Genomic DNA, 71,301 nt, shown 5'->3' with positions numbered 1-71,301 from the left:
AGCACAGCCGTTGCCTCCCCACCATTACACAAGGGTGAACTGGCAGGGTCACCTGCCAGTGCTCAGGACACCAAGGAGCCAGGTACGTCCCTGAGCCAAGTGGCAGCCAGGTTAGGCCCGCAGCAGCCTGTGCAAAAGTTCGGCCGTGCCCCGGCCTCCCCTCCCTGCGCGAGCGCTGAAAGCCTTCGCTGGAAAGCCCCCAGGGGAAGGCCTTGGTGGCGGGTGGCAGCAGGAGCTTGCCCGCTGATCGCCCAGCCCCACACCTACAGCCTTCCTTTCCCCGCAGACATCGCCGCTCTCCCAGACTCAGGAGCAGCCCAACAGCGACGACCATCTCGCTTCAGAAGGGTGCTGAAGGCTCTGCGCAGGGCTTTCCGCTTCTCCTGCATCAGGCCGCAAGTGGAGGAGTAGTGCTCCATTGCCAGCTCCAGGCCGGAGGGAGCTGCGCTGAGGACATCGTGCTGCTGCCTGCGCCTGCTGTGGACGCTTTCTCGGGCCAATAAACCAGAACCCTTTCCCCCCCAGCGCTCGCCTCTGCCTGCTCCTTTTCCCTCCAGTTTGACTCCAGTTGAATCAATACAGATTCTTCAGTCAAAGGCTGTTCCCAAAAGACTTCTCTTTATGCCCCAAGGACTTTGTTTCCCTCTCAAATGCCAGAGGAAGTGGAACTGCCAAATGAACAATTGTGCAGATGACATGGCCTGGCCATAAGAAACTTTATCCCCTTCTACAGTATGTAAAAGTTGAGACTGGGCTGGGCCAGCCCCGTTGCCAGATCCTCTGGTGCTGACCAACCTGGTGGCTTCTACTAAACGTGTATCCCAGTGTTTGAAAGTCCCACCACCCATTGTTCTCAGGGGAGATTTTAACAGCCCGTTGTACTCTGCAGTTTTCCCAGAGGCTGGTTCATGGCAGGGGATATGATATACCATGCGATTTGGCCCAAACGTCTACAAGGCGGTCGTGGAAATGAGTCCCATTGGCTGACTCAGTTCTCTCTGTGGTGCCGTGTTGCCACAAAATCTGTTCCTCAAAGCCCAGGGTAGTGTTCCGGGCAGTGGCATGGGGCACAGCGTATGTTTCCAGCCAGCCGGTCATTGTTTCCCTCAGGCGAAATGGTCGTGGCTGAAACACACTCTGCATGCCAGCCAACATGGTGATCCCCATCACAATCGGCAGGGAGATGGCTGATTGTGGCATGGCATGGCGTGGCATGGCATGGCATGGCATGGCTTGGCATGGCCAACATGACAAAGCCTCAGCGGTCACTATGGAGATGCCAGTCACCGTTTGGGACTGGTTGGGAACAGTCACGGGGCTGGGCATCTCCATGGCGACAGCTGGGACTTTGTGATGTAGGGGGGGCTCCCCGTGCCCAGATGCCATTGTGACGGGGGGGTGACACCATGTTGACCGTGGGGTAAATAAGGAGGGAGAGCCCTGAAGTACCACAGTCCAGAGGAGCAGCCTCCCTCAGGAGGCAGCAATATCTCCCTGGAAGCCTACGGCAGTTCAGCGTCCCAGGACGTGGAAGATGCCCATGGGTAAAGAGGCGAAAGCCCGTTCCCTGCCCTCTGAGGGCAGGCCAAGCCAGCAGAGAAGGCGCCAGGTGAGGGGTGGGGCAGGAGGGAGAGGCCGGTGGCGGGACGGGGCTGCTCGGAGCTGCCTCGGTGCCAGGGCCGGGCTTGCTGGCACTGTGGGGGCCGCTGTGCCAAGGCAGCCGCCTCCATCACACACCTCTTCCTCGTCCTCCTGCCTGCAGGTGGCCCACAGGCAGCCTGAGGAAGTGCCACGGGGCGGCACGAGCCAGGCATCGTCCCACCGTGGGAACACGCTGCCAGAGGTGCGCTACCCAGAGAGGTTTCGGCCTGTCGTCACCCAACTGACACAGGTAGGGAGCTCCAGGGAGACGGAGCCGAACGTCCTCCTGACCCCGGCAGCTGCTGACGGACAGGCGGGAGGTGCAGGAGAGAGCAAGCTGAGCCCCCCCTGTGCCATGCCCCGCAGGCTGCCCGGGCACGCCGGGGGTGCTCTGGGCAGTGGCCATGGGCTGCGGGTGGCCAGCCCTCTCCCCAGCCAGCTCTGGGAGCAGGCGGCTGCTGCCTGCGGGGCTGAGCCTTGCCCTGCAGGTGGCAGGGAAGCCCAGCTGCCCGAGCTCAGCCAGCTGGGATATGTGTACACAGGACCCTGTCACAGACTCCTCGCCTTCTCTTGCAGATGGGCAAGCTGCAGCACCGAGTGGTGCTGCCCCGCACCAGCGAGTCGAGGCAGGAGCAGACACTCCGTCTGCCACTACTGGTAAATATGGCACCGCAGCCACCACCTCGCTCAGCGAGGCCAGCCATCCGCAGCTGCAGGCTGCCACCTGTGACACCAGCAGCCTCTGCAGCTTCTGGCGGCGCCACCGTCATGAACATCAGCAGCGCAGGCACCAGACTGCGGCAGCTTTACAGGGCTGCTGCTCAGTACCGGGCACCTCTCCCTCCTGTGAGACCGGCACGAACCTGCCTTGACTTTGAGAAGCGGAAGGCACCGACACAGGCATGGAGACAGGCACCTGCCCTGCAGAGCACCAGAGTAGACACAGTTCCGCAGGTGAAAGCCATGTGGAAAGAGAAGAAGCCTCTGGGCCAACCTGTGGTTCTGCTCCAGGAAACCAGCCAGCAGCGAATGAAACATCAGGGATCAACCAAAAGCTGTCACGTGGCAATGACGCCTGCAAGAGCCGACTCTCCTCTGGGTGCAATACCTCAGCAGAAGCACAGCAGAGCCACTGATTTCCCAGGAGCACATGAAGAACAAGGGGAAGCTGCATTGACGGAGATCCTTGGGACAGAAGCTGGAACAGCCCACCTCGCCCCGGGAGCAGACAATGGAAATGCAGCTGCTTCTCCCTTGGCTGAGTACTCCCAGCACTCAATGACCAAGGCACATGCGGCCAGCACCAGGGGTCCTGAGGCACTGGAGGCAGACGCAGATTTTGACGCGCATGTGGAAGTGACATCGACGGTGTTCCTGAATCCTGTGGAGGAGCAGGACAGGAGAAGCCCAAGCTGCACCAGGCACAGGGCAGCCAAGGAACGCTGCCCCACGCCCCAGTGGATAACATGCTTCCTTTTGAAGAGGAAGGTCCTCCAGCAGAAACCAGACGAGCATCCCGCCCATCCCATGCGGAGATTGTTTCGTGAAATCAAAGGCAGGCTGGTGAGTGGCAAGGACAGGATGGAACAGCACAGGGGGATGAGCCTCCCTCTGCCTGGGGACAGCTGCTGCGCTGCTGAGCTGCAGCACGCTAATCCCCTGCATCCCGCTTGTGTGATTACAGGAGAAACAGGGCGTCCTGGTCGAGGAGGATGAGGAGGAGGATGAGAAAGAGGAGTGGAAAGATGCCAGCGACAAAAGGCATCAGGAAGAGGCCACAACAGTAGACGTCTGCGCAGCTGCTGAGGAAGAGGAGCACCGCGCACATCTCACTGCGGTGGCACAAGAGGAGGAGGCACCAGCACCAGTGCCCCCTGACTTTGACGAGCAGGAGTCAGAAGCAGAGGCCCAGAGAAAGGCATCTGCCCTGCTCAGTCCCACTGCCTCTCAGCTGCTTCTCCAGGAAACAGCCAGGCGCATCGTGAGCGATGTCCTGCGCAAGGCTTTGGCTGTCATCCAGGAAATGGATGAGCAGCCCCAGGAAGAGGGGGACATTGACCAAAGCCGTGTGGATGTGACAGTGCCAGCAATGAGGCCTGCAGCAGTTCAGGGCACTGAGTTTCCCGTGGCTGCGCAGCTTCAGGCAAAGCCCAGCACAGAAAACCTCCTAAGAGTGGAATGCGAGGGCGAAGAAGACGTGGCATCTCCCATGTCTGGAGACCAACAAGAAGAGGCCAGCAAAGCTGCTGTCTCCCCCTCAGCAGGGGAGGGGAAAGTGACAGCTTCCCTGACAGAGATCCCTGGGGCAGAGGCTGTGACACCCCACCTTGCCCCGGGAACAGACAACGGAGATGCCACCGCTTCTCCCTTGGCTCAGGTCTCACAGCACCCAGTGACCGAGGCGCATGTGATCGGCACCACCGACCCTGAGGCGCAGGAGGCAGGTGCCTCCCTGGCGCTGAGTGTGGCAGGGAGCTTTGTTGTGCTCCCCATAAGAGAGCTCCTCAAGGAGCAGGTGAGTGGCAAGGGCAGGATGGGACAGTACAGGGACATGAGCCTCCCTCTGCCTGGGGACAGCTGCTGTGCTGCTGAGGTGCAGCACGCTAATCCCCTGCATCCCGCTTGTGTGATTACAGGAGAAACTGGGGGTCTCGGTCGAGGAGGATGAGGAGGAAGATGAGAAAGAGGAGTGGAAAGATGTCAGCGACAAAAGGCATCAGGAAGAGGCCACAACAGTAGACGTCTGCGCGGCTGCTGAGGAAGAGGAGCACCGCGCACCTCTCACTGCTGTGGCACAAGAGGAGGAGGCACCAGCACCAGTGCCCCCTGTCTTTGACGAGCAGGAGTCAGAAGCAGAAGCTCAGAGAAAGTCATCTGCCCTGCTCAGTCCCACTGCCTCTCAGCTGCTTCTCCAGGAAACAGCCAGGCGCATCGTGAGCGATGTCCTGCGCAAGGCTTTGGCTGTCATCCAGGAAATGGATGAGCAGCCCCAGGAAGAGGGGGACATTGACCAAAGCCGTGTGGATGTGACAGTGCCAGCAATGAGGCCTGCAGCAGTTCAGGGCACTGAGTTTCCCGTGGCTGCGCAGCTTCAGGCAAAGCCCAGCACAGAAAACCTCCTAAGAGTGGAATGCGAGGGCGAAGAAGACGTGGCATCTCCCATGTCTGGAGACCAACAAGAAGAGGCCAGCAAAGCTGCTGTCTCCCCCTCAGCAGGGGAGGGGAAAGTGGCAGCTTCCCTGACAGAGATCCCTGGGGCAGAGGCTGTGACACCCCACCTTGCCCCGGGAACAGACAACGGAGATGCCACCTCTTCTCCCTTGGCTCAGGTCTCACAGCACCTAGTGACCGAGGCGCATGTGACCGTCACCACCGACCCTGAGGGGCAGGAGGCAGGTGCCTCCCTGGCGCTGAGAGTGGCAGGGAGATTCGTGGTGCTCCCCATAAGAGAGCTCCTCAAGGAGCAGGTGAGTGGCAAGGGCAGGATGGGACAGCACAGGGACATGAGCCTCCCTCTGCCTGGGGACAGCTGCTGCGCTGCTGAGCTGCAGCACGCTCATCCCCTGCATCCCGCTTGTGTGATTACAGGAGAAACTGGGGGTCTCGGTCGAGGAGGATGAGGAGGAAGATGAGAAAGAGGAGTGGAAAGATGTCAGCGACAAAAGGCATCAGGAAGAGGCCACAACAGTAGACGTCTGCGCAGCTGCTGAGGAAGAGGACCACCGCGCACCTCTCACTGCGGTGGCACAAGAGGAGGAGGCACCAGCACCAGTGCCCCCTGACTTTGACGAGCAGGAGTCAGAAGCAGAGGCTCAGAGAAAGGCATCTGCCCTGCTCAGTCCCACTGCCTCTCAGCTGCTTCTCCAGGAAACAGCCAGGCGCATAGTGAGCGATGTCCTGCGCAAGGCTTTGGCTGTCATCCAGGAAATGGATGAGCAGCCCCAGGAAGAGGGGGACATTGATCAAAGCCGTGTGGATGTGACAGTGCCAGCAATGAGGCCTGCAGCAGTTCAGGGCACTGAGTTTCCCGTGGCTGCGCAGCTTCAGGCAGAGCCCAGCAAAGAAAATCTCCTAACCGTGGCATGTGAGGGCGAAGAAGACGTGGCATCTCCCATGTCTGGAGACCAACAAGAAGAGGCCAGCAAAGCTGCTGTCTCCCCCTCAGCAGGGGAGGGGAAAGTGACAGCTTCCCTGACAGAGATCCCTGGGGCAGAGGCTGTGACACCCCACCTTGCCCCGGGAACAGACAACGGAGATGCCACCGCTTCTCCCTTGGCTCAGGTCTCACAGCACCTAGTGACCGAGGCGCATGTGACCGTCACCACCGACCCTGAGGCGCAGGAGGCAGGTGCCTCCCTGGCGCTGAGAGTGGCAGGGAGATTCGTGGTGCTCCCCGTAACAGAGCTCCTCAAGGAGCAGGTGAGTGGCAAGGGCAGGATGGGACAGCACAGGGACATGAGCCTCCCTCTGCCTGGGGACAGCTGCTGCGCTGCTGAGCTGCAGCACGCTCATCCCCTGCATCCTGCTTGTGTGGTTACAGGAGGAACTGGGGACTGAGAAGGAGGAGGTAAAGGTGGAGGAACAGGAGAAACAGCAGGAATGGGTAAAGGACATAGATCAAGAGCTGTCCCAGCTGAGTGATCTGAAGCTGGTCACCAACTGCAACATCTGCATCAAAGCCTTGGTCCGGGAAGAGGACGTTTCAACCGTACAGGACATTAATGTCAACCCTCGGGTGCCAGAGCTCTTCCAGGCCACCCTCACGCGTTCGCAGGAGGGCTCCACCTGCCCTAGCAGCATGGTCATGGATGTGGCAGGAGAGGCAGCTGGAGACCTGCAAAGTGGTTCTCCTGGCCCGTCTGGTACCACAGGCACCAAGCCGGCAGCTCCTGACCTGCCTGGAGCTGCTGAGGAAGAGCAGCACCGTGCACCTCACGCTGCTGCGGCACAAGAAGAGGAGGAAGCCCCGGCACAGGCTTCCCATGGCTTTGATGAGCAGGAGTCAGAAGCAGAGGCACAGAGAAAGGCATTTGCCCTGCTCAGTCCCACTGCCGCTGAGCTGGTTCTCCAGGAAACAGCCCGGCGCGTAGTGAGCGATGTCATGCGCAAGGCTTTGTCTGTCATCCAGGAAACGGAGGAGCAGCCTGTGGAACACGAGGACGTGGCACAAAGCCATGTGAAAGTGACAACGGCACCAATAAGGCCTGCAGAGGTTCAGGACATAGAGACCTCTGTGGCTGCAGAGCCGCTGGCAGAAGCCAGCATGGATGAGCAGGAGACACTACTACAGGCCAAGACAGATGCACCTGCCCGACAGCTGGTCACAGTAGCTGATAGAGCTGTGCAGGCTGCAGTCTGTGAGCCAGTGAGGAGAGCACCTAAGAAGAAAAAGGGAAAGGCCAGCACAGCCGTTGCCTCCCCACCATTACACAAGGGTGAACTGGCAGGGTCACCTGCCAGTGCTCAGGACACCAAGGAGCCAGGTACGTCCCTGAGCCAAGTGGCAGCCAGGTTAGGCCCGCAGCAGCCTGTGCAAAAGTTCGGCCGTGCCCCGGCCTCCCCTCCCTGCGCGAGCGCTGAAAGCCTTCGCTGGAAAGCCCCCAGGGGAAGGCCTTGGTGGCGGGTGGCAGCAGGAGCTTGCCCGCTGATCGCCCAGCCCCACACCTACAGCCTTCCTTTCCCCGCAGACATCGCCGCTCTCCCAGACTCAGGAGCAGCCCAACAGCGACGACCATCTCGCTTCAGAAGGGTGCTGAAGGCTCTGCGCAGGGCTTTCCGCTTCTCCTGCATCAGGCCGCAAGTGGAGGAGTAGTGCTCCATTGCCAGCTCCAGGCCGGAGGGAGCTGCGCTGAGGACATCGTGCTGCTGCCTGCGCCTGCTGTGGACGCTTTCTCGGGCCAATAAACCAGAACCCTTTCCCCCCCAGCGCTCGCCTCTGCCTGCTCCTTTTCCCTCCAGTTTGACTCCAGTTGAATCAATACAGATTCTTCAGTCAAAGGCTGTTCCCAAAAGACTTCTCTTTATGCCCCAAGGACTTTGTTTCCCTCTCAAATGCCAGAGGAAGTGGAACTGCCAAATGAACAATTGTGCAGATGACATGGCCTGGCCATAAGAAACTTTATCCCCTTCTACAGTATGTAAAAGTTGAGACTGGGCTGGGCCAGCCCCGTTGCCAGATCCTCTGGTGCTGACCAACCTGGTGGCTTCTACTAAACGTGTATCCCAGTGTTTGAAAGTCCCACCACCCATTGTTCTCAGGGGAGATTTTAACAGCCCGTTGTACTCTGCAGTTTTCCCAGAGGCTGGTTCATGGCAGGGGATATGATATACCATGCGATTTGGCCCAAACGTCTACAAGGCGGTCGTGGAAATGAGTCCCATTGGCTGACTCAGTTCTCTCTGTGGTGCCGTGTTGCCACAAAATCTGTTCCTCAAAGCCCAGGGTAGTGTTCCGGGCAGTGGCATGGGGCACAGCGTATGTTTCCAGCCAGCCGGTCATTGTTTCCCTCAGGCGAAATGGTCGTGGCTGAAACACACTCTGCATGCCAGCCAACATGGTGATCCCCATCACAATCGGCAGGGAGATGGCTGATTGTGGCATGGCATGGCGTGGCATGGCATGGCATGGCATGGCTTGGCATGGCCAACATGACAAAGCCTCAGCGGTCACTATGGAGATGCCAGTCACCGTTTGGGACTGGTTGGGAACAGTCACGGGGCTGGGCATCTCCATGGCGACAGCTGGGACTTTGTGATGTAGGGGGGGCTCCCTGTGCCCAGATGCCATTGTGACGGGGGGGTGACACCATGTTGACCGTGGGGTAAATAAGGAGGGAGAGCCCTGGAGTACCACAGTCCAGAGGAGCAGCCTCCCTCAGGAGGCAGCAATATCTCCCTGGAAGCCTACGGCAGTTCAGCGTCCCAGGACGTGGAAGATGCCCATGGGTAAAGAGGTGAAAGCCCGTTCCCTGCCCTCTGAGGGCAGGCCAAGCCAGCAGAGAAGGCGCCAGGTGAGGGGTGGGGCAGGAGGGAGAGGCCGGTGGCGGGACGGGGCTGCTCGGAGCTGCCTCGGTGCCAGGGCCGGGCTTGCTGGCACTGTGGGGGCCGCTGTGCCAAGGCAGCCGCCTCCATCACACACCTCTTCCTCGTCCTCCTGCCTGCAGGTGGCCCACAGGCAGCCTGAGGAAGTGCCACGGGGCGGCACGAGCCAGGCATCGTCCCACCGTGGGAACACGCTGCCAGAGGTGCGCTACCCAGAGAGGTTTCGGCCTGTCGTCACCCAACTGACACAGGTAGGGAGCTCCAGGGAGACGGAGCCGAACGTCCTCCTGACCCCGGCAGCTGCTGACGGACAGGCGGGAGGTGCAGGAGAGAGCAAGCTGAGCCCCCCCTGTGCCATGCCCCGCAGGCTGCCCGGGCACGCCGGGGGTGCTCTGGGCAGTGGCCATGGGCTGCGGGTGGCCAGCCCTCTCCCCAGCCAGCTCTGGGAGCAGGCGGCTGCTGCCTGCGGGGCTGAGCCTTGCCCTGCAGGTGGCAGGGAAGCCCAGCTGCCCGAGCTCAGCCAGCTGGGATATGTGTACACAGGACCCTGTCACAGACTCCTCGCCTTCTCTTGCAGATGGGCAAGCTGCAGCACCGAGCGGTGCTGCCCCGCACCAGCGAGTCGAGGCAGGAGCAGACACTCCGTCTGCCACTACTGGTAAATATGGCACCGCAGCCACCACCTCGCTCAGCGAGGCCAGCCATCCGCAGCTGCAGGCTGCCACCTGTGACACCAGCAGCCTCTGCAGCTTCTGGCGGCGCCACCGTCATGAACATCAGCAGCGCAGGCACCAGACTGCGGCAGCTTTACAGGGCTGCTGCTCAGTACCGGGCACCTCTCCCTCCTGTGAGACCGGCACGAACCTGCCTTGACTTTGAGAAGCGGAAGGCACCGACACAGGCATGGAGACAGGCACCTGCCCTGCAGAGCACCAGAGTAGACACAGTTCCGCAGGTGAAAGCCATGTGGAAAGAGAAGAAGCCTCTGGGCCAACCTGTGGTTCTGCTCCAGGAAACCAGCCAGCAGCGAATGAAACATCAGGGATCAACCAAAAGCTGTCACGTGGCAATGACGCCTGCAAGAGCCGACTCTCCTCTGGGTGCAATACCTCAGCAGAAGCACAGCAGAGCCACTGATTTCCCAGGAGCACATGAAGAACAAGGGGAAGCTGCATTGACGGAGATCCTTGGGACAGAAGCTGGAACAGCCCACCTCGCCCCGGGAGCAGACAATGGAAATGCAGCTGCTTCTCCCTTGGCTGAGTACTCCCAGCACTCAATGACCAAGGCACATGCGGCCAGCACCAGGGGTCCTGAGGCACTGGAGGCAGACGCAGATTTTGACGCGCATGTGGAAGTGACATCGACGGTGTTCCTGAATCCTGTGGAGGAGCAGGACAGGAGAAGCCCAAGCTGCACCAGGCACAGGGCAGCCAAGGAACGCTGCCCCACGCCCCAGTGGATAACATGCTTCCTTTTGAAGAGGAAGGTCCTCCAGCAGAAACCAGACGAGCATCCCGCCCATCCCATGCGGAGATTGTTTCGTGAAATCAAAGGCAGGCTGGTGAGTGGCAAGGACAGGATGGAACAGCACAGGGGGATGAGCCTCCCTCTGCCTGGGGACAGCTGCTGCGCTGCTGAGCTGCAGCACGCTAATCCCCTGCATCCCGCTTGTGTGATTACAGGAGAAACAGGGCGTCCTGGTCGAGGAGGATGAGGAGGAGGATGAGAAAGAGGAGTGGAAAGATGCCAGCGACAAAAGGCATCAGGAAGAGGCCACAACAGTAGACGTCTGCGCAGCTGCTGAGGAAGAGGAGCACCGCGCACATCTCACTGCGGTGGCACAAGAGGAGGAGGCACCAGCACCAGTGCCCCCTGACTTTGACGAGCAGGAGTCAGAAGCAGAGGCCCAGAGAAAGGCATCTGCCCTGCTCAGTCCCACTGCCTCTCAGCTGCTTCTCCAGGAAACAGCCAGGCGCATCGTGAGCGATGTCCTGCGCAAGGCTTTGGCTGTCATCCAGGAAATGGATGAGCAGCCCCAGGAAGAGGGGGACATTGACCAAAGCCGTGTGGATGTGACAGTGCCAGCAATGAGGCCTGCAGCAGTTCAGGGCACTGAGTTTCCCGTGGCTGCGCAGCTTCAGGCAAAGCCCAGCACAGAAAACCTCCTAAGAGTGGAATGCGAGGGCGAAGAAGACGTGGCATCTCCCATGTCTGGAGACCAACAAGAAGAGGCCAGCAAAGCTGCTGTCTCCCCCTCAGCAGGGGAGGGGAAAGTGACAGCTTCCCTGACAGAGATCCCTGGGGCAGAGGCTGTGACACCCCACCTTGCCCCGGGAACAGACAACGGAGATGCCACCGCTTCTCCCTTGGCTCAGGTCTCACAGCACCCAGTGACCGAGGCGCATGTGATCGGCACCACCGACCCTGAGGCGCAGGAGGCAGGTGCCTCCCTGGCGCTGAGTGTGGCAGGGAGCTTTGTTGTGCTCCCCATAAGAGAGCTCCTCAAGGAGCAGGTGAGTGGCAAGGGCAGGATGGGACAGTACAGGGACATGAGCCTCCCTCTGCCTGGGGACAGCGGCTGTGCTGCTGAGGTGCAGCACGCTAATCCCCTGCATCCCGCTTGTGTGATTACAGGAGAAACTGGGGGTCTCGGTCGAGGAGGATGAGGAGGAAGATGAGAAAGAGGAGTGGAAAGATGTCAGCGACAAAAGGCATCAGGAAGAGGCCACAACAGTAGACGTCTGCGCGGCTGCTGAGGAAGAGGAGCACCGCGCACCTCTCACTGCTGTGGCACAAGAGGAGGAGGCACCAGCACCAGTGCCCCCTGTCTTTGACGAGCAGGAGTCAGAAGCAGAAGCTCAGAGAAAGTCATCTGCCCTGCTCAGTCCCACTGCCTCTCAGCTGCTTCTCCAGGAAACAGCCAGGCGCATCGTGAGCGATGTCCTGCGCAAGGCTTTGGCTGTCATCCAGGAAATGGATGAGCAGCCCCAGGAAGAGGGGGACATTGACCAAAGCCGTGTGGATGTGACAGTGCCAGCAATGAGGCCTGCAGCAGTTCAGGGCACTGAGTTTCCCGTGGCTGCGCAGCTTCAGGCAAAGCCCAGCACAGAAAACCTCCTAAGAGTGGAATGCGAGGGCGAAGAAGACGTGGCATCTCCCATGTCTGGAGACCAACAAGAAGAGGCCAGCAAAGCTGCTGTCTCCCCCTCAGCAGGGGAGGGGAAAGTGGCAGCTTCCCTGACAGAGATCCCTGGGGCAGAGGCTGTGACACCCCACCTTGCCCCGGGAACAGACAACGGAGATGCCACCTCTTCTCCCTTGGCTCAGGTCTCACAGCACCTAGTGACCGAGGCGCATGTGACCGTCACCACCGACCCTGAGGGGCAGGAGGCAGGTGCCTCCCTGGCGCTGAGAGTGGCAGGGAGATTCGTGGTGCTCCCCATAAGAGAGCTCCTCAAGGAGCAGGTGAGTGGCAAGGGCAGGATGGGACAGCACAGGGACATGAGCCTCCCTCTGCCTGGGGACAGCTGCTGCGCTGCTGAGCTGCAGCACGCTCATCCCCTGCATCCCGCTTGTGTGATTACAGGAGAAACTGGGGGTCTCGGTCGAGGAGGATGAGGAGGAAGATGAGAAAGAGGAGTGGAAAGATGTCAGCGACAAAAGGCATCAGGAAGAGGCCACAACAGTAGACGTCTGCGCAGCTGCTGAGGAAGAGGACCACCGCGCACCTCTCACTGCGGTGGCACAAGAGGAGGAGGCACCAGCACCAGTGCCCCCTGACTTTGACGAGCAGGAGTCAGAAGCAGAGGCTCAGAGAAAGGCATCTGCCCTGCTCAGTCCCACTGCCTCTCAGCTGCTTCTCCAGGAAACAGCCAGGCGCATAGTGAGCGATGTCCTGCGCAAGGCTTTGGCTGTCATCCAGGAAATGGATGAGCAGCCCCAGGAAGAGGGGGACATTGATCAAAGCCGTGTGGATGTGACAGTGCCAGCAATGAGGCCTGCAGCAGTTCAGGGCACTGAGTTTCCCGTGGCTGCGCAGCTTCAGGCAGAGCCCAGCAAAGAAAATCTCCTAACCGTGGCATGTGAGGGCGAAGAAGACGTGGCATCTCCCATGTCTGGAGACCAACAAGAAGAGGCCAGCAAAGCTGCTGTCTCCCCCTCAGCAGGGGAGGGGAAAGTGACAGCTTCCCTGACAGAGATCCCTGGGGCAGAGGCTGTGACACCCCACCTTGCCCCGGGAACAGACAACGGAGATGCCACCGCTTCTCCCTTGGCTCAGGTCTCACAGCACCTAGTGACCGAGGCGCATGTGACCGTCACCACCGACCCTGAGGCGCAGGAGGCAGGTGCCTCCCTGGCACTGAGAGTGGCAGGGAGATTCGTGGTGCTCCCCGTAACAGAGCTCCTCAAGGAGCAGGTGAGTGGCAAGGGCAGGATGGGACAGCACAGGGACATGAGCCTCCCTCTGCCTGGGGACAGCTGCTGCGCTGCTGAGCTGCAGCACGCTCATCCCCTGCATCCTGCTTGTGTGGTTACAGGAGGAACTGGGGACTGAGAAGGAGGAGGTAAAGGTGGAGGAACAGGAGAAACAGCAGGAATGGGTAAAGGACATAGATCAAGAGCTGTCCCAGCTGAGTGATCTGAAGCTGGTCACCAACTGCAACATCTGCATCAAAGCCTTGGTCCGGGAAGAGGACGTTTCAACCGTACAGGACATTAATGTCAACCCTCGGGTGCCAGAGCTCTTCCAGGCCACCCTCACGCGTTCGCAGGAGGGCTCCACCTGCCCTAGCAGCATGGTCATGGATGTGGCAGGAGAGGCAGCTGGAGACCTGCAAAGTGGTTCTCCTGGCCCGTCTGGTACCACAGGCACCGAGCCGGCAGCTCCTGACCTGCCTGGAGCTGCTGAGGAAGAGCAGCACCGTGCACCTCACGCTGCTGCGGCACAAGAAGAGGAGGAAGCCCCGGCACAGGCTTCCCATGGCTTTGATGAGCAGGAGTCAGAAGCAGAGGCACAGAGAAAGGCATTTGCCCTGCTCAGTCCCACTGCCGCTGAGCTGGTTCTCCAGGAAACAGCCCGGCGCGTAGTGAGCGATGTCATGCGCAAGGCTTTGTCTGTCATCCAGGAAACGGAGGAGCAGCCTGTGGAACACGAGGACGTGGCACAAAGCCATGTGAAAGTGACAACGGCACCAATAAGGCCTGCAGAGGTTCAGGACATAGAGACCTCTGTGGCTGCAGAGCCGCTGGCAGAAGCCAGCATGGATGAGCAGGAGACACTACTACAGGCCAAGACAGATGCACCTGCCCGACAGCTGGTCACAGTAGCTGATAGAGCTGTGCAGGCTGCAGTCTGTGAGCCAGTGAGGAGAGCACCTAAGAAGAAAAAGGGAAAGGCCAGCACAGCCGTTGCCTCCCCACCATTACACAAGGGTGAACTGGCAGGGTCACCTGCCAGTGCTCAGGACACCAAGGAGCCAGGTACGTCCCTGAGCCAAGTGGCAGCCAGGTTAGGCCCGCAGCAGCCTGTGCAAAAGTTCGGCCGTGCCCCGGCCTCCCCTCCCTGCGCGAGCGCTGAAAGCCTTCGCTGGAAAGCCCCCAGGGGAAGGCCTTGGTGGCGGGTGGCAGCAGGAGCTTGCCCGCTGATCGCCCAGCCCCACACCTACAGCCTTCCTTTCCCCGCAGACATCGCCGCTCTCCCAGACTCAGGAGCAGCCCAACAGCGACGACCATCTCGCTTCAGAAGGGTGCTGAAGGCTCTGCGCAGGGCTTTCCGCTTCTCCTGCATCAGGCCGCAAGTGGAGGAGTAGTGCTCCATTGCCAGCTCCAGGCCGGAGGGAGCTGCGCTGAGGACATCGTGCTGCTGCCTGCGCCTGCTGTGGACGCTTTCTCGGGCCAATAAACCAGAACCCTTTCCCCCCCAGCGCTCGCCTCTGCCTGCTCCTTTTCCCTCCAGTTTGACTCCAGTTGAATCAATACAGATTCTTCAGTCAAAGGCTGTTCCCAAAAGACTTCTCTTTATGCCCCAAGGACTTTGTTTCCCTCTCAAATGCCAGAGGAAGTGGAACTGCCAAATGAACAATTGTGCAGATGACATGGCCTGGCCATAAGAAACTTTATCCCCTTCTACAGTATGTAAAAGTTGAGACTGGGCTGGGCCAGCCCCGTTGCCAGATCCTCTGGTGCTGACCAACCTGGTGGCTTCTACTAAACGTGTATCCCAGTGTTTGAAAGTCCCACCACCCATTGTTCTCAGGGGAGATTTTAACAGCCCGTTGTACTCTGCAGTTTTCCCAGAGGCTGGTTCATGGCAGGGGATATGATATACCATGCGATTTGGCCCAAACGTCTACAAGGCGGTCGTGGAAATGAGTCCCATTGGCTGACTCAGTTCTCTCTGTGGTGCCGTGTTGCCACAAAATCTGTTCCTCAAAGCCCAGGGTAGTGTTCCGGGCAGTGGCATGGGGCACAGCGTATGTTTCCAGCCAGCCGGTCATTGTTTCCCTCAGGCGAAATGGTCGTGGCTGAAACACACTCTGCATGCCAGCCAACATGGTGATCCCCATCACAATCGGCAGGGAGATGGCTGATTGTGGCATGGCATGGCGTGGCATGGCATGGCATGGCATGGCTTGGCATGGCCAACATGACAAAGCCTCAGCGGTCACTATGGAGATGCCAGTCACCGTTTGGGACTGGTTGGGAACAGTCACGGGGCTGGGCATCTCCATGGCGACAGCTGGGACTTTGTGATGTAGGGGGGGCTCCCTGTGCCCAGATGCCATTGTGACGGGGGGGTGACACCATGTTGACCGTGGGGTAAATAAGGAGGGAGAGCCCTGGAGTACCACAGTCCAGAGGAGCAGCCTCCCTCAGGAGGCAGCAATATCTCCCTGGAAGCCTACGGCAGTTCAGCGTCCCAGGACGTGGAAGATGCCCATGGGTAAAGAGGCGAAAGCCCGTTCCCTGCCCTCTGAGGGCAGGCCAAGCCAGCAGAGAAGGCGCCAGGTGAGGGGTGGGGCAGGAGGGAGAGGCCGGTGGCGGGACGGGGCTGCTCGGAGCTGCCTCGGTGCCAGGGCCGGGCTTGCTGGCACTGTGGGGGCCGCTGTGCCAAGGCAGCCGCCTCCATCACACACCTCTTCCTCGTCCTCCTGCCTGCAGGTGGCCCACAGGCAGCCTGAGGAAGTGCCACGGGGCGGCACGAGCCAGGCATCGTCCCACCGTGGGAACACGCTGCCAGAGGTGCGCTACCCAGAGAGGTTTCGGCCTGTCGTCACCCAACTGACACAGGTAGGGAGCTCCAGGGAGACGGAGCCGAACGTCCTCCTGACCCCGGCAGCTGCTGACGGACAGGCGGGAGGTGCAGGAGAGAGCAAGCTGAGCCCCCCCTGTGCCATGCCCCGCAGGCTGCCCGGGCACGCCGGGGGTGCTCTGGGCAGTGGCCATGGGCTGCGGGTGGCCAGCCCTCTCCCCAGCCAGCTCTGGGAGCAGGCGGCTGCTGCCTGCGGGGCTGAGCCTTGCCCTGCAGGTGGCAGGGAAGCCCAGCTGCCCGAGCTCAGCCAGCTGGGATATGTGTACACAGGACCCTGACACAGACTCCTCGCCTTCTCTTGCAGATGGGCAGGCTGCAGCACCGAGCGGTGCTGCCCCGCACCAGCGAGTCGAGGCAGGAGCAGACACTCCGTCTGCCACTACTGGTAAATATGGCACCGCAGCCACCACCTCGCTCAGCGAGGCCAGCCATCCGCAGCTGCGGGCTGCCACCTGTGACACCAGCAGCCTCTGCAGCTTCTGGCGGCGCCACCGTCATGAACATCAGCAGCGCAGGCACTAGACAGGGCCAGCTTTACAGGGCTGCTGCTCAGTACCGGGCACCTCTCCCTCCTGTGAGACCGGCACGAACCTGCCTTGACTGTGAGAAGCGGAAGGCACCGACACAGGCATGGAGACGGGCACCTGCCCTGCAGAGCACCAGAGTAGACACAGTTCCGCAGGTGACAGCCAGATTGTGGCGTGGCATGCTCTCAGCCCCCAGCAATACAAACCCTGCAATAAAAGTCCTCTCTTCCAGCTTTGCATCCTGCCAAATTCTAATGTTGACACAGACTGAAACAAGGAGGCACAAAAATACAAAATGTAATCAGTTCTAAGTAATGTTAAGTTTGAGCTTTGTAATGGAAAATAACTGCAGTGCTTGAAGGTAGTTGACATAGGTTCAGGACCTCAGTACAGAAGGTGTGAGAAAAGCAGAATAGAAGGACAGGACCTGGGGATGGGGAGTATCTGGGACTAGAAGATGTCGAGGGTGGGCACAGATAAACTAACTAATAAGTAAAAGGACAGGATGATTGCTATGCTTGAGGTGTTAATAAAGCCATTAAGCTGGTGTAAGCATCTACTAGGGAGTTATCCTGGACTAGCAGATGCCCAGGATGAGAGCAGTTAAACCAACTGATAAGTAGAAGGCCAGGCTGATTGCTATGTCTGTAATGTTAATTAAGTTTGTTGGGAAAAGTAAACGACTCTTAAAGACCACCATCACATTTATGTATGCATGCTTTTTTTTTATGTATCCAAACTTTTTGGAAAATGATGTAATACGCCCAGTGACCATATAAGGATTACCTGTATAGCAATTCGGGGACCCACGTTAGGAGGAGCTATCCCCCGTGTCTCCCGGCGCCGCAATAAAGAATACCTGCTTGTCAACTTGAAACTCTGTTGGCGAGTTTGTTCGAGTTTTCTCCAAATCAAGACACAAGGAATCAGTGTAACTAATTAAGACAACCAGTAAGACGATACATGTTTAGCCTTCTAGAGTTCTATTAATAGCATTTCAACTCTGCAACTGATATCAAACAGATGAGAGGTACAACTGTGCAGATATTAAAGAACAGTCTTTTCACCATCAATGACAGAAGCAGGAGCAGTAAAAGCAGTTCCTAATTATTTCATTATCTGTTGCTTACTGATACTTCTAAGTCCCATTTTTATATGGCAAAAACATCTGCATGATGAACCTTCTTTTATGTTCAGTTAGGCTGTGGTGAGTTAAACACAAGTGTTCTATGACACAGTTCTGATATCGCTACACTAACCACATTAACTCCAACAACAGATTTATTCAGAATATAATTAAAAATAACAGAATCGTGCTCTAAATAGAGGTCTGAAAAAGCTTGCCATAGTGTGAGAATGAAGGCATGGTGTTCTTCCTCCCTCCCTTTAACACACAAAAAATTAAATTATCTAAATGAGATATTTCCAAGTCAATTTTTCCTGTAAGTAATAGTTCATACTTTCAAAACAAATTGTCCATGTTCTGATCATCACCATTTCCAACCCAGTATGGAAATGATATTGTCTCCAAAACACAGTAAAGAAGGACAGCCAAGTAGTGTTTGTAGATGTGTTCACATCACTCAGTGCACACATCTGCAGCTGGAAGTCACTTGCCCTGAAGTCTACAGGAGCTGTTCTGTGGGTCATGGTGCCACCTAGGAGAAAGCTGGAAAAGACTCAAATAGCTACTGTGCAAAGATCAATTTTAAGTTAACAAAACTTAAAATTTGGTCCAGGTTACCTGGCTGTAAGAAATAAAGAATGGTTATGACTTTTTTTTGGGGGGGGGATTCCCAAACGACAAAACCCAAAACCAAGCAAAGAAACCACTCAGCTCTATGTTGATATCTTGTTTGTCATAGGATACAAAATATTTTATAGTGTCTGTTAACAATGACGGGTATATAGGCCTTCGGTTCAAAACTGCTTTGATAATTAAGGTATGTTCAGATTTTAGACTAAAGCCTATATCTTATTTTAATTTCTGCTTGCTGATGTATTAGAAATGAGGCTCCTGTGACATCTTGATTAATGATTGTCCTGGGTTCAGCAGTAGCAGTCATGTTTCTCCTTGGTAGCTGGTGCAGTGCTGTGTTTTGACTTTCAGCCTGGGAACAGAGCTGATAACAAGGATGTTTTGGTTTGGCCAAGGACTTTGTGAGCCTCATGCTCTGCCAGGGAGGAGGGGAAGCCGGGAGGAAGCAGAGTCAGGACACCTGACCCAAGCTAGCCAAAGAAGTGTTCCATACCACAGCACATCATGCGCAGGATGTAACTGGGAGGGACCCGGAAGGGCTGGGACTGCAGGGTTGGAGGAGGTATCAGTCGGTGCTTGGTCAGTCTGGGGGGGCGAGTTATCGGTCGGCTGGTGGCGAGATGTTGTATTCTCTTCCCTTGTTATTCCCTTTATCATTGTTATTATTGGTGGTAGCAGTAGTGATCTGTGTTATACCTTAGTTACTAAACTGTTCTTATCTCATTCCGTGGGAATTGCATTCTTTTCGATTCTCCTCTCCGTCCCTCCAGAGTATGGGGAGGGAAAGAAGGGGGGGGAGTGAGTGAACGAGTTGCCAGACTGGGTTTGAACCACAACAATGATTAAAATATATGGAGTACTCCAGTGTACATTTAGATTAACACTGTAGAAATAACTGATAGTATATTGCTTTATCTTTGAAAGTATGCCTAAGAAAAAGGTAACATTTCATCTAAGTAGACACGCATGATGAAAATATACTGTGTCTGCTAATGGGGACAATAGGGAAGTAGAAATCAAGACACCTGACAATTAAGAGAGCATTTAAGTCAGATATATGTGGAAAATTCCTGACAACAGAAGAAAATGCAGAGAAAGTATGAGATGGTGTACCATAAAACATGACCTAAAAATTCATTATATCCAAGAAAAAACATATATAAACCCAGCCACAAACAGGTAAAATGGTTATTACTGCAGTGAAACCAGAAACCCTCTGAAGTAATATATACATGTGCTTATTAGAAAAATAAAGTCAGAAGGTACCCATTTTTAAATCTTACATAGGATGCTAAAATCAGTTTTAACCATTGCACAGCAAACCAATCAGTTCCAGCTTTGGCTTTCATATATTTGTTATTATCATGATCATACAGGCATCAATGTAATATCTGATTTGTATACTTCTATTTTATCTCATATTTTTAGATAGTATCATCAAGAAGCAACATCTTTCCAGATTTCTTTAATAACATTCTTCCCAGTAATAAACCATTTATTGGTGCCTTCTCTAACACAGCTTATATTCAAAAAAAAAAAAACCAACAAATGAACTCCTCCCACCAAAAAAAAGTCAACCAAAAAAGCCAAGAAGAAACAGAATTGGAATTGGGTTGACCCTTGATGTGAAAGAAGGTATTTACTGGTTATTTTGCCAGTTTGAATTCAGAGAGGAAAACTGCATTTTTAGTGTTTTATCAATGGCCAAAAGGTAATGTTTTAGCTACAAAAGAACAAACAGGACCTGTCTGAAATTGCATGTGCCTCTGCACATGAATTTTTTCTTGCTGTTTTTGCCAGGAATGTAAGCGTCTCCTGAGAAGAGAGAATCAAAAGGTACTTAGTCAAACACAGTAGAAACTGTTGAAGAATTCCTAAGCATTGTGTCATATAAGATATTATTAAGGAAACAAAGGAACTCATTCATATTTTAGCTGCCACAGGTAGTACGAACTTTCCATTTCTAACCAATGTTTCAAAACTTCCAGTAACACCCTGCACCTGTCCACCAGCTCAGTGGACAGCATCAGAGGAAGCGGGGATACCTACCCCCTTTATAGCAGGAGTGCAGATCATTAAAAGAAAGTTTTCAGCATATTAGAGGGCATGAACCCTGGTTGTGGAGCCATGGCCATACAAAAGTGTTGAGCAGTCTTTATCTCTAAAAATATTTTATGCAGCCACATCCTGCATTCAGAGTTGCCTGTGGCTTGGACATAATAAGCAGCAGGGGAAGGAGAGCTCATTACTACAAGCTCTCCTTCCCTGGCAGATTACCCCCACATGAAGCCACATATCTCAATCCCAAAAAGATTGCTACGGACTGCTACACAAGATGTTTCTCACTGAGCTGGCCTGCTGTTCAGCCTACAGTTACAGCCTTCTTTTAACCTTCAGAAAAGCAGAAGGACCAGAATAATCTCCAAATATTAGCAACCTTAAAGTTTAGAAATAAATCACTAAGCAGCTAAAACTCACCATCAGACCTGGCCCATCTCATGCTCACACAACTAACTAGGTCAAATACCTGGAAAACTCAGCAGCAAGACCTGATGTAAAAGGGACAAGGCAAGACACTGCATATGTTGGGGGAAGGAGTGGAGGTTTTATGGGTGTTTAGCACATTGTGTGGTATTGACAAGAACCTTTCATTTAAAAAAAAAAAATTATGTACAGAGTGGTACCTTACATACATATTTAGCTGCTTTAAATAAACATAAATGCAGGAAGCAAAGGCATTTACACATCAGAAAACTCCGGGCCCCACCTACGTAAGAGCTCCAAATTGTAACATCAGTGTTTGGAAATCTTTTTAATCAGAATGTAATATTCTGGAAAGAAAGAACAATGTTTGCCTCCTTGTCCCAGACAAGTAACAAAATCAGTCCTCAGAAGTTGCAGCAAGTGCCTAAGGCTGCCATAAAGTCAGAGACAGTAATGCAGCATAACTATCACCAAAATGATCTAAGTTCACAGACTCAACCTCGGTATTACATGTCTTATTTTCTCCGAGATAATTATCATCCAGACAAAAACCCCAGGAACTTGCAATAAAATGGCTGAAATGAGCTTCATGAGTGGTGGAAGTTCAGGAGTTCGACTCCCATGTTAGTAAGAATAAGATCCCTGGTGTTCTTTGCACAACATCTAGTCTATCTCAGTACATGTGAACTTTCAGTCCACTCATACCCTGAGTACATGGCTCTTTTGTCCACTGCATACCCTGCAAAGCTATATAAGCTATTTGCACAGCTTCAGGTGCATCCTCGGGAGGAATATGACCAAACACATGTCCCTCTGCCAAAAATTCTTACGTATGTACTCCAAAAATGTTCATGTGGAAACTTCAGAAGCTCTTTTCAGATCTTCTTTAGGCTATGGGAAACAGTGTATTTGTTCTGTACAAAAGAAATGATGGGTTTTAATTTGATCAGTGTAACTAATTCTACATCAAAGCAAGGCTCTCTTATATCCCACCAACACACTTGATTTTCAAATGACACAAATGACACTACCTCCACTGATACTGAAAAATGAAGGACAAAGTTTTCCAGCGATTTTTTTTCCTTTACAAAAACTGCAATATGGACAAGAGGTTACATTCATTAAATCATTAAAAACTCCTCATATATTAGCTGCATACCACTATACAGTTACTACAACATACCATTATGAAAGGCAGTATGCTTGACTGCAAAAAAAATGCTAGAGGCTAATGGTCAATCTCTACCTTATGCTTTTGTGTTCAGTATTTAAAAGAACAGTGTGTATGTTCTTATGCAAGCTCTGTCATATACACATGACCCGTTATGAAAATATACTGAAACCTGCATAAGAGAAAACTTAGTATGTATGCATTTTATTCTCAAATAGCACCCTTAAATAAAACTACATTTTTACCACAAAGATACTTGGAGAGAAACCTCAAAAATACTCCTCAGTGTCATGGTTTAAGCACAGGAAAACTCTTCTATAAATAATCGGCAGTCAGTTTGTTGCTTAAGCATAATGCCAAAGCTTTTGACAAGGACAGTAATGTCAGTAATGTGTTACAAACCAGCATGAGGTATGCATGAAAAAAGAGTCACGTTTTCAGAGAGCAGTTCAGAAAACAGTGTTGAAACAAATGTGAAAATAAGTGAATTATCTAAAACTGCAGATATACTTTAAGACAATGATCTTATACTGTAAGCCAATCATAATATCTTACAATATATACACAGAAAGGTAGAATGGTAAATCATAAAAATATAAGTATTTTACTTCATCCAAAAATGAGAAGTTCTTTATTTGGGTATAAGAATACTATGAAGCTGGTTTTCCAGCATACACTGAGGCTTTGTAAATTACAATATTAGAACATGAAATAGAGTAAAACTAAGGGAAAGGGAGCAAAATGTAGAAAGTTGGTAGAAGTACTTAAGAGGGAATTGCTGCTAAAAGGACACACAGTTGCAGCATCACACTTGACATTGTCTGATGTTCTAAAATGTGGGAAAATACAATGGATGCTCATATGTCAACATATCCCAGCTTCTTATGAACGTCAGCTATTAAATAGTGACTACTAAATAACAACAATGGTACTGTATTTCACTGAACATACTGCACTGTATCTCTACCCACTTCTGAAATGAACTGTACCCAATCAAGTACCTTGACCTGATTTTGACCCAAGATATCCCAGCACCTATTGCTGTGAACTGAATCACATGAAATCAGCTGCTAAGCAAATCTGGCAATAAACACAGCAATCACTGCCTATCTAGATGAGGTCAGACCCAAGCCCTTATAAATATACCAGGCATTGTTTTAGCTCCACAGAAAGCAGTAACACATTCTGTAATTGGAATTATCCAGTCTTTATCAAAATTAAAATTAGGGCCACCCTAAGGAAAACTAATTTAGAGATACTGAAGTATACTTTACAGAATTTATAGACCAAACATATAGAATTTCCTCTTGCTGAAATGATCATCATGTGAGATACAGTGCCAAGATTAGATTATTTAGGATTGGTGTTAGCATATGAAAACCACAGTGATCAACAAATAATGACATGCATCTAAAATGTCAAGCATGAACTGATCATCTGGTAAAATCAGAACAAATTTTCTTTTTCATATTCATTGCTATACACTTCAAATCATTATCTTATACCCTGAGGAAACCTACTATAATCAGTTTACATCACACATAAGGCTGAACACATATACAAAACTTGATCATTTCAGGGCCTATTTAGGTGCTACTATAAATTGCTTTTGAGTCTTCTAATAAATGACAATATATGGGATGAGGTTTCTACAAACCAAGTTAGCTTGCCAACAGGAGATTTTCAACATACTATTTATTCACCTTTGGTAACACACAAGTCTTGTGCTATTTATATTTTACTTAGACCTGTTACAGTTGAGATTTTAAGTACCTTATGTTTATTTATATGATGAACTATGATACAAATCCTCCTATAAGTTACATGAGTGCAACACAAAGCTAACACTTACACAACACACACACAAAAAAAAAATTGGCCTGTGTTTTCCACCAAAGCAACCTTCATGTAAACTGAAATTATGCAGTGGAAAAACATCAAAAGCAAATGCCACAAAAAATCATGAAAGCTCACTGCCTGCAACTCATTCAGCAGCTGACACGTGAGCTTCTCAGCAAGCTGAATGAAAACACTTTGCACGGCCCCCCAGCTGCGGACACGGCAGCCGGGCAGGGCGCTCTGCAGGGCTCCTGCTGCCACTTCGCTACCGGTCTTTGAGGGGAGCACCGGCAGACAGCGCGACCCCAAGGCCGAGTGCCACAGCCAGCCCCAGCAGCGGGCGCTCCCGGGCGCAACCAGGAACGCTTCAGCTGACTTCTTACCCAGAGGAGGGTGAAGCAGCCTCCGCTTTTGTGGTATAATCAACAAAACACGAAGGAAGGTAAACACGCGTGGCCAGCAGCCCACCTCCCTTCACACGGACAGGCACCAGCCGAGGGTGACGCGCTGCCGAGAGGCCGAAACCAGCCCAGGCTCTGCGGGCGCAGGCGGTACCGCAGGCAGCAGCGCCGCGTGCCCCTCGTCATCCACTTCCCCACTGCGTCCCCGAGCGCTGCCCACCAGTGCCAGGCGAACGGAAGGAACGAGGCGGAGCTGGAAGCGCAAGGTAGGAGACGGTCCACAGGGCCTCCACGTCACTAAAGCCGGCAGAGCTCTGCGGCGTGAACAAAGAAGACACAAACCCTCTCGGTTGCGGAGTGCCGCATTCTCCTGCGGAGCGGGGCTTTAAAACCCCTTCCGGCGCCGGGAGTGGCCACCTCACGAGCACAGCTGCGGGGTCTGGCCGGGCCGCGAAGCCTTGTTGGCGCGAAGCGGGCAGCACGGCCCCGGGAGGCAGCGCGCTGCCTCCGGGTGCTTGGGGGGGCTGCTCGGCAGGCGTGTCTTGATTTGAGACGATCCTACGCACGTTTCAAACACTAACCTCAGGTGTGTTGTTCATAGGGAATCAACGGGTTCTGATGCAAGGAAAACGATTAAATTTGGCTGCCTTTCCTTCTGACAGCCCTATGCAGGATTAGTTTTAAACAGTCAAAACAGTGGAGACCCGTTGGCGTCCTTTGCTAGCAGAGTACAAGGGCTGCTCCATTGCTATTCATATAGCTGTTAAAGACTGGGAAGATGAAACATGGAGAGCAGTTCTTTCAAATAGGTTTGGTATGACACCGCAACAAGTGCAAGACTTCTTGGATAAAGGGGAAAGGTTTGGCAGATGAGTTATCGCAGGTGAGCAACTGTCAATATTGCTTGGACTGTGTTTTCCAAGCAAGCTTTCAATCTGTTAACATTCAGTCAAATAAAATACACATGGACTTGACACAGCTGTGCTTGTTAAAACGTGCCATTAACGCTTAGGTTGAGGGAGTGGCATCTGTGCTGTGGCTGGGGGGCTATTCCAATTCCTTATGACTGTAAACTTAGGTCAGTAAGGGAAGTTGTGAATAGAATTTATTCTTTTCCATTGTGTTGGAAATGTGAAGTATGTTTGATCTCTGGGATAAAGAATTTTAGTCAGGCCTCAGTTTTTAACAGGCAGTCAACTAAAAAATTTAGGCTACAACTCTATAAGGTGTACGCAAGAAATAAAATTGGTTTCTGCTAACTCATCAGCAGTAAGATAGTATAATGTGGGTTGTGTATTGCCTTGTTTTGTGATAGTAAATGTCAGTTTCACACTTGCATTTTGAGCTTAGTGTTGCTGAAACCATTTTACAGTACTGTTAGTCAAGTGAGATCACCATGTTGCAGTGATTTCATGTTATATTAGAGTATTACATAAATTTCAGTTCTACAAATGTGCCATTGCTCCTGTTATTTGAGCAGTGAAGTTTGTTTGTTAACAAGTTAGGATGGTGGTTTTTTGCTTGTGATGTGCTGAAATACAACATATGCTGCTGTACTGTGTGCTTACAAAGCTTTTATCCGGCACTCATTTTGCTCTCTTATCTTGTAGCTATCTTTTGTTACACTATCTTCAGCATCTCAACATTTTCAGCTATTCCTGCACAACAAATTACTATCACATACACTGAAAAATTGTTTCTGTTCTAGTGCTGAAAATTGTTAACTATTACATAATGTAGTAGTTATGCTGAAAAATGTTAACTACTACATAAATTGCATGCTAAATTGTGGAGTAGGCATCAAAGCTTCTTTGATCTTATTTTAACCATTAAGCAATATAGAAATTCCCTTTCATGACATTAAAAGGGTTCCAGAGAGCAGGAATTTCCATATAGTTTAATGATTTTAAAATGTTAATGGTGCCCTGGTAGGAGCAGAGTTTTATTTCTGATGACGCTGTTTCAAGGCCAAATGTAGCTCAGAGTTTTGGTAGCAGCTGGTACACTTCCTTAGATATGAGTGTCTAACAGAGTTCTGTATCACTGAGATGTGACTGTTGTAACTCCACGCTTCAACTGTAATTCACCAACCTAAGTTCAGTCACACAGGCCACCTTCTGCAGTGGATGACAGTGGTTTGAGATGTGTATGCTTCACACTGTGTTCTGGTAACAAATGAGGTGGTTACTTCTGGAAAACTTCTCTCCAGGAGATCAACCAACCAACTAATTTTGTATTTTAATTTTATAACACAGGATTAATTGATATCGGAGAGACATAGCTATGTCCAGAAAACTTGCCTCCTGAAGAGATTCTGGAGCTGGAAATTGAGCTGTCCTCAATAATCTAGAACAGAAATACTTGACTGTTGTTTCAAATGCAAGTTGGCTTCTGGAACCAGTTCCTGCCAGAGAGGTACAAGGTGTGTGGCAGGTGAACATCGCTGAGGAGCTGATCCCTGCAGAAGCATAGGTGTTGCCCCTCACTATTACTTTTCCTGCCTAAATGCAAACTTAAACTCATAGAATGTTTTGGATTGGAAGGGACTTTGAAGATCCTCTAGTTCCAACCCCCTGGGCAGAGGCACTTTCCACTAGACCAGGTAACTTGTAATTCACAGGTCAGCATCTTGAATACCAGTGAGTTTAGGATTCAAAACTGATTGTTTGAAAGAGCAAATACATTTGAAGAACTGCCCTTTTGAGGCAGAATAAACAAGATGTAATTTTTATGACCATCACTGGAAATCATTGATGGTTCGCTAGATTCTTCCTACATAATAAGCAACTGCCATTTTTTAAAAATATATGGTTGATGTATTTTGTGTACATTTTGTACATTAAAATGTAAATACAACCCTATTATATGTTGTCTCTGTATATGAAGAAGAGTTTGTAAGACCCTCCAGAAAAAATGGTGCTTGAAAGCAGGCTGCCTTTGTTAATATATCTGACAGCCCACTCCTAACCTTAACTTTAAGGACCAGATTTTCCTTATTTCCTGACAGCCTCTGTAGGAAGCTCATTAGAAGGTACCTGTACAAAATTAAATGAAGCTATTATTTCTTTCCCTTTTAAGATGGAAAATACTTGTATTTTCTGTATACATACATAAATACCATAGAGACAAACAAATAGAAGTCACTAATTTTGGCACTTGAGTTTTTCAAAATTTACAATTTTTTTGACTTTCTGGATCAAGGCCCGAGGCCAGGTGTAGGTATAAGGACAGGACAACTGGCAGAGGCTTTGTATTTGGATAGTTTATTGGAACACGTAGGAGACTCTATTCCCTTGAACTATGCAGCTTCTGAAGAGTTCAAGAGCTGTGGGAGATACCTTGCTTGTCCTAGGTTAGGGCCCAAAGCCTTTGCCACAAGTGCAAGTCAGGCCATGGTGCTATGGTGGAGTTTGTCCCTGAGGTGGCCTTGGCACAGACAGAGCAGGGTTGTACATATTTTTTTTCCTCTCGTTGTGTTATCTCTTTTCATTATTATAATGTCTTACTTTATTTCAACTATTTCAATGCATGGATTTCACTTTTCCCCAGTTTTTCTTATCCTACCAGGGACTAGGATGGTACAAGGTCTGAATGAGCAGCTGCATGGTACTTAGCTGCTGACTGGCATTAAATCACAGAAGTACCTTTCACACATGCAGAAAGGTCCATACACTCTTTGCTGTTGTCTCATTGCCATGCAGACACTAAGGAAACTCTATCCATGGTATTTAAGGTACCTAAATTGTGGGTTCACCTAAACACAAAGAGCAGCTGCAAGGATGTGGGAATATCAGACATCTGTTTTTATAAGATACTGCAGTGTAGGTTCCAAAGACTTTGTTTAAAGCATGGAGAAGTCCAAAACAATCGGTCAAAGGCTGTCTTTCTTGAAACAAGAAAAATGCTATACGAACACCAACGAAGTTCCTAACTTGAAAAGTTTAATCACTGACTCCAACACAAAGTTGGTAATGAAGAGCAAGCCATATTTATACCAGCTAACCAACATCTGTAAAACCTACAACTAATGTTTCCAGCATAGACTGCACGCACAATGCAAGAGGGAACAGCTTATTAACAAGCAGTCTAATGGAAAAATGGTATAGGCACTGCCCAACAAGAATTAAAACATGAAACTGGAAAAGCAACAAAAGCAGCATTTAACTCCTAAGCCAGTGCAAAAGTTGAAATACATGAAAATTCACACAGCTAACTTGAAACCATCATGGAAGCTGCTGTACATTATACTTCCTCCCTAAAAAAAGCTTTTCAGTTTTGCCTGAGAAATGCAACACTCCTGTGCCTCTCTGGTTAAGACGATTGTTGCTGAACAGAAGTAGTAAAGAGGTACTGTACTAAGGCATACCCAAAGCATTTAAAACAGACATGGAAATCAAGTGTATATTTAGGACCTAAAAGACGCGTCAAATATCACAGGCATTTCATACAGGGTTTTTAAAAAAATACTTTTAGATAATACTTATACTGTACACAAGACTTTTAAACAATATATTACACTGCTAAAATGTTCATATAAATACTATACAGGCAACTGTGCAACCAGCCCATCAGGAAAGTGCACAGATGATACCACCACTTATCTCTGGAAAAACTCAGATTATCTTCAGGATCTCTGACTCTGTAATTCAAGTGCTGATTCAGCAATACCTATTTTAAAGTAATCAGGAAAGGCATGAGATGAAATACATTTGTCTGCTGATTCCCAGTTCAAGTTCACTATGCTTCCATCATCTTAATCTGGCATGTCGATGTTTAACTTGGGAGGTGGAATGACATATTTCCCTGGACTTTGTGTGATGACGACCCCGGTCTTTTTTCGAAACATGGGCGCAATTTTTGGTGGTTCAGGTAGTGGTGTTTCTTCTGTTTCCTCATTGTCTTCATGATGAAGATCATAAGAAATATTTCCATATTCTCGTAAGAATGGGAAAATTTCAAGCAGGAACTGGCAGAAGTCTTTGCGAATTCCAAACCACCCTAAAATAAATAAATAAAATTGTTTTACACTGCAGAACAGGATAAGTGGGCAGAATATGCAATTCTGTTTCAGTTCTCTTGACTACTTGCATAAGCAATATAAAATTTGTTAGTGCTGCTTAGCAGTGTGTTCAGATTACACACACACAGGTAGACGTACAGCATGTATACACACATTTGCATGCCTCTGCATGTCTGTGTATGCATGTCTCTGTATGTGCATCTATATGTATAAATTACAGCAGGAATCCATTTCATTTCAACCGTTAAGCAGTGTCAGGTCACATCAGTACACAGACAAAGAACACAAAAGCAAATTGCTTGACCAAAGCAATTGGTGCCACATAGGAAGACATCCATGCCAACTTTGATACATACAGGTTATAGGCAGACACAGTAGTAAATATATGCATTCGGTATTCCACAAATATTTTTGTGGTTAGCCAACTCTAATGGGATGCCAGGAGTATTACATACATCCTTGGCATTACCCGTGCTAGATTATAAACTAGTACACATTCTGTGTTTGTTACAGATTTTGCGATATGCAAAGACTTGGAAAGAGTATCTAAGAAAGTGGTACTTGTAGTTCAGTAGGTGGCACTCCTCTAGTAACCAATACCAAAGGTCAGTGCTAGAAGGCAGAGCCTCCCCAAGTCAGATCTTTCACACTGAACAAAAACCATTTACCAGGGAAGACAGCACACAACCCATCTTTTAGCAGAGATTATTCTTCATGGCCAACTGATGTATTTCATTTAGAATTTTAAAGGTGGATTTTCATGCAAGTCTTCTGAGGCCCACTTGAGGTGAACAGTCTTATTAAAAAAATTACGTATTAACCCTACATAAATGATATGTGGCTCTCCAAAAGACCTATCTGGCCATAAATTATTGAGGGCATGCATTAAGGGAAACAAAACAAAAAGCACCAGTGACCATTTTCCATACAATATAAGCAATATAAAAACAATAAAATAAAAGATAATATAAAAGTAAACTAAATATATGGAGATAAGATTAGTCATGACCAAAGAAATTCTCAGTATATTTCACAATCAGACTAAAGCTGAAGTAAGTGTATGTAGTATCACAGCTGTTTCCTTTCAACTCTTAAAATCCTAACAAATTTTATTGCCTTGTCAACAAGGAATATGAACTGCAATGTGGATGGGGAAAGTTGGTCTGAAGAGCATCTGCACTGGTTCAGTAACATCAGATGGCTGAAAGTGCAAACACTTCTTTCAGCAGTGCGAGCTGTGATGGGAATAAAAGCCTATAAATCTACACTGGCCACTCAGGCAGCTGAAGTTACCACTGAGCAGCATAGAGCATTGTTTGCCCAAAGAGAGAAGGAAAATACTGGTTCAGGATACTAGGCCAAATGCTAATTTAAAATGGTAGGTGCAATACTATTTTTCAGAACCCAGAGCACAGTGATCCAGTCATGTCCCGTGAGACTGAAACCCATGGAAATAAGAAAGGATGAAAGGCTGAGTTATAATTAAAATCCCACTGAGACTTCAGGTTGAATCTGAGCACAAGTTATGCTTACAGGAATCAGGAAAATAAAAGCAAGAGGCACATAAAAACTGAAAACTTTTTACATTCACCTGGAAACCACAGTAACAAATATGGTTCTTTCATGCGAGAATATACATAAAAAACACTTTACGATAATAAAAATCTTAGTAAAATTAAGCCTCGAGATTCAATCTGTTTCTGTGATATTTAAATACTTACAGTGATTTCCTCCTTTTTGTCCAAATGTTGTTGCCATTAAAGTTATCAGAGAAAGCCAGAGAGGAACAAATATGGGTATAAAAGAAAAAGAATTGTGCCCATCCAGTCTGTGTACCAGTAAGATCTAAACGACAAAGAAATTATACAATGTCAGTTTAACTGCAATACCCACGTTGAAGCTTCTTAAAACATACACTGATCTCTAATCTTTAACTTCACACATCTGTGAAGAAAAATGGCCTCCGCAAAAACATGTAGTTACAGTTCCACTGTGATGCATATTCTGCTCAAAGAACTTGGAAGAAACATAGAATTCTTTTGTTTTCTTTCATATTTGCTGTTAATATTTTGTTCCAAAACTAAAAGCACTATTCTCATTTTAGTTATTTCAAGTAGAAGCAGAGCAACATTACCACTCATTCTAAAAAGAACAAGATGCAAACTGATTATGCTCTTTCCTACCTCAAACGTGAGCAGGGGCACTACAATTGTCATCCAGCTGACAGCCATGGTTATGTGTGTCCTCCTTTGCTCAGCAATCACATCCATAGAGCGCAAGAACAGAACAGACCATACAATGTAATAGAGCACTACTAGACATAGAAAGGACATCAAGATCCACAGTGGAACACAAACAACCTGAAAGAAAAGAAAATCAACTGCTTTTCCCCTTGAAAGCAACACATTAGATTTGGTTTAGGTGTGGGATTTTTCTAAATCAAGTCTACATACTAAGTGTAAACAAGAAATAGGAATTTAAGTGTAATGCTCTCTAAATAATAAAATCTCTTACAGAAAAGCTTCACAAATCATGTACACTGCTATAAGCCACATCGCTCTCTGGGATTCCTCAGCTTTGTAAACCCCATCGAACTGCAACAATTTAAAATGGAGTCAATGTAGTTCAACTTTAGTAAGACTTCTGTGATTTAACATGTTAAATCACAGTACTCAAAATTATTTTAGCAAGCATTCTCTACACTGGACACCCTACTGAAACAGTTTCTAAATTGGATCCTTTCCCTAGTTTTTTTGAAAATAAAAAGGACAGTCACAATCATGCCAGGTTACCAGTTCTGTGGTAGTTTACAAAAACGCAGGCACAGGAACTGTCACATAAGATCTCAGAAGTTTTGGGACATAAGATCTCGGAAGTTTTGACAGTGACCACTTGCACAGTTAGTGGATTTACAGGCATGGTGACAGAGGAAATAAAACTAGTTATTTATTGCACCATATTTACCAGCACATTCTCTAACCCACCAATCATTTTCATCACTATTTTAGTTGGTTAGGATTTCTCTTTAAACAATTGATCAGCAATTAATTGCAGCTAATGGCGTGTCAGTCTCCCTCAAAGGATGAAATACCCCAGGAACAGCTTATTCCTCATGACCACTGAATGAATGCCAAACATTCAGTGAAGGATTGTTAAGCCAGCAAGAATGTGATCATGGACCATGATCATACATTAACTGTTCCCTACAGTAAGTATCTTTATGGAATTCAGCATTTAAACAAGGTTAAGAAGAAAACACTTGTTACATACAAGCCATGGCCATCTGATGATTTCATCTAGTCTCAGTGCAATGAATATGAACTGTAGAATATTGACTGAACACAAGATTTCCAGCTAGAAAAAGAAAACGCATTAGTTAACCTTTAGCATGATAAAGCCATTTCCAAGATAACAAAGAATCTAAGGATTTTTCTGACTTCATGTTTATCACTGTAATATGGAACATGCATTTGCATTAGATATTACTAAGCATCCCTAAATTTGGGAGGCTGTGATTGCAACAGAGTAACTGTACAGGCAGATGTCTCCTGATGTAAAACCTTCCTGGGATTTAAAAATCCTTGGGAGTAGCTAGGCTCACAATTTAATGAATTCATTACGCCTTAAATAAACGGTACTTTACTGACTATAAAAATAGTGTAATACATGAAGGAAAGCTTTTTCTGAGCCCACCATGGATAAAACCCCACTATGTACTTACTGATCACCTAATCAGAGTAGGAACAAGCAGACAATACATATCAGATTTAATAATTACAAAAATAATAATAGATTAATCACCAATTACTCCTGCCAAGAATTAATTAAAGACAGGCCCCTGGTATGTTTCTAGCAAATGAAAGGGAAATAATGAGATCTTCCCAGAGTCAAAAAGGAAAAGGTGACAAATTAGTAAAAGAAAAAAAAAAGTTGACAGTTCAACTGCATAACTTATTTTCTCTGAGACAGCTGCTGCCTTTTAGGGGTGAGTGGATTTCTTTTAATGCCAGTACTTAGCAGTTGTGCAGTCATCTGTAAATCAGTGGGTAATCAAGCATCAGCCAGGAGAAGGCAAATACTTCTACACAAATTTTACTTTTAGGAATGATTAACTGAATAGAACTCTGCTATATGAAATTCTATTTGCAGTATTTTTACATCAACAATTTAAGGTATCAGTTTACCAGCCATCCTAACAATCACCTACCAAAAATGTTTCTCTCTCCAGAGATAACTTGGTTTATGCTAATGTTACAGAAACACTGTCTTGAAATAAAAAAGTAAAAACTGAGGAGCTTGAGGGCACAGCAAAAAGAAAAAAAATCCTTTAAAAAAGTATCAATTCAGTAAGAATTCTAAATTTATTGTGAAACACCACAATGGTGAGAAGATCTTAGAATCCTTGTGAAGGTCTTCCAAAACCAAAAGGAGTGAGTTGGAGGAGAAAGAAAACAGAGGCAGGAAATAAAACCCAACTGCTTTATGCCTACTGTTTGTATTCCCAAATTAAAAATTAAGCACACAGATTGGGATAGTAAGAAATTTTCAACCCTGATTCTGCCAAGGGACAGGGCTTACAATCAGTGGAATTTTCTTCAGTGATTTCCATTTAAGCGTCTAGTAAGAGTTCATACTGCATGAGTTCTTTTAACACACCATAATAAAAAGAAGGTGGTAGTGGTAGTTGAGGAAAAAAAAAAAATACCCAAGAAAAAACAAACTAGAAGAGATGAGAAAACCAGTATTACTGATCCTGGCTTTTCACTCATGTTCGCAGGTCAGTGCAAACAATTAATTCAACTGATGCAGTCATCCATCTCATGCTTTACTGAGAGATAAACTACTACAAAATTGATACAGTCTTGCATTTCCACAAATTCTACACATAAAAGTCCAGGTTGGATGGGGCTTTGACAACCTGCTCTAGTGGAAGGTGTCCCTGCTCATGGCAGGGGGTTGGAACTGGATGAGCTTTAAGGTCCCTTCCAAGGCAAGCCAGTCTATGACTCTATAGCAATAAACAAACCATTACCTCCAGAGACCTGTCATGTCGGAATCCCCACACACAAGCTGCAACTGACACTGGAGATACAAAGAATAATGGCATGAAGACCAGAAGCCAGAAATGGGTTCCTCTTTCGATCCGGTCACACACCAGAACTTCAAACATCAGCAGTAGCAGATGGATGCCAACTGCAATTAACATTGCTTTGAACTCCACACAGGTTTCTCCTTCTGCTCTAAAGAGAGGATAACAAAGCATTCAGTTTACTTGTTAGTAAGAAAGCATACGATCCTGCAAGCATCCCAAGACACTTATTTACAAGTGTTGCATTTCAGATATTAACACTTGTTTTTAATAAATGTACAAATATGCCCAAACAGCTGCTATTAAACTAAACTCCTGATGACCCAACAGGATTTCTTGTTCATAAAGCTGCACAGTTAAAGGATTTTCCTCAAAGGAGACAGTGGGATTTTTACAAGTTTAAAATTTTCTACATATTCCATAGCTCTGCATTAAAAACAGGATTTCTTTGCTACTGCATAAACACTCAAGACATCGTGAAGGCTGTTGGGAAATAAATTTAGTCCAAAATTATCTGTTTGGTTCCTGCACCAGCTTTTATTGAGTCAACATCTTTCCCCAGGATTTCCTTCTTCATCAAAATCAGGGTACTGCAACAGAATATCATCTATTACTACTAAAATAAAACACACAGAGGAACCACACTTTTTTCCTACACAAGCAGAAGGGGTTAAGAAGACCTGAACCACACAATATAGTATATCAGAATAGGACCCATGCACAAAGTTTTTTCATTTAATAATCACTATAGATAGAGGACTGAATTTATTGCACTTAAGGTAGTTTTTCTTTTCCCCAGCATGTTCAAATTCACATCCTACTGTGATTACCAGAAGAATGAACACCTGATATATTTAGAGGTCTGAAAGTTATCCTACATTAGACTGACAATTAAAATATCACTGTTAAACAACTTTGACAAAAATGAAAAGGAATTTACAGAATTTGTTGCCACAAACCTCTTACTTTGCAGTAGCCTATCTTAGTGCATTGAACTACTTCAATATTTCTTCTAAAACTGCAACTAAAGTATGTAAAAATTCTCAATGTTCACAGCGTATTCAAGAATCACTGAAGATTCATCCTTACATTCTCTGACCACACCAAGGAGAAAAAAAAACAACGCAAAAAACCTCTTTCAGGCTATTGTACATTTCAGGAAAGTGATTTAAAAATTAATCCAATTAAATATAGCATATTCCTAGTGCATATGAAGATGCGTATTTTTATATGACTTATACTAAAGCAAGGAATTCCCAATGTTCTAATAGAACAGTGCAAAAAGACACTCCATGAGAAGCTGTAGCTTCTCAAAAACAGTATTGCTGAAGCTTGTGATAAACTATTGCAAATAGTATTAAGCCACCTATTGCTGCATAAAACTGTTTGCATACACTATAGGTTATGATTATTTTATATAGCAACCCTCCAGATGGTATAGTTCACATTGTTAGAAGAACTACTGATGAATGTGATTGTGTACAGAGAACCTTTTGCAAAATAAGATATCTTTGACTTACCGATACTGTGGGTTTCGGGCCCATACTCCTGTTCCCACTGAGGCCCCAACAATCACCATTAACTTCCACAGCCATATTGGAGCAAATACAGCCCAGTAACTCCACTGAATTTTGTCATCCAGGCGGAGAGCCAGCAACACAGAAAAGAGCAGCAGGCAGGCGTAAATAAGAAATTTGCTGTTAAACAGACAAACAAAAACACCAGAGTCAGAAATTAAGGAAGCAACTTCGTATGAACTTTTTAGAAAATCAGTCACAGCTGAAACATAATCAGGGTATTTCCTAATAGAAAACACACATCAAACTTCTTGCAAAGAATCAAATCTGTCCTGAAGAGTCAAATATTTAATCACAAATACAGCATATGACATCACTTATAAAACCAGTGCTTCAAGAGAACACATCAAAAGCATTCTTGCATGACAAACTTAATGAATGAACATCTATAAATAGTTCTCTCTCACAAGGATCCAGACAGGAGCTGGATTATTAGAGGCTCAGAAATAATACCAGTTGTACATGTTTTTAGAAAACATGTTCCTTCATACAAATCAAATCAGTTTTGATGTTCAAAATCAAGTTACATAATTCATGTAATTTTTGCCATACTATTTTAAACTAAAAATTAGAAACTTATGTATTGTAATAAGGCAGACTTCAGAGATCCTTTTTTTTTTATTTTTACATTCAGTTAGAAAAAAGCAACATTATAGGAAAAAAAACAGGTTAAGCTTTTAACAGAGTTCGTGATTGTAGAGTGTAGTTTAACTAGAATAGTGAGGATGGTGCTTACACATTTCAGATAGTTATGTTGGCATATTTTATAATCTAGTCAACCTAAGAACAAATTAATGTATTTGGAACACTTGAAAGCAGTGGCACAGCAACTGCTTGTACCACCAAAAATCAGACAAAATGATTACATAGTACATGATTTCCTCACACTACAGGAAGGGAAAGAGTCACCCAACCGTTCACCAGAAGCTCACAGACAGCTTTAGAAAACACATAATTTTGTTTCAACCACTTCAATCAAGTAATTGCATGTATTTTGAAACCTAAGGAACAGAGTAAATACTTGCTATAGAGTAGAAGAGCAATAGCTGGGGATACTACCCTTACTTCTACAGCACAACTCAAACTGCCCACTTTCACTCTCATCAAATAATCAAACATTTATCAGCTCAGCACTGCCTCCATCAGATACCCAGCTGCTCAGTCTCAGAACAAGTGCCTCAGCTGTTTCTTAACATGAAAAAGCAGTTGCATTGTGTCAGCATCTCCTCACATGCTTGATGAGGCTACCATGGGACAGAAGGATATAAAACAAGTGTCACTCCTCACAACAACAGAGAGGTCCCTCAGCTTCCCAGGCTACCCATGCTTTTCCAGCATCCAGCATTTGTGTAATTTGCACTTTCCCTTGGTGCTCAATAAAAAGAGCAGTAAAGTGCCATGTGGTCATGCTGCTGCTCCCCGAGAGGTCCAGTAAACATCAAAACATCCAAGATGAAGTTATCTGCACAAATGCAACGTTCAGATGCTCACTCACCATTTAGATGGCACCCCAAAAAGTTGCAAGCATTACTTTGCAATACCAAAACTTTATGACCTTCTGGAACTTCTGTTCCTACTCTTCCATTACTTCCAATCACACATATTTAAACTGTTTATTTCAACCTCTCCGCAACAATGCATTTTCTGAAGCACTGGTTACCCTTCTGTTTGTCTAAACAACTGACTGAACACAGCTTTCTGCAGCGGCAATGACACGAGGCCTCTTTCACAAAGATTTTCCCCAGGACTCTCAGTATTGACTGCACAAGTTACTTGCAGTCTTTACTCCTGCAATACCTAGTAATGGCAAGCCCAGTAAAGTTAAACTAATTCTCTCGGCTCCTTTTAGCATTATGTGTATCTGCATTTCCTTGGCAAAACAGAAGAAGGCAAACTTGTAGCAACTATAATCCTGTTTATTTTGAGTCTAGCATTAAGGCTCGCCCTCTGCAGTTCTCCAAGGCTAGATGAGGGCAGTTAAAGGCAATGCCTTCATACCTCCAAAACCCGAGCCTTTACCAGATGCTGCACGCCTGTGCTAGAATGTATGGCAGCTTTACCTTCCGATGTAAGGTTTTATACCCCAAACCACCGAGTTGAAACATTCAAAACCCAGAATGAGGCTTGGAGCAATAATAAACGGAAGGAAACGGCTAAAACCTGTCCTGCAGAGCGGGTGGCGGCTGCCACGTTCGCAGCCACCTGACGGAAGCATGCACCAGCACCCGCTGAGAAGGAACCGATCAGGCACAGCGCGTTCGATCCGCCCCGAACCGCTGAACCGGGTTAACACTAGCGAAGCCGGCTTCCTCCCCAGGCAACCCACCGCACTGCTCGGCTCGGCCTGCACGGGGAAGGTGCAGAGTCAGCCCCGGCGGTGCTACACTCCCCCCCCCCCCCCCCCATCCCTCATCCCGGCGGCAACTCGGGCCCCACCAGGCCGCCACTTCTGGGCACGTCCCGCTACCGGCGCCGGGAAGCGGAACCTCCGCCCACCCGCTGCGCCGGGACAGGGAGCTGTAGGGACACGGCCAGGTGTCGAACGGTCCCTGAAAAGGCGGCACGGCCCCAGGCCGCCCGTTAAGACTTGGGCCGCCCTCACCTGGGGTTGAAGTCCTGGAACAAGCCACGCAAGTTCATTGCGGCTCGACCCTCCCACCCTACTCCTCCGCGCTCTACCAGGCGCGCATGGCGCGACGCCGCCGCCGAGCCGAGCCGAGCCTGGCTTGGCCTGACCTCGCCCCCGTTCCAGCTCCGCTCCGCCGGAACCGGGCAGCCCGCACGACCCCGCGCATGCGCACCGCCCGCTAGCCCCGGGGCCGCGTCCCTCTGCTAGGGAACTGGCATCCGCTTTCCGGGCTGCACAAGCGGCTGCTGCGCATGCGGCCTAGGCGAGACGGAAGCGCTGGGCGCTGATGGCAGTAGAGCCTCGTTCTGGTTGCGTGTCGAAGGGGTTTTGACGGCCTGGAGCAATTCTGTAGCCTTTATTGGAAATAAGACAGTCGAAAGTACAGCATGTCAGATGCATGGTGAAGAGTGGGGTTTCTACCCATTTCCTTTGTAGGCTAAATTGGTGCTTGCTTCCTGCGGTAGCCAGCCGGGGTGTGCAAACGGCTGCTCACGTTCAGGCTGTGTCAAGAGGCTTGCTGCAGAGACAGGAAGGAACAGCCTCTTCTTGCAAGCCCAGTCACATCAGCAGTGCTTATTCCAGGTTGTGCTATTGCCTTCTAAGTTACTGCATGTCACGAGTTAAACACTGAGTTTGGGTGTTTGAAAAATATGAGTTTAGATAATGTGCTCAAAATGTTGTATTTGTTACCTCTTCAGTTGTGGTTTATCTCACACTTGAGTAAGTTTATCCTGAATTGTATGTGTTAATAGAAATTCTCATCTGACTTCTTCAGACTATTAGTGAAGCCAAGCCCAGAGGATCAGGAAGCAGATTTGGGTTTTGATTCTGTCACTTAATTTCTGCAACAATTTGTGATGTGGCGGTTGTTGTGTTATTTGGACACCTCATGAGTGCCTCTTTAGGGACCTTCCCATTAACAATAGTGATGTCTGGCTATCATTCGATTCAACAAATTAATCTTACATTAACAAATGCTTCTGGAAAGGAGAATACCAGGGAAAGTAAGAACTAGCACAGGTAGACAGAATAATTGTTTTTAGACTTAGGTGTGCTACCCAATGTGGGCTTTGCTCCTTCTAGGTGGTAGAGATAATGGTGGGTTGAGATAAAAACAGTCCAGTAACTAAGGTATAATACAAAACCACTACTACTACCACCAGTAATAATAATGATAAGGGAAATAACAAGGGGGGAGAATATGAAACTAAAAGGGGAAAAGGAAAAGAAAACAATAACCAGAAGTGATGCACATTACAATTGCTCACCACCCAATGACTGATACCCAGCAGCAATCTGGGCCTTCCAGGTAACTCCCCCCAGTTTATATACTGGGCATGACATGCTGTGGTATGGAATATCCCTTTGGCTAGTTTGGGTCAGGTGTCCTGTCTCTGCTTCTTCCTAGCTTCCTGTGCCCCTCCTCACTGGCAGACTGAAAAGTCCTTGATCAGAGTAAGTGTTACTTAACAACAACTAAAACATCAGTGTGTTATCAGCATTGTTCTCAGGCTGAAGTTGAAAACACAGCACTGCACCAGCCAGTGGGAAGGAGAAAAGCAAGTGCTACAGCTGAATCCAGGACAAAGGGTTATGAAATTACATAGCAGATCAGGACAGACTATATGATGACTAAATCAGGATAGATTATCTGAAGACTCGGAACTGAAAATCCCCATAGCTCTCACTAATCAAGGTTGTATTGCAAGTGAGATGCTAATAAATGACTGGCAATGCCATAAGCTCTACCTTCTGCAGAAAGATGAAAAAAAACCTGAAAAGTTAATGGTCCAAATCTTTATCCAGTGCTAACAGTACTGGTAATTTATACCAGCTGAGAAGCTAGGCTTACATGCAGTGTGATTTATTAAATGCCATAACTACTTGCAGCTCTTGAAAGTATTCATTAGCTAATACAGATCTACTCAAAGATGTGATTCATCTGGAGATGCTCACTGGCAAATTGTAGATACAATTTTAACTCCATTTGCAACAGCACAAAGAGCTGACAGACTTCCACACCACGAGCTTTCTGCACAACGTATTTAACTGATAAGGCAAGGAAGTGTATGTCAAAGGCTACAAGAAAGCAAGGACATGCCAGCACAAGTAATGGCAGTGGGGAGAGTGTGTGAGGAGGCTGGGAAGAAATCAGGATGAGGGAGAAGCATGAAAACATAATGGAAGGGAAAGAAGGGATGACGCAGTCTCCAGTGACTGGTAAGATGAAAAGTGCCTGTATGATAGGACCTGTGTAGGGCAGTACACAAGCATCTAAGGAACCAAAGAATTACCAGGCTTAAAAAATGGAAACTAGAACCTTGTTTTTCATTCTGTTTTTTCAGAAGTTGAGCCTTACTAATTTGGAAAAGAGAACAATTACGCATAATGTATTTATCCAAGATAAAATATATCTACTGCAACACATAAAGAAGCTACTAGACAAGACTACCTGTAAGCATTATCCTCAGCCAGATGCAATCATAAAGCAAAGTCAAGATAATATTAACAAGGAATTATCTTGAGAACTGTTAATAATTCTGAAGGCTAATAAAGCAGCACGCCATTTTTAAGAATATTCATGAAGGTCTGTAGGAGTAAATAAAAAAGATTTCTTCTGCAGTTACAATGTTTGGCTGACTGCCCAGGCAGGTAAACAGTTCCTACAAGGGATAAGAACTAGGAAAGAAATACCTAGTTACAGGAAACATGATAGAGATGAAATTAAAACTAAAAATGAGGAAACTAGACAGAAAGGAAATGTCTCTTTGGTCTTGGACCTAACCTGAAGGTGCCACAGCTGAGAAAACGTTCACTAACTTTAGCTGATTTTTCCCCCTCACAGAATATATGGCAAATTTAACTCCCTATAAGACAGTAGACTTTTCCCCCCTTCTCTTCTCTGGAGGAAAAGTGAAGACCTGGCTGCTTAGCAGTTGCTGTTGGCTCTGACAAACACACTGGGTTGCCATTTTTCTGCCTGTAAAATACCTTGTTTTCCCTGCAAGTAGCAAAGGTGTACTCTGCAGAGGGGATACAGCAGGTACAGAAAAGGTGGTGGAAAGAAGGGTTTTGGAGGCAGGACTGGGATTGAGTGGGGGCCCTGGAGGTCTCCTTGGGCTGCGACCATGCATGTGTTAGCACAGACACACACATCTGCACGTACACCAGTGCCTTCTGCTGTGTCCCAAAATTACATGATATGCCAGAAGAATGATGACACCTTCATCCAGCAGTTCATCTTCAGATAGATATAACATAGAAATGAAAATTATTTATTTTCCCGATCTCAGCAACTAATCTACATGTTCCTTCACAATGTGATCCAAAAGTTTATAGTACTACAAGAAAACAGCTGATGTTTTATAGTAAAAGCTTTGTATTAGAGGAGGTAATGAGAAAACAGCAATATATTTGACCGCTTGATAAGTCAAACAATCTGCCTTTCAATTCTAACTTGATTCCTTTGAGATTTAGGATGATGTTTGCTCTTTTTTTGGCTCACAGAAGATATGATATTAAAAGAGGGACATTTTTGTATTGTTATATCCTCTTTTTTTACCCCTTACATTTGGTGTTGAAGCTGTGACTTTCAATAACCTGTTGCTATATCATGAGCTATGATTAAATTCCTGTTAAACATGTGGTTAAGCGCAGGTGACATACTTTTATACTGTTACCTCAGGAAAGCTAGGGCTAAATTTTTGGCTTGTAATCAAGTAACTGGCAATGGGGATTTTAGGAGCATTCTTAGATCTTTTGGTGCTTTCTCTTTCTTGGTTGTTGTGGCTAGATACTGCACTTGTGAGGCTGATGTTGAGGAGAACTTGGTGGTGAAGAAAAACCAAGTTGTTTGAGCTTAAAGGCTAACGATTTCTCTTGAGTTTAAATTGTATGGTAATTTAAGGGTGGGGGGAGGAATACAGGGCGGTGCTAAAAGCAGTGGCAAGTCATCTGCTTACTGTTAAGACTTCCTGTCTACTGCTGGCTGGGACTTGAACCGTAGGAATTGAATTGAATCCTCTGAGATAGTTTATGTTGGAGACCAAACAGACATTTTGTTTACATTCCACGTATCTAGTTCTACAGATTAGGTCAGAAAGTCATACACAGTGTCTGTTTTATAGTCACAGTTATTACTGCTTCCGTAAGCTGTCTATTTGTATGCTTATTCTGCTTACAAAACATAAACCAGTAGGTTCCCTATCCTTGACTGGCCAAAATTAAGTGAAGGAAACAAAACCTGCATCAGCTTTCTAATTTGTCAGGGTTGCTTTTCTGTTGACAGTCAGCCTTGACTCATTTCTGACATTCCTTGTAATTCATGTGTCCTGTTTTCTTTACAGACATCTCAAAATGTCACTGTTAGATGACTGGAATACTGTAACATTTAAAAGGACAGCAGTTCAGTAATAATTGGCTTATGTGGCTGACAGCATAGCCATGAACTGTTTCTAAGATCATCTTTCATGGTCTATGACAGTACATCAAGTTGTTTACAAAAACAAATCTCCTGATTTGAAAATCCCCATTTGAATTTCTGTTGATTTTACTGTTAACATTATTCACAGAATAAACAGATTGACTGGTAATAGACAAAAGAATTTAGTGTAGAATTATTATTTTAGTAACCAGACACAAGCTTTTCCATCCTGCAGTCATACTCAGAGTAGTAGCAATTCTTGAATACACTGTCGATTGCATCTTGATCTGGTACATATTGAATTGGGAGAGAGATTTTTGTGGAAATGTGGTTCTCAAGAATTATTCTTTTGGTGGACCAGAAAGCCTGCTGCAGTGCTTGCTGTGTACTGCGGTCATATCTGGCATGCTGATGGGGTATTTCTGGAGGTATAGGCCATTTTCAGCACATGAAAGAGTGTTACTCGTAGGTACCTGTAGATCAGCATTATGGCCTTGTGAATCAGAATTTGGAAACGAGCATAGTAACTGCTTTGTACACAGTGAACTCAGAGCAGTGCAAGAAATGTCACAGTGGCTGTGATAAAAAATGTTTTTGTAGTTCTGAGTCTTCTGCTTCACAGATCTGTTCTCTAATGTGAACTGTGAAGAAATGAGATAGAGAAAGGAAGAATTTAATCTTGTTAAAGACACTGTTACTCACTATTACAGTTGCTAGTTCTACATCTGGGTCTTGCTACTGTTCTGTTTTAGTCAAACATGATAAAAAGGGTCATTAAAGAATCCTAAAGAGTAGCAAGTCCTTGCTAATTTCTAAAAGGCTTTATCATAACCTTGAGCAGTTTTTAATTCTGTCTTACTCTGCCTAATTATAGATCTCTGCTTATCCTCCCCTGTGCTTCCACCTTCATGACACTTCCTTTGCACCCCACAGTTTACGTGTATATGGGAGGCAGGTTCTGTGTTTTCACAGGAATCACTCCTCACTTGCTTTGTAAGTAGAATGACACTACAGAAAACATCACCTTAGTCAGAGCAAAGCAGTCATGTACTTTGGTGTCCTTGTCAAATTACTAATTGCAAGGTTTTAATGTTCAAAATGGAGAGTTGCTTAACAGAAGATTAAGCAATACTTGAATCCTGATGAGGTTATTCACTTCCCCTCTAAGGTAGTTGTAGCAAGAGGAATCAAGGGTCAGTGTCATGGTTTAACCCCAGTCAGCAATTAAGTACCACACAGCCACTCCCTCATTCCCCCATCACTTCAAACCCCAGTGGGATGGGGAGGAGAATCAGAAAAAGCTGAAACCCATGGGCTGAGATAAGAACAGTTTAATGATGAAAATAAATAAATAAATAATACTACTATTAATAATAGTAGGGAAAAGAGAGGAATAAACTCCAGAAACACAAGTGATGCACAATACAATTGCTCACCACCCACTGTCTGATGCCAGTCTGTCCCTGAGCAGCAGTCAGTGGCTTTCAGCTAACTCCCCCAGTTTCTATACTGGGCATGACATGCTGGGGTATGGAATATGCCTGTGGCTAATTCAGGTCAGCTGTCCTGGCTGTGCCCCTCCTCACTGGCATCATGTGGGAAACTGAAAAGTCCTTGATTTAGAGTAAGCACTACTGAGCAACAACTAAAACATTGGCATATTATCAGCATTGTTCTCACTCTAAATCCAAGCCACAGCACTGTACCAGCTACGAGGAAGAAAATTAACTCTATCCCAGCCAAAACCAGGACAGTCAATTAGATTTCACTATTAACAATAAATGGGGGTCAGATTATTTTGGGTATTTTTTAACATACTTTGTAATTACACTGAGAATGCCATCCAGAATACCCTCTAAAATCTGCAGCAACTGTTAATCCAGAATAGCAAACGAGTTTGTAAATGTTTAAATAATAGACCAGTCCTTGCCATGTATATGCACATTAAAGAATTTATTAGTATTACATGGCACTTTGTTTACACAGGCTTTCCTGTTTGCAGGCCTTATCTCTTTATTATACTCAGTGTGTAACTTGAGAAATTGCCTGTGTCACTGCTTTTGTCTATGAAAGTTGTTTCACAGGGGCAATGCTTCAATGTGCTTGCCTGTCTTTACTAACCACTTGCGACAGCATGGTTTCCTTGAGCATTACCTGAATTGTAGGCACATTTCCTGAAATGGGTACAGGGAGGGTCAGGAAGAACTGCAGTTCTGTAATTCACCTGTCTCTGGCCAGCACATCAGAGACAGAGCTGGTAGTATCTAATTTGCCACATTTATAAGCCAAACAGGAAATGGGATAAAAGGTGACTGAGGTGTGCCTTTGATTCATTGCTTTTGGTGGTGGTGACAGCACCTGCCTTACCTATTGCTCTGAAGTCAGTCTAAATAGTATCTTAGAAACAGCTCTGATATTACATGTACTTGTGAAAAATCACTGTGTGAGATTTCTAATCTGTGTCTTGGGGGAGGGAGAGCACACTGCCGGTGAGCAGATCTGCATAACTCGCTTCAGCCAGGGAGAAATGACTGTATGAAATGAAGGCTTGTAATGAGTGGTTTTGAATTAAGAATGTATTATCTAAGGCCTACAACGTATTTTCTAGTGCATAGATTAGACTGCAAGGACAGACTACAATGGTTTCTTATCATTTATCATAAGAATCTTAAACTGAATGTCTCTGCACATGCCTCTGATATGATGGTTTTAGCTTATCTTTGAGTGCTAATGTTCAGAGATGACTTAAAAGGATGTTTGCTTTGGTTCTGAAAGTAGAGCTATGGGATCTTTGAAACATAAAAGTGATGTTTAGAGATTTATCAACATTATGTCTCAGCAATTCAGGCAGCTCCATGTTTGCTATAGGTATTTCACTACCTCACCGTATGTGCCAGAGAAGGCTACAGATAGTAATGTAGGTGTTAACATTTTTAACAGGTCTCTCTCACTTTCTTCATAGCAACTTGTACAGAAATAAATTTCATCAGTCCATAAAGCAAAACAGGAAGCAGTACTTTTTTGACAAAAAACAGTTTAGCAATAAATAAATTTGCCAATCAGACACTTCCTGTAGTGATTATTTTCTATAATGTGTGAGAAATAAATGATAATCTATTTGTTATTAGTTATATTAATTGAAAACAGCATTGCTCTTTGAGAGTCTGATTGAACTGATCACAGTGACCAGCCACTTGTTTGCTAAAACCTGCTTTCTTGGAATTACTGAGTGGTGCAGAAAAATTCTTTGGAGTTGCTAATTATTCTAACATGGTATGTTCCATTACTGTTTTGAGCTAAATGCAACTGCTGGTGAAATCTCTGGAGGACATTGCAAGGACAGGTTACCTATGTGAAAAGCCAAGACATCTTCCGAGGCAGAGCTCAACACCTGGGTTATATTGTTTGATTGTATTTACTTAGTTTTTAACTTCCTTGTCAGAGAATATAAAAACCTGCAAATCTAATGTTAGTTTTAGTTGCTGTTTTGGAAGCTATTCCTTGGCATGTTGTTGTCTTCCATCCAACAGAGGAGGATCAAAGACATTTTGCAGCATAGGGAAACAGCAGGGAAAGCCAAGTTGATCACATGCTTTGTAAAGCAAAATAAAATTACTTCTTTGATACATGCATTAATTTCTTTATAACCTATCCCTTAGAGACTGACTTGAGAGATTGTTACCTGTTAGTATTTGGGGTTTTGGTTCTAGAAGTTAGAACACGAAAATACATTTTTCAAATGAAACTGATGAAATCCTCCCTTAAACAATAAGGGTACATGTGGAAACTTTCTTGGACAGCATCCCCAGGTATGAAGATGCTACTTCATAAAATCTACTGTGGGTCTGGTAGTACAGTCATTTCTTACAGAGTTGCATTAATAGACTTTTTCCCACTAAAAATAGTGATTGCTGTGCTCAATTTTTATCATGTCTTAAAGTGTGTCTGTCATAGAAAATAATTGTTTTTAAGATATTTAGCTGTTATGTTGGTGGCCTGATCTACATTAGTAACATTTGTGCAAGCACTACTGTAGACCCCCAAACCTTCAGTATATGCTTCTGCATATTGCTAAGCTATCAGATTGTCAGATTTGATACTTGGGTAGGTGGAGGAGGCTGACATTCATAAGGGCTTCCACTACTTCTAGCAGAATGACTAAAGAGTTTTGAGTAAGGTATTTCCAGTTGGGGCATGTTTCAGTTACCCTTTTCTCTTATACTCCTGACCCATCACACCCAATACAGCAGTGGTTTAGTTCAAGAGCTGAATGACAGGCAGCCCAGACATCCGGGGTAGAGTGGACATCTGAGCTGTGAGACCAGTTTGTCAAAGACATACTATTAAGGCTGTGATTTCGGTGTCTGCAGTCATTCACCTGGCACCATCCCAGTTTACTTTTTAGCATCAGAACTTGTGTGCTGTTTGAAAAAGATCTTTTTCTGTGTAATGTGTTCATCTAGTGGATTGAACTTATGATGGTTGCTGAATACTCATGTTAGGCAAACCAGGAGATCCATATCAAGTACCACTTATTTGTATTTGAGAGGCAAGTGTTAATGGTAATTAAATGCACATGCAACAGCAAAATAATTCTTTGGCTTTTCCATAGAAAGGTTTTGATCTTTAATCTTGGAAGAGATAATAGACTTATTGCTGGTATTCCTGTACAAAATAAAACTCAACTGGTGACCAACCAGATGCCCCCCAGTCTGCAACTGTAAGGTTACTGAAATACAAGATAGTGTAATAAAGCTGCCAATAGAAAAGAATTACAAGTCTGTAACTATGTAGTCTTAAACATTTAATGAGCAGGTAAAATGGTGACGAATATACCAATATTGTAAATAAACCACCAACTTTCCACTCACTTGCATGTCAAAACCACTGTGGCAGCGGTACCTGTGATAACGTGGATTTTTCTTTTTTAGCAAGTGTTAGGTGCTCCTTTGACTACAAATGGCAGATTAACCATGAAATGCACTGGCAAAAAACAATGTATTTAGGAACAGACTATTAAAAATAATCCCCAGCCCCCCCCCAAACAACTAGGGAAAAATCCTGTATTTACAAAAAGGCAATGCATCTCTAATGGAATCTATAATTTTATTCTTTCTCTCCTTCAGGACTTGTATCGGCTCCTCTTATCAAAATTAAAACGGCAGCATGAATTCTAGGACAGAAATGCCCAAATTCATCACTTTTTTTATACTGAGGACTAGCATATGGAAAGCAAATCAATAGCAGAATGTGAAAAGTTCAGATAGCAGAGCCTGCCTGATGAGAGGCTGGCAGGTAGGTGGATTAGTCCTCCTGTGCTGCTGTGATTGTGCAAATTGTGGTATTTCTGCAACTGTGAAATTATATGCATTGAGAGAAATCGCAGTAAAAACAGTCTTACTGTCCAGACTTTCCTAGAGGCTCCTTCCCAAAATGTTATTCAATGGGAATATAAAAATTTTGAAGGCCCGTTTGGGATTTCTGCATTTCTATCGCTTACTTGGAAGCAGAGCTGTAGATTTATCAGATGCAATTAATTCACAGCATGTCCTATGCATAAATAGCATCAAGCACAAAAAAACCTTTATGCCTTTTGAGATGTTGGACATATTTCAGAGGCCTGAAGCATCTCTGCTATGGAGACAGGCTGAGGGAGCTGGGCTTGTTCAGCCTGGAGAAGGTTCCAGGGAGATCTTAGAGCAGCTCTGAGTGCCTAAAGGGGACCTGTAAGAAGGCTGGAGAGGGTTTTTTTACAAGGGCACGTTGTGACAGGCCAAAGGGGAGTGGCTTTAAGCTGAAAGAGGGGTCTTCATCCTGGACAGAAGTCAGGGATTGAGTAGCCCAACTGATTCTTTGGTCTCACAAATGGTAAGTCACAGGGAAAACACTGGTACCTGCATGTGATACAGAACGTGTGTTCTCATCATCAGCCTGCAGGAACCTGGCCTTGATACATCTGAAGGCAGCTCTGGAAATAGTGTTTGTTTAAAGAACAAAAGTAAGCGTTAATTGGTTGTAGAACTGATTAACAAATAGTATTAAAGTACAACTCCGATCACTAAACCTTTATTTCCTCATACCCCAACGCTATTTGCCTGAGAGGTAATTGTCATGATGCCCGTAGGTATCCCTTTCCGCGGGAGCTGTTGTGGGAAGTGCCCATAGCCCCTGGGAGGCACAGACAGGGCCGAAAGCATCCGCTGCCTCCGCTGCCTTCTTAGCCCACGGCTGGGGCCTGTGCGCGGAGCCGCACCGCCGCTATGCGGGAGTGGGAAGAATAGTCTCCGGCCGGCGCTGCAGGGTTAAGGCCCGGCAGCGGGGCGGTACCGGAGTCTTAGGCGGGGCGGGGCCGGTCCCGACCCGTCCCTCCCCCGGTAGGCTTGGAGCTGCGGTGACTGCCGCGCGGCTTTTCCGGGACATGGCAGCTGGTACTTGGCTGTGCCTTTGCCTCTGGCTGCTGGGGCTGTCCCGCGGTGCCTTCGCTTTCACCCCAGAGGCGGCGGCGACGACCCGTTGGCTCCGCACCCGTGGGGCGGTGCCGGGTCCCGAAGGTGCGGCGAGGCCCGGATGGGGTTCGTTGTCGCGGGAGAGAAGGGGTGGGGGGCAGGGAGAAACCGTCCGCACCGGGAGCTGCCCCGGGTGTGCGGACAGCGGGACGCGGCCCCGGGAGCTTCCTGCTTGCACTCAGCAGGGTGCTGCCTACAGCTGGTACCTCTGCCGCTTGCTCGGTGGTCCTGTCCCCTGTTTGAATCATAATTCAGCTGGCCGCCTTAGGAGGGTGGTTTTGAAAACAGATACGTAATTATTTGTTAACAAAAAAATGTTTTCTGTTTATCTGTTTGGAGTAGGATTACATAGCGGAACAGGGGCTGAGTTTAACCTGTTGCTTAAAGCCCCTCCTAAAGCTTGCAGGCTGTAGAATTCAGGAGCAGGTAGAGCTATAAAATACCTCTACTTCATACCACTTCTCTGAAGACGTCTGAAGAACATACCACAGATGAAAGCAATGAAATAGGGAAGTGAAAAACACTTTAGTTCTGCTTAGATCAATAAGAATTCCTGCATGTGGAAGGAACTGATCCCAGTGTTTACATTTCTTTACAAAAATAATAGATGTTGTTGTGGCATTTATGTATTTATTTACTTATTGGAAGTATGCCTTAGGGATAAAAACTGATAAAGAAATCTGCACAAGTCGTCTTTCCTTCCTGGAGCGTAAGTTAATACATCCCTAATTCTGTTTCCTCATAGATGGCATGAATGTCCTGTTCATAGTTGTGGATGATCTGCGTCCTGTTTTAGGCTGTTACGGAGATAAACTGGTGAAATCTCCAAACATTGATCAGCTTGCTTCTCACAGTGTTGTGTTCAGCAATGCGTATGCACAGGTGAGCTAAATAAATAGCGTCCCCTCTATGCAAAGTAATTGCTTGTTTTATCACAGTAGGTGTTAGGCAGACCACTGGAAGAAGCAATTATTTATTAACCTTAAGTGTTTCCACTAGAAAATAAATAGTTGGGCTGAGGTATACTGTATGAACCCACCTTTACTAAGGTGAGAAAAATGAAAACAGGCATTTGAATGATGATATGTGTGTAGCCCTTGGAGGAGTATGATGTCACTCAACCATTTTCACTGTTAGCAGCAAAGTGCTGCTTAAAAATGCTGGTTTACTAAATTAGAATTCTTTTTTTTTTTCCTACTGTTCATAAGAGATTAGTTTTTGCTTTTTAATCTGGTCTTCTGAGGAAATCTATAGACTTTAATGGAGGGGCAGCTTGTGTGGTAAGCATCACTCCTAAATACACAGGACTCGAAGTCTCACCGGTTGCTCTTTACTTAAATACTTTATGTAGGAAGCCTACATTCCCAGCTATCTCTCTGCTGAAAAATTAGCAGTTTGAGTCTAATTCTTGCTAGGAATTAGGGTTTTAAAGCAGTAACTCTTGGCCCTTGCTAATCTAAAATTGAGTTGGTGAGGCCTTTGGACCATAATCTGGACCTTCTGTATGTTTATCCTTATCATTATTCTTAGGGCTGCCCAGATGAACTAGACTTTGGGCTTTATCAGTACAGTCCATCTGCCACTTCTGCTTAATCCTGTGTGTAAACTACTAGATTTCAAAAGCACTGTCTTTACTGCAACCTGACTTTTCCTTTTTTTTTGTGCTACTAGCTGTGTAACCAAAGGTTTTAGTGCTTAGGAATTGGTTATTTGAGGAAAAATTATAGATGGGTAAATGTGTATCTTGCTAAAAGCTTGCAATTAGAAATTGATATACTGAACAAGGATGCTGTTTATTCCACCTTGAAGTGATATGAAGCACTTTCACTGCAGTTCCTGAGCCTTTGGATGTTTTGCCCAACTATGCCTAGGGAAGTTCGTGCATGTGTTTTGCTTGTTTGTCCCAAATTGATTCTCTCTTTGGCTGGCTCTCTTCTCAGCAAGCCGTGTGTGCTCCCAGTAGAGTGTCGTTTCTTACTGGACGCAGACCTGACAGTACCCGACTGTATGATTTCTACTCCTACTGGAGAGTGCATGCAGGAAACTATTCCACGATGCCACAGTATTTCAAGGAAAATGGCTATGTGACCCTGTCTGTGGGGAAAGTTTTTCATCCTGGTATGGTTTGACTTGTCATCTGCTTAACATAGACATACCTAACGTGTATTCTCACAAACAGACTTTACATATAACTTTCAACTCTTGTGATTCTTGTCTATATTGACAACCTAAATTGTAATCATGAACCAGATTGTACAATGGTTGTAAGTTGTCTTCAGATCGTTGTTTTAAATCGTAAGGAATTAGAGATGAATATACTGGATGACTTTTATCTAATTACTGTCTTCACATCTTATCTAGGGATTGTGGGAATAAGTATCTAACACTAAAATATGTCTGGAAGTTAGGTATCCACTGAAGCTGAAATTAATGAAGAGTCTCATTTTGTTCTGCATATTCATATTTCATAGTAGGCTGGCTGGATGAGGAGATATAGACCATATGACTAATAATTCCAGTTAAATAGGAAATCAGTTCACTAGTCAAAAAGCAGTAACACTACTGAGTTGAAAAATACTGTAATAGTGACCCTCTTTTTGGTAGTGCTTCTAAACTAAACTTTTGTGGTTATATGAATTTTCAGTTGATCTTTAATTAAGGATGTACATGAAGACTGTTATTCACTCTGATTTTTTGATGTATTTTTGTTGCTCTTCCATGAAATAAGGTTTCACTCTGGTGATTTTTTGATGTATTTTTGTTGCTCTTCCATGAAATAAGGTTCCTCAAGAGGCTTCAGACACGTTTTACTGATGAGGGAGAATTTCAGGGGACAGATGTTTGTCTTAAAGTTTTTGACTTTTATTTATTGGCTTTCTTTTTCTCAGTTATCAAAGGTCATTTGAAATGTTTCTCCATTTAGCATATTAAAAAAAAAAACCCAAAACACCTGAAACCAAGTTATATTTTTTGAGCTCTTTCTGTTTCAGTAAACTGTTAGAACATTTCTAATGTGTTTACTCTTCTCAGGGGTTTCATCCAATTACAGTGATGATTATCCACACAGTTGGTCTGTTCCACCATTTCATCCTTCAACTGAAAAGTATGAAAATGATAAGGTAGGAGTGATTTCTGGGACCTTAACAAAGAGGTTTTCAGGATATAACCGAGTTCTTTGTGTCAAGCACAAGCTATACTCTGGGTTTTGGAACAGCAACCTAGTGTGGGGAAACAGCTAGCAAGTTTGATGCTTTGTTTCTTAGTCTTCCAAAATAAGGCCTGTCTCTTCAGCTGTGTGTCATCTTCATTCATGTGTCCATCCTAAATTAGTATTTGGAAACAGAAGTTACTGAGATGTAAAAATGCTTGCAAGAAAGAGTGATCTTAATTTGTGTCTAGGTCTTGAATTCCTTTATTTGAAAAGTGCAGTTGTCAATTTCCACACTAGTCTTGCTCTGTTTAGAGGTTGGTGAACTTAATTCAGTAAAGAGTTCAGGGCTGAGCAGGGGGAGGTCATAATTAAAATAATCCTTAAATAATCAGAAACTTTATAGTCTGACTTAGTTTTCTAGAATGTTTGTTACTCAAAAGTGTGGCCCGAAATAATCTGTTTTGTTTATGCAAACATTGCAATGGCATCATGTGCTGGAGTCCATATACTGCAAAGCTCGTTGCTCCAGCCATGAGGCTACAGACAGCCTTGGTGATGCTTTGTTCTTGGATGTACTGCTGAAAAAGACTGATTTTAACAACAACTTGCATCCATGTACTTGCATCCATGGCATACCTTATGTTTATTAGCAATTCTTCCAAGCACCCTGCTGAGGCCACCTTTTCCTGGCAACCGTTTAGTCTGATTTACCTACCTTCACTGATCATACATCAGCCACTGCTGGCATTTGCTCAGAAACAAAGTCAGTAGCTTCAAGGCAGCTTTCTTTGAGCTCTTGGGATCAGAAGCATGTATGTAGAATAACCAAATTCTGTCTTTTTGTCAGTAGGTTAGAGGTTTTATTCAGCATAGGAGCTCTGTGTTTTATGTCTATGTTTAATCTTCTGCACAGCTTCTGAGAGGATTCTGCTTTTCCATAGGCATGGAAGTTCCATTCTTCAACTCTTGAAGCTGTCTGCTCAATTATCCATATACTTGGCACCTTTAGTATTCATAGAAATGGTGAAACTCCTTTTTGTTTGTATCCAGTCTGTAGACTTTGGTTGGTATAAGTATTGAGAAACAAATCTGTTTGAAAGTTACAGAATAGAGTATTTCTTCTTTGCTTTTACAGAAGTTAATTAATTAATTACTTAATTTCTATTCTCAAAGACTTGTAGGGGAAAAGATGGACGACTTTATGCTAATTTGGTGTGCCCAGTGGATGTGACAGAAATGCCCAGTGGTACTCTGCCTGATATTCAGAGCACTGAGGAGGCCATACGCTTAGTGAATATTATGAAAACCAGTAAGGAAAAATTCTTCCTGGCTGTTGGTTACCACAAACCACACATCCCACTGAGGTACCCGCAGGTGAGGAAACTGAAGCCTGCAGGGAAGGGAACTTAGACAAGCATTGCTTTTGCTTTTCAAAGCTGTTTCCACAAATGCTTTATTGCTACTGTTTCTGGAAAGCAAGCTGAAAACCCGCCTTGATTTCGTGTCACTTTAGTACTTGCCTGTGGTGCATTTCAGAATGTTTAATGAGTTGTGACCACAGCCAAAAGCCAGGCTTCTACCACCATAATAGTGACTGCTATTGCACGGAGATAGTGTTCAGCTTGATGGAGTATGACATAATGAGGTCTTACAAGGTCTTGTACTGCACTCCCTGTTGGAGTTGGTGGCAGAACCCTTACTCATTTCAGATGAAGTGATGTTAGACCTTTTATTTTAGTATTGCTTTGCAATAGGAAAGGTTGGGTTTAGGTACTTAGTATTTTTCAGGAATTGCTTGGGACTGACTAACATAATATCACTACCTTTTACACTCTGTGGGGGACTGAGGGCTTGTAAAATATGAATATTCAAGGCCATGCAATGGAAAATGGTTGCTGCTTTACAACACAAAGTTTACAGTAGACTTTAGAAGTGGCAGAAGTCTTTATGTCTGTTTGTATTGTAAAGGAATTTCTCAAGTTGTACCCCTTGGAAAACATCACGTTAGCCCCAGATCCCTGGGTGCCTGAGAAACTACCTTCTGTGGCGTACAACCCCTGGATGGATATCAGACAGAGGGATGATGTGAAAGCGTTAAATGCTAGTTTCCCTTACGGACCACTTCCATATGACTTCCAGGTAAGCTGCCAATATAGCGCACTGAAGTCAAACTGGCTTAACTTGTTCAAATGCAAAGAAGCAGTCAACTGCTCTTAGATTCTAGGTATTTGGCAACTGACAGTTGCAAATAGGAATTCCCTGCCTTATATACTGTCACCCCTGGCTTTGTAGCCAAACCTTCACTATAACTGTAATCAGGGAGATTACAGTTATAGTGTAATCTCCCTGGTGGGGGCAGGGAGGAAGAGATCAGCCATCAGCTAGTGATACTAGAATGTGCTCCTAAGGGAGTGTATGTAGCAGCTCCAATGTTGTGTTTGTTTTAATTATCTGAATCTCTTCAGCTGTTTCAGCCACTGCTCAGTTTATCTTCCTTTGCAAGATTTTTCCAGTGATTATTCCAAAATAAGGAGCACTGGCTGGACTCTGAGAGAAGCAGAACTAATTGGTGTAGAACATCTTGCTTAAAAGAGCTTCTGGGAGGTAGACAGAATTTTCTAACTGACATTAGTCAGGCTACAAATGCATTAAACACCAAAGCTTTACCAGTAAAATCCTTCAGTTCCTTTACTGACAGAGCCACCCACTGGTTCTTCTATGTGTGCATCTCAGGAAGAGCCAACTTTTGTTTTCCCTCTCCCCTGTTTTCTGAATTTGCAGCGGCAGATTCGTCAGAGCTATTATGCAGCAGTTTCTTACCTGGATACGCAAGTTGGCCGGCTCTTGAGTGCTTTGGATGATGTAGGGCTCTCAAATAGCACAATAGTGGTTTTCACTGCTGACCATGGTAAGCATTTACGTCTCTGCAGCTCACTGTTAGTAACTTAATTGTGCAACTCAGTGCTGGCATATTAATCAAGAGTGTGTTTATATAATATACAGCAGAACTGTCATACCTTGTGTATCTGGCTAGTCTGTCTCTAATTACGTGGAATGACACAGGCTTTGGTGGCTGCACAGTTCTGTCCTTCTGCGGGCACTTCTCTGTAATCATTTTTAGCTAGTGAGTGATGAGACTGCTTGCCAGGATGCTGGGCTGACTTTTCTGTATTTCCATCTCCTGCCCGAGCAGTTACTTGTGCTGGGAACAGTGCCGTGAAAGCATAGCAACAACTTCTCCCCCCATACAATTTGTAGAGAGCCATCTGGTACGGTGGGTGACAGGCTTTCTCATTAACTGCTGAAGTGTATTTTCTTGCACTTGTCGTCGCTGCTTGCAGAGCATCTAAACTGCTAGCAATATGCCTCCCTCCTCATAACTGAGGTCTCGTACACTTTAGATCTTGTTGGTAAAAAAGTAAATCTGAATCATGGGACAGGTACCTCAAGCATTTCATGTTTGTTTCACTACTCTACTATTCATTAAAATACCTCACCCCTCCTGCTTATCTCTAATTGGGGGATGGCTTAACTGACTTTAAACTGTTAGGATATGGCTTAACTAAATCAATTAAAAGTCACATACTTAGTTAATTTGGGTTGATTTCTCTGATCATGTGTGTATAAACAAGCCTTTGAGTGGTAGAACAGCAGGTACTAAAGTGACTCTAGATCCTCCTGACTTGTCACTTGGACTTGGACTTTCCGTTGTAAGCTGAATTCCTCTTCCTTGCTGTGGATAGCTGTAAACAGTTGGTGTTTCCAGTACCTTGGCTAGCGAAGTGATCCAAAAATATAACGTGTTAACAGCTGTTATAGAGCTCGTTTGTCTTCCCCAAAGTGAAGTTGGCAATAAATCTGCTTGGAAGGAAGTCACATTGGCATTTCTTACAAGAGGAAGAGGAGAGTTGAAAGAGATTTGATCTCTGTTGCTTCTTTAGGGGTAGCACCATGATATGGCGGTCTGGCATAGATAGCAGCCTTGGCTCTGAGGGATGTTCAGTTACAGTGCTAACAGGAGTATTTGAGGGCTGGCAGCTGCCCAAAACTTAAATTTGAGTGCCTTGTGGAATTGATCTGGAGACTCTTGCAGGCACTGTGACACAGCCCAGCTCCTCTTTTTCTGTTGTTTTAATGCCGATTTCCTCATTTTAATTTAGAGTTGGGGAAATAAGGAAAGGTGTAATTATTTCATTAACAAAACGTATCAAGTTGTAAGATTTAGGTGGCTGTTGAATTAGTTTTCACATTAGAGAAAAACCTTGTTATATTTAAATACAGATTGTTATTTGCCTTTTAATATCACCTTGAGAACAGATTAGTGCCCTCAACAGCCAGTGTCAATTTAGAGTGAAAAATGACTAGTAGATTACAACCCAATATCTCTAAATTGTGTTCTTTGTCACCTAGGATGGTCCCTGGGAGAGCATGGTGAATGGGCAAAATACAGCAATTTTGATGTTGCTACCCGTGTGCCGCTGATGTTTTATGTACCAGGAATGACAACATCCGCTGTTAGTGGAGGAGAGCGAGTGTTCCCCTACCTTGACCCTTTTAGCCATATTTTAGGCTTCATGCCACAAGGTAATATTTCCAGCATTTGTTTTTTGTTTGCAGTGGGTACGTGTAAAGGAGAGGTTGTGAGGAAATGATGCTTTGCCTACAGGCAGATTGAGTCACTGTCAGTAGAGGCATCCTTGGACACAGACTTTTGCTTGGGTTAGATCTGCTTTAGTGGAAACAGCTAGATGTCTGCATTAACACAGCAAGCAATTTAGTTTTGTGGAGAGTAGGTGCTTAAAAGGATACTTGACCTACCTTTTGTAGTGGTAGCTGCTGGCAATTAGTAAATGATCTTTGTGTAGCATCTGTACTTAAGATGGTGGCATTGGAAACTGTTGATGGAGGCACTGTGTGTTAAACTTAGTGACACTGGAATTTGCCATGTCTTGCTGAAGAGTTTTTTCTAAGTAAAGAATATTATTGTCTTGAAGGCTGCACATTTGAGAAACAAGTGCAAAAATTTTCTCTGTTCTGTTAAAAATACATCATAAATGCCTAGACTAGCATCTCCACAGCTAACTGCCACTTTTTAATTGCCTTCTCTTTGTTACCCCACAAATCTAGTACAAAGTGCTTCCAATAAAACACCAACTTAATTATAAGAATTAGAATAATCAGAATTTCTAGAATGTTCTGCTTGTGTCTGTTAAACCATAATTTTTCATAACTTGTATTTTTCTGTTTCCTCTAGGGCAAAGCAAAAAAGTGGTTGAGCTTGTGTCCCTGTTTTCAACACTTGCTGAACTGGCTGGCCTGCAAGTTCCTCCTGCGTGCCCTGAGACTTCATTTCATGTTGTACTGTGCACTGAGGGGTCAAGCATTGTCCAGTATTTTAATGCTTTTGAAGAGAAGGTGAAGGAAGAGAAGGATGGGTGTGATGACACTTTCAGGTGTTTTAATGAAGAAACTGTTGCTTTCAGCCAGTATCCCCGGCCTGCAGACACTCCTCAGTGGAACTCTGACAAGCCAAAGCTGAAAGACATTAGAATCATGGGCTATTCCATGCGTACAATTGACTACAGGTATACTGTGTGGGTTCGGTTTAATCCTAACAACTTCAGTGCTGACTTTGAGGATGTGCATGCAGGAGAGCTGTATGTGGTGGAGACTGATCCAAACCAGGATTATAACATCTATAACAATACCTCACATGCTTGGTTTTTAAAAAAAATTCTTGGCTTCCTGAAGCACTAGTTCAGAAACTTCTTGCAGGTGAAGTAACACTTCCTTTTTTTTTGCATAAAATCTTTCTGTTGTACAGAAAATACTTGGATTGAATTAAAATCCTGAAAACACTAGCTATTGGCTTTCTTTTGTTACAGTCTTTATTACATTGAAGTAGTCAGAGTGAACTTCTGCAGTTGTGTTTTCAAACACAAGCTCTTACCACTTCTGAAAAAGCCCCACAGGGTATCTAGGCCCATACTGTGAAACTTCTCTGTGGTCTTCTGTTCTGTAGTCACTTCTGTGTGTGAAAGATGGAAAAAGAGAACCTTCTGTGTTTGAAAGGCTGTGCAGAAAATGTGCTCCAGTAAACAGGTCCTGTCCATTTTACCTAGGAGTGAAATGTCCATCTTGGGGCTGGAGTGGCCAAGGAGACATTTTATAGTGGTGAAGGACTGAGGTGTCTGCTGCCATCAGCCTTGCTTCTCACTACAATTATAAGAGAAACTTCATGTGTTTCATTCAAAATTTAGTTATTGTAGATAAAAGCTTTAATTTGGAGATTCATGCTTTTACAGGTGGGGATCTGAACTTGTAATTAATGTGTATGAAATAAGTGTTTTCTACACTGAATTGCTGAAAAGACTGAGGGGTTAAGGTAATACCAGTATGTTCTTCTGTGGTTTTTCATGAGGCTTGGTCCAGTGAGGTCTCATAGATGAAAAGAGATGATATAGCTTGCTGGTTGATGTAGTTGGTAAACTGTTCAGAGCACATGAGGGTTGTCATGTCCATAGGAACTTGGATGTTCACGTTCTTAGGTGTCAAGTGGGGCTTGGCAGTCTTGGATTTGGACTAGGGTAGCTAAAGGTCTGCCATTTAGTTTTTTATGTGGTGTTTAGCAACACAAGATGTGGAGCATTAATTGTCCCAAGCTATGCTGCTAAGTAGTTCCCATATGGCCGAATGCATTAAGGCAAGTATGTCTGGGAGCACGTATCTGAGAAAAATGTTTTTGCTGAGTCTTTTATGTAAGTTCTATCTGTACCTCATGCTCGCAGCCACAAGGTACACTGTGCTTTATTGTGATGGTAGTAATTTGTGTTATGTTCTGTCAGACTGCTGGATTTCCGCAATTCCATGTTGGTAATAAAGACTCTCACAATTTGTACCTTAACAGGTAAGAGCTTGTTCAGGCAATGCTAACTCCTGATACCTCCTCAATGAATTGCTCCAATTCCCACATAAAAAAAAAAAAAAGCCAGCCATTACTTGTCTTCCTCAGATAAATTGACTTTAATATTCTAGAGAAGCCACAGACATAACTTTATTTCATTCAAATCCATGTGACAATCTTATTCCTAATTAATGTAGAGATACCCACCATGAATCTGATCCTCTGTTAGAAGACAGCAGTTACGTAGTGCCTTAAACTCAATTAGAAGAATGTATTTATGAACTTGTCATTTGTGCAGCCCAGGATGCTCTGTGGTTCTACAGCATTATTATTCTTGATGAAAACATACTTTTCTCTCACATATGCATGTGTTCTTGGATCTTCAGTGTGAAATAACTGCCATTGCATGTAGCAGATTCAATGTAGCAATACCACTTTCACACTGGTTGAAGGTGTGTTATATTGAGGAAGGTGCCAGATTTGGATTCTGCAGCTAGAGCTAATTATATCTGACACACTTTCCTTCAAAGGAAAATTAAATATTGGGAAAATCATTTAGGGGGATGTATTGAAGCATTAAGGATTAATCTTAATCATTGATATGCTAGGGCAGTAATACAGTGTGCATTTAACATTGATCTGGCAAATGGGTATTATCTTAGATTTGGCTACCTGAGCCAAGAGATTTTGTTTGCCTGCTAAAGCACCTTAAAAAAAAAACCAACTAATATTCGGGGGGGAGGTAGGTTAAAATTATAGCATGTAGATAAATTATTTAGGAATTTATTTGCATGGAAACATTCCTATACATGGCCTGCCCTAAGCCTCCTGTCTCTTCAGGCAAATTAATTGTTCAAGTGTGGATAAAAGTCCTGGTGCTAGGTGATGAGTATTTTTTTTCCTCGAGTTATTCTCTTTATATTGGAAGGGAAAAGCTGCCCTTGACCTTTCTTAATCAAAATCCAGTAATCTTTTGGGGAGGCATGAAACAGAATTGTCTCTGACAGCCAGTGAATCAAGACTGGTTTCCATGTGCTCAGGGCAAGGGCATTGTGGAATAGTGGTGCAAGTCACTGAGTGGGGCTGCTGTCCACCCAGAGATGTTCCCTTCTGCCTGCTGCTCACTTGAGGCGTAATGGTTTTGAGAACAAGTGAGGCATAGCAGTAAAAACAGCTTTGCTTTTGCAAATGCTATGGGAGTGAGTTTTGATATGGAATAAGTTGAGTGAAATACAAAATCAGTGGACGCAAAGGGAGAAGGCACGTTTTCTCAAACCAGCCAAAATGCTGCCTCTCCTGGAGAGCCTGAGCGTTGGGTTTTGTTAGGCCACTGCGGCCTCCACTGGAGAAGAGTTTAACAGGAGCAGTGAAATTAAAGTCCTCTTGTGAAGAGGGCTCTCTCTAGAGGGAAGAGGATGCAAGCCAAGTGTCAGGAAACAAATGAGTTGCCAGTGCTGACCCTGTTTCTCAGGATGGCAGCAGAACAGCTGGAAGAACAGCATGCTGCTGCATCAGCAGGAATTGTTACTTGTGGTGCATGTATGGAGGGATTCTACTGGGACCCTGGAGTAGCCGTTGTAAGCACTTGGCACAAAGCAGAGTCAATAAACAGGCCTCTGTTAAAAACCTAATGTACAGGAGTGATTAAGCAGTGGAATTAAAATTTTGGTCCCTAAACAGGCCTACATCACTCAGTTATAACTCATGACATTGTTCCTATTCCTAGCACATAGATTTACAACATCATAAAATCAAAGTTTTTACAGAAAGTAAAAAAATACACTTCTGTAAGAAGCAGAAGCAATAGGAATCTAAAACATGGAGATGGCTGTGTATTTGGGTGTTCTTTGTAACACTCACTTGTTTACAGCACACTATTAGCAAAGGGAAGATTTGTGTCTAATTTCAGGCATGCTGTGCACACTGAAGTGTATGGAAGTGCTGCAGCTCCACACTGTGCTGTGCAACAGATTGGAATCCCCCCTTTGGCCTCTGCTCTCTGCTTGCTGGGGGAAATAGGGTGTGTTTTGAGCTAATCGCTGTCTGTGTGAGTTGTAGATGGTTTTGTGTGGTGAGACAGGCAAAAGCAGCCAAGTGTCCCGGCTATTGGGAGGTGTTACCTGATTAATTACTGCTTTATGTTAATTATGTATGTGACTTACTGCTGTGCTGTATTGGTCAAGTGAAGTCAACCTGCTGGAATGAGCATTCCACAGCATGAAGGATATAGACACAATGCTTCTATCGGGGGGATGTTTCTTAATTCTCAATGCTTATGTGTATTTTCTCTTATAGGCAGCAATATCACCATGGGCAAATGGCCATAGCATCATGGTCAAGACTCAGCTTTGCAGGGCACTGTGCTCAGCTTACTTTTCAGACCTCTAGGACAGAGGGACTCTCAGACTATATTTGGGAAGTGCCTGGTGGTTGCAGCTGAGATCTTTTGTTGAAAGTGGAATTTATTTATTTTTTTCTTTCCCCTCTAGTGGTTACTTAGCATTCAAATGTGAAAGACTACATAAAGAATGTAAATTACTCTTGGTAACTAGGTTTTCCCACACTTTACGGTTTTCTAGGCTTAGACCTTCTTGCTCTTCGCATCAGAAACTCCCAGGCAAGTGAAGATAATTGTCAAAGCTTTTTATGCTTCTGTGTTTGACTTCCTAGCTAATGAAAACCATATTCTGATCTGCATGGGTGGATCTTGACTCCACTGTTCTCTGCCTACATGTACAGATCTCCTTTTAAAGTCTGTGGGAGTTCTGCTTAGGAAAGAAGTTAGACTACTAATGTCAAGATCAGCCATATGAAGCAGCAAAAAGAGCCTTTTGCCCTCTATCTTTGACACTCGGATAGGTGCCGAGTAGAACAACAACATTTTTATCCAGCAGTTTGTGATAGGCCCCAACTATAAAGTAGCTTTGAGTAACCAAGAAGAAATGGCAAAGTTTGTGATAATTCTGTAGGTGCAGCTGGGGACAGAACGGGGATAATAGGCTGAAGCAGCAGAAAGGGATGGAACAGTAAGGTGTAATGAATAATGAATAGTGAAATTGGATATAAAGTTATGATCTGAAAGATTAGGATCCAGCAAGAAGATGGGACGAATAGAGATCTAAGGAGAACAAGACTGGAAAGGGAAATACTTTGTATCTCTGGTTTCAGGCAGTGCAGACATCTAGGGGTGCTCGGATCTTACTGCTTCTGCTCTTATTTATTTCTGTCTTAGATATAAAATCTGTACACTTTGTATGTGTTATGAATGACTTCACAAGTCCTTAGAATTTACCTCTGAAGCGCTTTTGAAAATCTACCTCTGGACAGTGTTGTGATTTTTGTCCCAGCTATACTCCGTTTGTCATTATCCAGGTGTTCAAAACCTTTTCTCTTTTGGTCTCGATGCCATAGTAATGTCAAAATCTTTAATTTCTGGTATGTTATTTACTTGTGTTGAAGCTTGATGGTTTGCTGCTTCCTATGTAACTGAAGAGCAGTTACCTGTAGCTTGCATACTCCTTGTCTGAACATGCTTTGTTGGCCAGACCTCTGGGCTGGATTCCTCTTGGCCAGCCCATCGAAGCTGCTGGGTAAAGTGGCTGCAAATGAAGTCAGTGTCTGGTAGTGCTTCAGGGCTATGTTGGGCTGCAAGTGCAGCTGCAATTCTTATGGCCAAAGTCTTGCTGATGCATCTTCTGTAGAGATTATGGGAGTTGGCTGAGTATCATCTGACTGCAGCCTTTTTTTGTCAGGAAAATATTTATTTGATTAAATGGAAATGTGTTATGTAGAGAGATTGCTTTGGTTACAGTTATATTGAAAAGTTTTGCTTTGATAGGATTAGGGACTTTTGCTGCAAGTTTATTTTAATTTTTATTATATTGCGTAATTTTGACATAAAAGGGTGTTCTAACAAATGAGAATGCAATTACTTTGTGAAAATAATAAAGTCAAAACAAAAAATTTTGATGTCAAAAGGAAAGTGTTCACCTTTGTCAAAGGAATTGGCTCATTTCATAAGTGTCAATTCAGGTTTTTAAACCAGAATTTTTTGTAATTTTTGTTTGTGGGAAAAGTTAAAAATACCGGCAACAAGAAAGTGATGGAAAAATCCTGACCTGTGCACCTTCTTACGGTATTAAAAATGCTGATTCTAGTCTGACTCCGTAAATAATTATTCCTGTTAGCAGAGTGTTGAAGACTGGAGTTGGGTTTAGGCTGTTTGTGTTTGCAGTGCTTTAGACAGTGTGGTATCTGTGTCCCAACCCTTGGGCTAAAGGAAAGGCGGCCTGCCAGGAAAGATCACTTCCCTTTTGCAGGTAGAGAACTCCAGCCTGGAGAGTGGAAATCTTTATTCAAGGTCAGACAAGAATTGTGAACAGGCCCAGGTCTAAATGGACAGGGATTCCTTATCTGGTATTTCTAACCCAAGGCTGTTCTTGGTTTTCTGAAGCTTTTTGAACGTGGTCTAGAGGTAACACAAAGTATTCCGAGGAGACACTACAACAAATACCAGGTTCCCAACTGGAAAACACTAGTGATAATTCTTCTCTGACCAGGAGCTTTTTCTTCTCTTTACCCTCTTAGACCCCACTGTCACACTTGCTGTGCTGCCTGTCTGGCTCACCCCGATGCTGCTGTTGGAAGGACACTCCTCCCTCTCCTGCTTCCTGGAAAGCCAGCGCACACAGCTGCTGCAGGCCAAAGAAATGCTGCCCCCAGCCAGAGAGCTGCAGTGAATTTAAGCAAGGCTTTTTCTCCCAACAAATTGCCTAATAAAAGGTCAAGTATTAATCACATGTCTGGAAAAAGTTTGGTTTGAGCTGTGTGTCTGCTATTCCAGCTTTGCAGAACAGAGCCTTTTCTGAAATATTTTCCTGGTAATAGAATTAGGATATAATTCCTAGAAGACAAATCTTGGCAGGTATGAACTGTATGATATCTATCCTTGACTGAACCTGCAGCCTAGCCTAATACTTCCCATGTTTTCCTGTTTCCAAAGTGAGTTTGATCTTGTGCTGAAGGAAATGATTCTGTTTACTTGAGCCCTCTCAAATATTTCACAGCAAGAAGGATATGATCCATTACTTAGGGAGCCCTCATTACATGCAGCTGTGGGATACTCATCTTCTTCCTTTATCTGCTCTGCTGGAAAACTTGGATACCTTGTTTTACTAAACAAAATCAAGGTCAGGGAAGTTAAAAACAAATAGATTGGTTTATTGAACTTGATCGTATAATCATTTTCTTGTTGCCAGTTTTAGCTTTTCTTTGCTGAAATGAGATTAGCACAGATTAAAGCTATTTTGGAGGTACAGTGTTCTAGACAGGGAAGCAGGGGTGGCTTTGCTTTAAATGGATCTTAGTATTTTAAGAATTTGCAAACCCTCATTTCTTTTGAGGGTTATTCTGTCTGTAACTGTTCCTCTTGCCTGCAATTACTCTTTTCCAAGACAATACTTGGTGGAAACACCTCAAATATCTTACATTTGTTCCATGTTGCTCTGTTAAAGCAATGTTTTTTTTCTGATGTAAACCCATGCAAATGAGATCAGACTTTTTCACCACCTTTGTAAGCAACGGTTCTTTTAATGTTCACTTTCTGAAAGAAGTAGGTGTTACCTTTATTTAGGTAGGTTCATTTACCTTCATTGAATACAGATAGGCTATAACCTAGTAAAGCACCAAGCCCTGCACTTCAGTATATTCCTTCAGAAGTACACTTGAGTGTGTTAGCTAAAGTATGTGTTTAAAATGCTTTGTTGGAACCAGTGCCAGAAAACTGGCACTTGCAACCCAGAGCTGGTGATACCAGAGAAGGCCAGTGGGCTGAAGAAGCCCACCTGAGTGGGTAACTGAGAATTAGCAAGATGTCATTTGTGATAGAGAAGGAATGTTTTGTTTCTCTATCTTAAGGTAAGTTGTTCACTTTTCAGTAATGTATTGGGTTTATGTGGCACGGTTTTGGTAGCACAGGATGAAACTTCTATCCTCATTAGGCTTCATAAGGCTTCCACATTTCTCTTGTCCCTTTCCCTTCTCTCTCTCTTGTGTTTTAGTTTGAAACAGTAGCCAGGTCTGGATTTCTCAGAATTTCTTGCATCCTTGATTTCAGATCAGTAACATTTCACTTTCCTTGAGAGTCTTAAATGAGTCACAAGACATTAAAACTAAAACTGAGGAAGTACAAAAGCATGATGTCCTACATCAAGTCTTGCACACAAACCTCATGTAAACCTTCCATCTGCCTGCACTTTGCATTGCCTCTTCTTTGTGACCACAGCTGAAAGAGGCAAAATTCCTCCAGTTCTTCCCTTCTTTGTTAGGATTTTGGAGTAGTTCAGATGTTATCTGTGTATGTGGGAGCAGCTCTACCCTGTAATTCCAGAGCTCCTCGACTAGAGGTCAGCAACACATCAAAGAACATGAGAGAAAATTACAAGCTCTGGAATACTGGCTACCCCTAGACATTTTATTTTGCATTTGAAATGAAGATTCGTGATATGGTTAACCAGCAGCAGCTATAAGTCACTGAGATGTGTGACCAGAGTAGTGGAATGCTTCTGTTGTCTATTTTATGTATTAGAAGTATGTAGGAAGTAGTGCTTCCAAATTTTAAACGATAAGAAAAATTTTCACCCTTTCAGTATTATTTGTTCTTACATAGGAAGTTGCACATTTTCATGTGATATGTAGTTTAGAAAAAATCCCATTTCTAGAAATTTTTACTGCTAAATCTTTATATAAATTTTTCAGTTGCATTGGTGTTTTCTTCCCACAGTGCTAGCTAAAGTGCTTGGAAGAAAAGATCAGTGTGTGAAGGAGATGTGGTTATAATAGATTACTTTACAAAGAGGCTCACAGTCCTATTTTTCATATCCTTACAACTTCATAGAGTACAGAACAGATCAGTCACTTTTTAATAAAGGGTTAAGTTTTGAGTACTTAAAGGTGAAATAGAGATTTCTGTTGTTGCTATTTCAATTTACTTTAAAATAACCCTTTTTGTTCCTGTAATAATTCCTTCTTTTTTTTTTTTTTTTATTTCCTGCTAAACTGTGCCTGCTCAGTGATAAGAGGAATTGGTCATCTGGACAATTGAAAAACAATTTATGAAGCAGCTCTTTCTCTTCCAGATGCATTTCTTTAAATGATGTCTTGAACTGGGCTGCTATTTTAGTAGCAAGTTGTTCAAATACATGCTCTGAATCATTCCTCCATAGAAGCAAGCACAAAGGATTCTGTTTGTATTCTTTGAGTGTCCCCTATCCCGAAAGTACTCACTTCCTTTATCATGACTAATGCTACTACTGAGTGGTTTTGCTGAGACATTTAGTTCAGCTGTGTTCATGACCATGATTAGTGCGTTTGTCTCCAGCTAGAATGCTGATTCTTATTTGAATGCTGCGCTCCTAAGAGCTGTGCTTTAACTCTTTATGAAGGAGAAATTACTGTTTCACAGCATTCTTGCCTCAGCTAAGTTGATTTTTATCTCCTGCATAAAGAAAACAAGCCCAAGGCATTTCTATAGTTGTCTTAACAGGAGTCTTGTTTACTCCCCACACACCACTTTTACTAACTCTGGCATAAATCACCGTGTAGCTTGCATGTGTAAGAGTGGAAACAGACTTAGTGTTTCTAAAATGTAAAATATTAGCAGCAATTACGGTGAATGCTGTAATTCTAATATCAAGATACGATATGCAAGCTTTTCTCCCTGTAATAGCAACGAAGAAAGACAGGCCTGCCGTTGGTCCAGACACCAAAGACTCCACCAACCTCAGTGCACTTATTTGTTTGTTTTTTCTTTTTATTTTTCCCCTCTTTAAATTCAGAAGAAACATAAGAAAGAATAAACCAAAGTCTCTGAGGTATGTGTGTTTTCAGTGCAAGTTGGTTAGTATCTGTCCTGACAAGTTCGTAGGAAACATGTATGGGGGGAATATAAAGTCAAGTAACTCTCAATGTATTTTGAACTAAAAACTTAAAGATCTAAAACTGGGCCAGTGGGGCTCCTGTTGTGACCTGCAAACACAGGAGATCTCTTGTATTTGAGTGGCAGAATGCATTAAAGTGTCTGGTTTTTAGAAATTATTATGCCTTGGAAGTGTTATGGCCAGGACAATGGAGATGAGTTTGAGAGCTGCTGTTCAGTTTTGTAATGATATTATTAGCAATAGTTACATTTGGAACTGGGATCAGGCTGAAAAGTAGTGTCCTTTTCTTCGGTTCTCTTTTCCAGGCAGTCTTCAGGCTGCACAGCAGCTCAACTCTTGTGGCTGGCTTGCACTGCACAATTACTACCTTGTGATTAGTAACCCTGGCCTATTTGGTGTGATACCAGCACCTCCCTCTTTAGCACCAGCAGGGCAAAAAGATCTTCATAAGCATCAGTCACTGATTGGAGACTGAACAGTGTATATGTAACGGCTTTCAAAAGCCCAGTGCAGTCATCTCTTAGGGTCTGGCATCTCTATTTCTTGAGCTTGTACATTGGCAAAGCACTCCACTCCAGTCTGCCAGCTCCAGAAGTGAATGGTGACAGGCCGTCATCATCTGTTATCCCCTGTCATTCAATCAGATTTAACATGGAAAACCAAGCTTGTGGGGTAATAATGAGGGTTTTCATGCATTTGATCATTGAATGAATAGTGGAAACTAAATGTAATGAGAACTCAGGGTTTTTTTTTAACCTCTGTTCATAAAGTAAATCAAGTTCTCTGCTGGTGTGACTGTGTGAAAGCCACTGGGATTAGTAGATTTGCATTGTTTCACTCAAATGGCAAAGGTAGATTTCTAGTTTAAGTGGTGCTGTGTGAGGCTTTTACTAGAAAATGTTCAGTGTTACATATCTCCCATTCTCAGTGCTAGACACCACAGCACAAAGCCTTCCCCCTGCTGTGGCTGAGCTGACTGCCAAGTGCAGAGGTGGTCCCACCGTCCTGCTGTGTTCACAGCTGGGGCTGGCTCTGCACTTGCCTTTCTGTTGGTGCATATCTCATTCCCTGGGAGCTGGTTCAGCTTGGTATCCCCAAAAAACTGCTTGGATATTTTGTTGTGTTTTTTTTTGTTTTGGGGTGTTGGTTTTTTTGGTGATTTTTTTGTTGTTGTTGTTGTTTTTTTTTCCTCCTGTTGATTTAGGTCACCAAGAAGTTAGAGTGCCAGAGCAGGAAGGAGCATGTGACCTAAGTCACAGCTCCTTTAGCACCTATGTGAAGACAGCAGATGAAAGCAATGCAATTACCATTCCCTTTCCTAGCAATGTATCTGAAACTTACACAGGGCTTTGCAATGAGTGTGGTAGTTGTATGGAGGTAGTCATGCAATTAGAGGATGTGCATTAGGGTGTTGTTGCAAGGGGTGAAGGTGTTAGTCTGGCTTGATTCCAGAAGGTGATGAGCACCAGATGGGAACTGAATGTAATGAGCTCATATCATGAACAGCAGTTTAAGGAGTAATAAACTGGGGGGGGGGAGATGGATTTGATACTATCACTTTCCACATTGGGCAATCTCAAGATCCTAACATGCTGATTTTTGTTGTCAGATACAAAAGACTATTTAAACACTGCTACTTAAGCATCGTGCTGGTGGTTTGAACAACTGAAAGCACATTAGTAATATTCACTTTGGGATATTGCTTTATTCTGTGTTCTGAATTTTTTGTACCGTGTAGATTTTACCATTATGGATCTATAGTCTAATCAGAAAATGGTAAAGCTGTACAATATTAATAAGCAGCTAAACCATTGTTTTAGGGTGAATGGGCGGCTCCAGCTCTGGGTAAAATCTGTAGGCATGTTGACCTCAGAAGGTTGGAACTTAGCAGATTCCTTCTTTTCCCTGAAACTCTCCAATCTGCTGATACATTTACTGTCCTGGACTATCAAAAAAGGTCTTTTAGCTACGTGTCGGTATGCTTGCACAAGAAGCACAGCTTTAGTCTTATTATTGCCTCATCTCCAGAGTTATCTTTGTAATTGTTTATAGCTTGTGAAAATGGACTTATTGCCAATGAGAAAGCAAAGAGTGGAAACTCTGTGACAATTTTCACACATCTGGTATCATTATCAGTATTTTATATTATTAATAATAAATAGCAGTTTTATAGAAATAATTTCATTTTACAGGCAATGCTAGAACAGCTAATTTGTAATTTTCTAGTTTTTCCTACAGGCAATTTTGTGCTATGGCCTATTGACTTCAATAGGGAATTCTGCTTAAAGCCTGATGGCACAACAGAGAGCCCTATTTCCATGAAGGCAGGTGTAGGCATTTGTGTTTCCACTGCCAGTCTCTCGGTACCACTTTGGAGGAAGAAATCAGTGGGCTTTCCAGGTGAACCTTTCCTGCATGTGAAACGTGAACTTGCTAGGAGCAATTACACTGATCTGTGGTGTGAGATGGTTGGAAAGTTACCTGTCCTCTGTGTAAGAACTGTTTTAATCTCTTCAGAATCCCTTGGGGTTTTGCTGTTAGGAACAGGATCACAATTTAGATGAACATTACTGAAATTTCAGAGATGCCTCAAAGCTTTATTCAAGAAAGAACCCCCATCATGCTGGTACTGTGCAAGTACAAAGACCTCTTTTTAGGTTTCCTGATGTGTGCTGGAAGACATCCCTAACCCCATCAGTGGTTGTGCTTTGGTGGGACTTGTTGTTGGGTGGGGGTTACTCTCTCTATCTGAAGGATATCCTGATTCATCTAAGTGATAGTCCCAGTCCCAAAGAACAGCTGGGGATACTGAGAATGGTTGATTACATTGAGCAGAGCCCTGTGAGCTGAGCTGCTGTCTAGCAGGTGAATTGGAAAGCTTGAAAGCCTTAAGTGTATGGAACAGTCATTACCTTCCCCTAACAAGAACCTGACTGGCAAATTTGGTTTAATACTTATAACTAATAGCAAAACCATTGCAACCTACTGACTAGTTCTCAGACACAAACCAGATACCAGGGTTCCAGAATACAGAGTCTTAACCCCCATGGCTATTGGCCCATTTTTTCACTCTTTCAAATAACTTTGCCTCTCGTAAATCTGTTGCTCATTTAAAGCAAACTTTCTGCTTGCATCAGAAATTACTTCCAGCACTGGTTATGAAGCTTTCTGCAATGTGTTATAAAATGAGGGCTGGATTTGCTGCTTAAATAAAGAAAGCCAGTTTGCTTCAAACGGATCATTTATTGCTACCTTCATACTGTATATTTATTGTGAGGATATTGTCACATTTCTTTCAGTTTTGAAAATGTAAGTTGGATTTTCTCTCTCAGGTTGCCATCTGGTGTATTGCGAACAGTCTCAGAGAGTAAGAGGCCATCTGTTAATACTTTTTCAGGAAGCTTTTTATAGAGCAGTGAAGTGGCAAATCTCAAAAACACGTTGTAATGACTTACAAGATCTTGGGTATGTGTACAAGTAAAGGCTGGTATTTTATTCCTATCAACAATATAGTTATCAAGCTGGGAAGGAAAGGAAGAGAAGAAAGAGAGCTTGCACACAAATGCACATGCATTTTAATGTCTCTTGCATATATTACTTTTTCTATTTTTACATGAAATGTAAAGTGAGTTTCTGCAGCTCTGATTCAGTTTATGCTCATGTACTTTAGCAGGACTAATTGCCTCTTTGAGAAACTGTTTCCTTCTTTAGCCAGTAATAGAAATCAAGTGACCCAGGATTTTGCCTAATAATACTAAAAATGTAGCTTATGTTACTGTAGCATGTGATTTTTACACCTCCAATGGCTGCTATATCTAAGATGCTTATGGGTCTGCTGCAAGATGGCTGCCACGTGGGAAGGCCTTCAGTTCAGAACTTCTGCTTTT

At 44.9% G+C, this 71,301-nt stretch overlaps 2 protein-coding genes across 2 annotated transcripts; one reads left to right on the top strand and one right to left on the bottom strand.

The window, feature by feature from the left end:
* Nucleotides 1-27,960: 27,960 nt before the first annotated feature.
* TMEM185A (transmembrane protein 185A) lies at nt 27,961-38,591 on the bottom strand. The gene is made up of 7 exons (XM_061445974.1): nt 38,467-38,591; nt 35,808-35,984; nt 34,231-34,438; nt 32,469-32,552; nt 31,382-31,558; nt 30,920-31,043; nt 27,961-29,176 (listed from the first exon to the last, which is right to left on the bottom strand). The coding sequence occupies exons 1-7, from the start codon at nt 38,502-38,504 to the stop codon at nt 28,932-28,934; spliced, it is 1,053 nt and encodes a 350-aa protein (XP_061301958.1). The 5' UTR covers nt 38,505-38,591; the 3' UTR covers nt 27,961-28,931.
* A 10,763-nt stretch (nt 38,592-49,354) lies between these two features.
* IDS (iduronate 2-sulfatase) lies at nt 49,355-58,434 on the top strand. Its single transcript, XM_061445970.1, has 9 exons — nt 49,355-49,467; nt 50,168-50,304; nt 51,363-51,540; nt 52,453-52,541; nt 53,747-53,947; nt 54,542-54,712; nt 55,355-55,481; nt 56,984-57,157; nt 57,828-58,434. Exons 2-9 carry the CDS (start codon nt 50,173-50,175, stop codon nt 58,328-58,330), a joined length of 1,575 nt encoding a protein of 524 aa, XP_061301954.1. The 5' UTR covers nt 49,355-49,467; nt 50,168-50,172; the 3' UTR covers nt 58,331-58,434.
* Nucleotides 58,435-71,301: the final 12,867 nt, after the last annotated feature.

Source organism: Pezoporus flaviventris, unplaced genomic scaffold, assembly GCF_033815535.1.
Source record: "Pezoporus flaviventris isolate CSIRO_AGI_PZ_B2104156 unplaced genomic scaffold, CSIRO_AGI_Pfla_v1 ptg000005l, whole genome shotgun sequence".
In the NCBI taxonomy this organism is placed as follows: Eukaryota; Metazoa; Chordata; class Aves; order Psittaciformes; family Psittacidae; genus Pezoporus; species Pezoporus flaviventris.
The sequence above is the reverse complement of the archived record's forward strand: the minus strand, read 5'-3'. Positions and strand labels throughout refer to the sequence as shown.

What these genes read in the sequence shown, in the direction of transcription:
- TMEM185A (XM_061445974.1), bottom strand. Translation starts at nt 38,504, where the DNA reads ATGAACTTGCGTGGCTTGTTCCAGGACTTCAACCCCAG. An exon ending in GCCCGAAACCCACAGTATCG is followed by an intron (nt 34,439 to 35,807) that starts GTAAGTCAAAGA and finishes TCCTCTCTTTAG; the next exon opens with AGCAGAAGGAGAAACCTGTG. An exon ending in ACAAAAAGGAGGAAATCACT is followed by an intron (nt 29,177 to 30,919) that starts GTAAGTATTTAA and finishes TATTTATTTTAG; the next exon opens with GGTGGTTTGGAATTCGCAAA.
- IDS (XM_061445970.1), top strand. Translation starts at nt 50,173, where the DNA reads ATGAATGTCCTGTTCATAGTTGTGGATGATCTGCGTCCTGTTTTAGGC. An exon ending in AAAAGTATGAAAATGATAAG is followed by an intron (nt 52,542 to 53,746) that starts GTAGGAGTGATT and finishes CTATTCTCAAAG; the next exon opens with ACTTGTAGGGGAAAAGATGG. An exon ending in GGTTTTCACTGCTGACCATG is followed by an intron (nt 55,482 to 56,983) that starts GTAAGCATTTAC and finishes TTTGTCACCTAG; the next exon opens with GATGGTCCCTGGGAGAGCAT.